This window comes from Helianthus annuus, chromosome 16 (assembly GCF_002127325.2).
Source record: "Helianthus annuus cultivar XRQ/B chromosome 16, HanXRQr2.0-SUNRISE, whole genome shotgun sequence".
NCBI classification, from domain to species: Eukaryota; Viridiplantae; Streptophyta; class Magnoliopsida; order Asterales; family Asteraceae; genus Helianthus; species Helianthus annuus.
The window spans coordinates 173,820,173-173,892,261 of NC_035448.2; the positions used below are offsets into that span (position 1 = coordinate 173,820,173).

Consider the following 72,089-nt stretch of genomic DNA (forward strand, 5'->3'; position numbering starts at 1 on the left):
GGATGGTAAGCCGTACTAAAGTTCAAACGCGTGCCCAAAGATTGCTGGAAACTCTTCCAGAAGTGAGATGTGTATCTAGTATCCCTGTCGGAGATAATAGACACAGGTATGCCGTGTAAGGCTACAATCTTATCAACATATAGTTGGGCTAACATATCGGAGCTATACGTCTCCTTGATGGGTAGAAAATGAGCTGATTTAGTCAGCCTATCGACTATGACCCATATTGTATCATTTCCGTTCCTGGTCTTGGGTAACTTGGTTATGAAGTCCATAGTTACACATTCCCACTTCCACTCGGGAAGTTCAGGCTGTTGTAGCAAGCCAGACGGCTTTTGGTGCTCGGCTTTAACTTGAGCACAAGTCAAGCACTTTGCTACATGGGCGGCTACAGACTTTTTCAAGCCTATCCACCAATAATTTGCCTTTAAGTCTTGGTACATCTTATCAGCACCAGGATGGACTGAGTATTTGGAACTATGGGCTTCCTGGAGAACAACATCTCGTAGTCCCCCATAAATCGGAACCCATATACGTCCATTCAGCCTAAGAATTTCATCCTTGCTAAGAGTCAACTGCTCCTAAGTTACTCCCAGCTTTTCATTAGGATAATTAGCTTCCAACACAGCCTCTCGCTGTGCAGCCAAAATCCTTTCAATCAAATTATTTTTAACTTCAATGCTCTTGGCATTGATTCGAATGGGTTTTACCCTTTCTTTCCTGCTCAATGCATCGGCGACCACATTCGCCTTGCCGGGATGGTACCTGATTTCGCAGTCATAATCATTCAGGGTTTCCATCCATCGGCGCTGTCTCATGTTCAACTCCTTCTGGTTGAACAGGTGCTGGAGGCTTTTGTGATCAGAATAAATCACAAATTTAATACCATAAAGGTAATGCCTCCACAACTTCAGTGCAAACACAACGGCACCCAACTCCAAATCATGGGTGGTGTAATTCTTTTCATGCACCTTTAATTGCCTTGAAGCATAGGCAATCACCTTGCCCTTCTGCATAAGCACACAACCCATGCCCGTGTGTGATGCATCGCAGTAAACTACGAATTCATCTGTACCCTCAGGTAAAGTCAACACAGGTGCGTTGCTTAGCTTCTGCTTCAGTATTTCGAAGGACTCTTGCTGCTTCGGGCCCCAAATGTACTTTTCTTTCTTCTTGGTCAAGGAAGTCAAAGGCGCAGCAATCCTCGAAAAATTTTCAATAAATCTCCGGTAGTATCCTGCTAATCCCAGGAAGCTACGGATTTCGGTAGGCGTCTTTGGCTCTTGCCAGTTCATGGCCGCCTCTACCTTAGCGGGATCCACTTGGATACCACGCTCACTCACAACGTGCCCTAAAAATTGAACCTCTCTTAGCCAGAATTCACATTTCGAGAATTTGGCGTAAAGTTTCTCACGTTGTAGTAATTCGAGAATGCAACGGAGGTGCTTCTCGTGGTCAGCTTGATTCTTGGAATAGATAAGGATATCGTCGATGAAGACTATGACGAATTTATCTAGATACGGCTTGCAAACGCGATTCATGAGATCCATGAACGCAGCCGGTGCCTTTGTGAGCCCAAAAGGCATCACTAGGAACTCGTAATGACCATAGCGAGTCCGAAATGCAGTCTTGTGTACATCTTCATCTCTGACCCTTAGTTGATGATAACCCGACCTTAAGTCGATCTTGGAGAAGTAGCTTGCTCCTTGCAGCTGATCGAATAGATCATCGATCCTTGGTAAAGGATATATATTCTTTATGGTAACTTTATTCAGCTCTCTATAGTCGATGCACAACCGCATCGAACCGTCCTTCTTCTTTACAAATAGGACAGGAGCTCCCCAGGGAGATGAACTAGGTCTGATAAAACCTTTCGCCAGTAGTTCATCCAACTGGGTCCTCAGTTCTTTCATTTCCGTTGGCGCTAGTCTGTAAGGTGCTCTTGCTATCGGAGCTGCTCCCGGAATGATGTCAATTCTGAACTCCACTTGTCTATCTGGTGGCAAACCAGGTAGTTCTTCAGGAAAAACCTCGGGGTATTCAGAAATGACAGGAAGATCCTCGATCTTCGGCTTTGGTTCTTCAATTATCACCTGAGCCATGTAAATCACACAGCCTCTGTTCAAACACCTTGAAGCTTTCAGCATAGATACGTCTTCGGGCAATCCGTAGTGCGTATCCCCTTGAATGGTAAGAGATTCACCACTCGGAGTCTTTAAGACTATTTGCCGCTTGCCGCAAATGATTTGGGCCTGGTTATGGGATAACCAGTCCATGCCTAGCACGATGTCAAAACCCGCAAGTTTGAAAGGAAGTAGAGATAAAGGAAAAGAATGGTTCCTAATGGATATTTCACATCCTTCTAGAATAGTAGAGACGGTTTCGATCGTGCCGTCCGCTAACTCTACTTCGTATTTCACGTCAAGGGTTTTGATTGGCATATTTAGTAGTTGGCAAAATTTCTGGTCTACAAAGGACTTGTCAGCGCCAGAATCGAACAGTACTCTTGCAAATATATTATTTACGAGAAAAGTACCTGTAAGCACATTGTCGTCCTTGACCGCTTCCTTTGCATCCAAGCGAAAAACTCTCACATTTGTCTTCTTAGTCTCTTCTGCCTTCTTGGCATACTTCGGGCAATTACTCTTTATGTGCCCCTTTTCATTACAATTATAGCAGGTTGCGTCCTTTATCTTTTTGCACTCCACTGTTTTGTGCTCCTTGGACTTGCATAGCCCACAGGGTGGAGTCCTTTGTTGCGACTGCGAACCAGACGCAAACCTACACTTCCCGGAGTGAGGTTTCTTGCAGACCTTACAGTGGGGTCTTCCATCAGCTTGCCCCTCCTTCCTTGCCTCCGACCCTCTTTTGCCCTCACCGTTTCCACGGTGCTTTTTACCGGACTTTCGTGAGGTATCATCCTCACGCTTTCGCTTTTCAGCCTCCTTGCTCCTTTGTGCCCTCAGACGGACAGCATCAAGTGTAAGAGACAAGGAGAGGTCAGTAACTGACCTGAAGGTCGTTGGCCTAGAGGCCTTTACACTGGCCTTAATTGCCGGTTCTAAGCCCCCAATGAATCGGGCAATTCTTCGTGGTTCTGGTGTCACAAGATATGGCACCAGGCGTGACATAGTGTTAAAGCTTGTCAGATAAGCTTGACAATCCAGGTTTGTCATCACTAGTGAGACAAAATCAGCCTCAATCTTTTCAACCTCGTGCTGAGGGCAGTAGTTTTCTTTTATGAGGGTAATAAACTCCCCCCATGACATTTTGTACAAGGCAGACTTACCTGAAGCCTGCACCAGAGCTCTCCACCACGCCAGGGCCTCGCCCTTGAATGACTGGGACACAAACTTAACCACGTCCCTCTCAGCGCACCCGCTGATGTCCACAATCGTGTCCATCTCGTCCAGCCAGGTGATACAATCAACCGCACCCTTCTCCCCTGTAAATTCACGGGGCTTGCATGATACAAAGTATTTGTAGGTGCAACCCTTAGCACTGGACGCATCAGTATATTCTCTATCGCGGTGAACGCTGTGCTCAGTAGACGAGTGCTTGTCGTCATCTTTCTTGGGTTCAGAGGGTGGTTTGGAGTGTGTCTTTGGTTTAGAGGGTGGTTTTGACACAGTTCTGCCTTGAGACTCAGTATTTTGACGATCAATAGCTGCCTGGACAGCATTGTTGATCAGAGCCTTTAGCTGTGCGCCTGTCAAATGTACTGACGCATTGTCATAGTCATCTTCATTCGTGTGGCTGTTCTTTCCATTGGGATCCGCCATTGTAACTTGAATCTGTTGCAGAAGATAACAAAATTTTAATTTAGGAGATTATTATGTGATTGTCTTTTATGACAATTTGTCAACCATGGTACAGAGACCATATTCGGTTAACTTATTATCTCATTACATTAAATATTAGGATTTGAATATATCCTATATTAACTATATAAATAGTACTGGCGGCATAAAGCCTAATCATGATGATGTTTTATAATATTAGCCGAGATTTCAGAGAATCAAAGGCATAGAGAGTTGAACCGTAGTTCTTTTATCTCTTTCCGACAGAGAGTCATAGACTACCACTGCCTTTTGTCTTTATAAGACAGTTATTATGGCCCATAGGCACTACACCTCTAATGGATGTCTTAATATGGTTGGCCCGTAGGCACTACATCACTTAATGGATGTTTTAATAATATTGGCCCGTAGGCACTACATCACTAATGGATGTTTTAATAATTCTGGCCCGTAGGCACTGCATCACTAATGGATGTTTTAATAATACTGGCCCGTAGGCACTACATCACTAATGGATGTTTTAATAATACTGGCCCGTAGGCACTACATCACTAATGGATGTTTTAATAATTCTGGCCCGTAGGCACTGCATCACTAAATGGATGTCTTTATAATACTGGCCCGTAGGCATTGCATCACTAAATGGATGTCTTTATAGTACTGGCCCGTAGGCATTGCATCACTAAATGGATGTCTTTATAATATTGATCACCTTCATTGGTGATTTAACCCATGATTTATATATCATTTAGTTGGGTTTTGAAATCCTCAAAGGATTATTGTATAAGAATGACGTGCGTGATTATAACGAATCACATCTGCCATGAATGTTAACATGCGTACAGAGGTTAACAGGGAATCAGAATCTTTTCAGCTAGGTCGTACCATCTTGACTGATCTTAAAAGACCCCAAGCTAGGTTTCACCCCCTTAAGATTCTTTATTAGGCAGATCAATATAAAAGGAATGGTTTTGATTTATTTTTATATATATTAAAACAAAACTCATAACATACATTCCGAAATTCCAAATACAGTTACATATTGCCCTAAACGGGTCTTTCAAATAGTACATACCTCCATAGAGGTTTTAAAATAAGTGACAAGTCCACGTAGGGACTAATACAAGATAGGTGTCCATGCAAGGACTAAAGATAAGTCCACGTAGGGACTAAAATACGATAAGTTGTCCACGCAGGGACTTATTTCAAAATAGAAATTACATTCGTACTACTATTAAGGGCTAGTGGTCACGTTTCTTCTTTTTGCCCTTTAGTCGGTTCGCCAAGCCTTTGAGAAATCCTCGGTGGCTCTTCTTCTCTTCTTCGAACTCTCTCTCCACACGATCTAGTCGATGGAGTATTTCTTCCTGTTCAGGAGGAGAAAATCGTGGTTGTGGCGCTTGATGCGGAACTGGAGGTCTGGGAGGTATTGGATACCCATGAGCAGAGTAGTCCGGTGGTCCCATGTTTCCATGTGCTCCGTCAGGGTAGCGCGCATTATATCTAGCCGACACCACATATGGGTCGCGCTCATAGCCGTAGTTGTATTGTGCTTGTGACGGTTCAAACGGGTTGTAAGCCGTTGGACCTGTGTAAGCTGGTATGGGTTGGTCATACCCAAATGGTGGCGAATTTCGTGCAGTAGGTGCGGAGTTCGCTTCCTGTATAGGACTTGAAGGTCCTTCTTCATGTAGTGGCGGATAGTGGCTACTACTAGAATGTTGAGGAGTGCTGAAGTGGTTACCCCCTCCTCCTCGTGTAGACATACGAGCATTGGTCCTCCTACGCCTCGGCGGATCAGGTATTACTGGTTGTGCCGGTGGCGGAGGTGGTGGCGTAACTGCCTCAAAGCGTGAATCCTCAGAGGGATCCTGTGGATGTCTCGGTTGCGATGTCTGATGAGATGGTGTGTTGTACCACTCATGTCGGTCAAACAAGGCCATAAAGCTGTCTGGGCCCTGATACTGCGGACCATGATATGAAGATCCATCAGATACTTCTATCGGATGTGTGGGCGTACCACGAGCTGGTTCAGTTGGATCCTCATCTTCCTCCATGGGATCTTCAGAAAAAATGGTCTTGAGGCCCTAGTGGAACAAAACCTGAAGGTTCCTGTATGTAGTCAGCCGGATTAAACTGACCTATGTAGTACGGACTAGGGTCGTCGTAGTTCCGGTGCGAAACCGAACGTTGCAGAGGTATGAAGGAAGGTTGTGGGTTGTTGGGATTATTTTCTGAATCTGGCCCAAAGGAGTGCCGGTAGGATGGCGTTGAGCTGTGCGAAGTGGAATGCCTCGCTGGTTCGTAAAGATCTCTTCTTCGTTGTGGCTCTTCGCTTCGTGTCATCGAAGGATGTCTTGTACCAGATGGTCCAGCTTCTTGATCGTGATGTGTCACGATTTCTCCTCGGCCTCTTCGTCCCCTTCCTCTTCCTCGGAATATAACAGGTGGCATTTTCCTGCTCCAAACTTATTGAAAATCAAATCGAAAATGAAGACAAAAAGGAATAATAATCCGAATTTGTCCTAAGTTCTTGTCTAGACTCAAGTATGTGCAATTGTGTCACTGAGATTAAACACAATAGGATAGTGTTTAATTCACTCAATGTTGGCTCTGATACCAACCTGTCACACCCCGATTTCCACGTGTCTCACCGGTGGGCCCGGTGGGGGATTACCGTGACGATGTTGGCAACAATATAGTCAAACCACACAATTATATAATGCACAGCGGAAGCATAAGATAAATATATAAATTTCAACCTCTGAATGTAATATCAAAATGTATTACAGGGTTGGATGTATCCACAGTGGATCGTAAATAAAGGTAAAGTATTGTTCCATTAGATACTGCAATCAAGCTTGCGAGGCTTATCCCGACGCTAGGGAGCTAATACCAGCCAATTACGTTTAGGTACCTGCACTTAATCTTTTTGAGGAAAATACGTCAGTTTACACTGGTAAATACATTCAACTGACACATTTGAAAATGTTTATTAAAATTGATTTGAATGCACAAGGCACAAACTCTTTTATAACTTGGGAAAATTCATAATGATCTTGTGAACGTTTTACATGTTCTTTTATGCGTTCAGTAGCCCGGGTCGTGCCGGGTTAAAGATTTATAGACACACCACGTTTGCGTAAAACCGTAGTACAGAAACCAACGGCTACGTCTTTTAGTTTTAATGTCGACACTTTATACCGGGTGTACGCCTACACCGGGATGTCGATGGTCGTGGCCATTTCGTAAAATGATGCCAAGGATATCCGGGACAACGGTCATTAAACCCCCCAAAGGCTTATAAGCAACAAAACTGTTTAAATGAGCCGATCATATTTAATCAATTAACCACCTAAGCGATGGAATTATATAATGCTCAATCAAGCGGTATTAATATACCGTAACCCAAGCCCATATAGGGGAAATAAGTCAAAAGTATTTACCTTTGCAAGTATAAATCCTTAATTTAGATCAAGTCACCGATAGCTTTTACTGGGGCTCCTAATCTGGAACGAAGGTTTTAATTAACCTCTTAGAATCCTAACGGTCCTTGTATTAGCCGTAGCTTTAAACCGGTTGATTCCGATATATAGATATGGTTAATTCGCACGAAAAGGCGAAAACCGAGAATGGAGTATGATTTGGACCCAACAAGTTCAGATACTTGTTTTATATGGGTTTATAGTTCATACTCTGGATTTTGGGGTTCAAATAATATAATTTGACCCATATCGGCTATTGCACGAAAACTAGTTCCATGAGCCGTACCGTGTGCGCAAATAGGCGAAACGGTTAACTATGAGAGTCGTACGCTTATTTCCTAAGTCAACATGCCTTAAATGTGTTGTGGTATCAGTAGGATACCTTCCGTAATGCCCGTAACGAGTTTAAGTTTATATTATGCCCCGTAGGGGCTTTTCGGACATTTTAAAGACTTTTAAAGAGCTTTTCGGGTTCTACAGGAAATCTGAGTTTCCCGAACAGTTTATAAAGTTTAAAATACTTTATTTATTATTTAAAATCAGTGGCAACTGGAATCGGGTCAAAAGACCTTGTAGAACTCCCGTTTTGGCCAAAAAGGGCATATTCGGTAATTACCGAACCGTAGCCATAACCGCAGGTTATGAGCAAGGTAAAAATTATTAAAAATCTTTAAAATTCCCAAAATATTATTTTACCACAGTGGGTAAGAGTTTTGGTGACGAAAACTTGGGTTAGATGGGCATTATGCTAATTGCGCCGTTAATTACAAAACTTTCTTAAAAGTGCGCCTTTTAGCATAACTCTCATTCTAGACCTCGGATTGACGTGAAACTTTACGGACATGCTTATAATTTAATAAGCAAGGTTTTGGTCCGTTCACGTGTCCGAAATACTCGTTTTAATTTTAAAAGGCCGTTACGGTCAACTTTTAGGCGAATGACGGAAATACGTAAAAGACTCGTATAACTCATGAACCGACCACAGAGGCGTATACCAACATGTGACCTGGTCCTAAGAGTGTCCTAAGGTATATTTATGCCTCACTAAAACGGGTCAGAACTGAAGTCAAAGCAAAAGTCAAACTTTTGCGACTTTCGGCTCCGAACCGGGTTAATATAGCAAACGGTCGATTCAAACGAGCGCAAACAAGTTTATATGCTTATTATCATGTTTTATGATTATCAAAACAGGTTCCTTAACATATATTTTACGGATTATGCATATATCGCTAAAATAGCTTTCTGTTGACTTTTTAACCGCACGTTTGACTCGACATTTGACATAGTTAGAGTGGTGATCAGAGGGAACCATTTTAGAGGTTTATTACCCACTTAAATACCAACTCATAACCATTTTTGATTCGTCATACGACTGAACCATTACTGATTTATTGTAAAGTCAAACCGTATTTACGACGGTTTGATTTTTAGCTAAAAACTAAGCATAAACTGAACTATGGATGATCAAGGTAACTTACAGAAGTTAGAACTTGAATATGGAGCAGAGAAGAACACTTGGGAGCCTTTAGAATAGCCAGAGATGTGTGTTTGAGTTGTTGTGAATGTTATGCACACAAGGGTGCTATTTATAGTCAAAAACATGATCCAAGATCATTACAACTCAAGCTACAACTGGTTATGGATGGTTGGCATGTGTCCTAGAGAGTTATGGGTCGAGTAGGGGGCAACCATACCTCTGAAAGACCCATTATTACATGTTTTGGCGTTTAAAACAGCCAACAGCCATGTTTCTGTCGTTGGGCGCTGCTTACGGACCGTATGGCTTCGGCCTTGCGGTCCGTAAGCCATAGGCGGATAATTTGAAATCATTCACCTCCTTACGGTCCGTAAGGTATAGCCTTTGCGGTCCGTAAAGGGTTAAAAATAAATCATTTTCAAATCTTTTTGTCATGATTACTAAATCTATGTAATTAATATCGAATCTTTCGTAATGATTTACCTGACCTTTCGGGTTTGAAGGGGTAACTTTGCGGTTTGGCCCTCGGTTATTTACCGATAGGGGCCTCGTGTTATTTACCCGCATTATTAAGTCCCCGGTTTATTTATTTAATTATTCTGAAAGTCTTAACTTTCATTATTGACGCTTTTAACCTTTCTTCTACGAATTCGATCGTAACTTTCCCGTTTCATATCGAAACTTCGCGAAATTTATATATATTATTTTGGTGAGTGTATAATACCGTTACAAAGTCTTGGGAACGTTAAAGGGTCACTCAGAGGTATAATTAAACATGTTGACACAGTTAACCCCTGTAGTTTGTAATCTCTCACTTTCTTCCGCGTCTTGTTTTTGTACGATCTATATTTTATTCGTTTGAAGGTTCAAGCATTATTTAGGGATACTATACAGTATATTTACCCTTGTTGACATTTATAACCCTCGAATTTGCGTACTTTCAAGGTTTGTCAAAATTAGTCCTTTATTTATTATAGATGCCACGTGTAATCAAGCGACACGTGTTAACACATCATTGGACACAAAAATTCGAGGTGTTACAAAAAATCAATTATATTTCTATCAGTGATTGAAGACCCATATATGGGTTTGATTTGGGTGGTTCCAATGATCTAGAAGGGATGAGAGTGAGGGTGAAAATCTTTGCAGATTTTTGACTGTAAAGGACTGTGACTAAAATACCCTTTTGTGATCTGATTTAACTGTAAAAATTGACTAGGTTAGGCTTAAAGGACATAACGTGCTTGATTTTTAAACATAAAGGACAAAACTCGTCAACTTTAAACATAAAGGACACCGCCTGCAAAGAGGCATAAAGATAAAGGACAATTCTTGCAATTCACTCTATATAAAATAACTGTTTTTTTTTTTAAACTTGGAGGCCCTAATCAAGTGGTGGCCCAAAGCCCATGCTTGGGTTTAATTACCCTTGGGCCGGCCCTGGGCTTCTCTTTTTTTAAATTTGACTTGTGAGCGATGGACCGATCAGCTGGTAACTCACCGGAACGGGATGCTCATCTGCTGAAGACGGGGTGCGGTATTGATTTTATTTTGAAAAGGTAGGGCCTACTTGAATAATTTTGAAGTGTAAGTCTTGAACTTGATGAACAAATTTGTTTGATTTGTGAATGTTTGTGTGTGTTATTAGTGGTGTTGTGGCGGTGGGATTTCTGGTTTGGTTGGTGTTTGATATAGAAATGGTGATGGTGGAGGGTTGTGTGATAGAGGTTGAGGATGAAGCTGTGGGTGAGTGGTGGGTGGGTCTCACTTGATCTTATTTTAATGTTTTAATTAGTATTATAAATGATAAGAGTAATTAAGTCATTTCACACCAACTTAACTGAGCAAACTAAAAGACATCCACCCAGGGGACTATTCGAGTAACAAACAATCAAACCACAGGGAACATACATGTAATTTTAGAAAGTTGGAGACTAAAGGTGAAAAACGAACAAACCACAAGGACCATCCGGGCAATTAACTCTTTATTATAATTTATAGATTATAGATAATATACTTTTAACCTATTTAATTTGATTTTTCTTTAAAAACTTATGTTCATTAAGTTAAAAAAACTTAATACATATTATTTTGGAATATTGGATTTTAATAATCAATTCGTTGTTGGCCATCAACAGTCTCAATTTCAAAAATAACCATTGCCACTCCCAACTATTAACATATTGGCCTCTAATGGACCTGACAAACAGAACCCTAACGCCATTAGTTTACGGTCACCGGAAAAAAACGTTTTTGGCCAAAAAAAGGTTACTAAAGATCCGATCTAAGGTTACAAAAAAGTTTGGGGCGAAAATGTTAAGTTTTCCGGCCAAAAAGAAGTTTTTCGATGAATTCAATAATTGGGGCTTTTACTAGAAAAAAATTTAAAGATCCGTAATAAGGTTACAAAGAGGTTTGAGACAAAAGGGTTGAGTTTCCGGCGACCGGAGACTAACGGCATTAGGGTTCTGTTAGTCAGGGTCCTTTAGAGGCCAATATGCTAATAATTGGGACTGTCAGTGTTTATTTTTGAAGTGGGTACTGCTATAAAAGGCACTGTATCATAGAGAACCAAACAAATGGTGACCAAATTTCTGCCGACGTAAAGGAATCCTAATAATTTTTTTTTTAATTCTTCAAAAAAAGTTTTCTTTTTAATTCTTCAAAAAATATGGGTTTTATTCCGGGAGAATAGCAAAAAAGATGTGGATGGTATCGGCCCATGACATACGGGCAAACTAATTATATATATATATGGAACCCATTAAGTCTAACTAACTTTCAAAAAAATCTTGACCATTGAATCTTGCTGAGATTAAATCTCAGCCCTTTAAACTAAAAAAAAAAAACTGCTGTTGTGGCAATTCTGACCAGTTGTTTGCGGTTCCCTTAGCAGGTGGTTATTTCCATCTTTCTCTGCCCATTATCCCCACAACTCAGTCTCCTAGAAACCTGGTAGTGCTCTCAAATTCAGTTAATGCTTGCAATCAGCACCATCCCACGTTTGAGCAGTTTTTCTGTCCATGTTTTTGGCAGTTCAGCACCTAAAAAAATGAGTAGTGGTGGATTTAACTGCCCAGTTCCTAAAAAAATGGGTAGTGGTGGTACCTGCTGCAGTTGTTTTCTTCTATATAATGAGAACTTGAGAAGTAGTCTTCACCGTTCACTTATTTCTTGTCTGAAATAACCACAGCATGGATCACTCACCACCAAAGCCATCAGTTATGCCCAAAGACCAGCCTGCTGGACACTGTAACATGCAGTTAACTACCAAAGTTTAAGATGAAAGCAATGGAGCATATAAAGATGAAAGCAACAGATCTAAATTCCAGGGTATTTTACTTGATAAATTGTTTTGATACTTTTACCTATGAATTTGAGAGTTTCCAGGGTATTTAAGTTGATAAACTGTTTTAAAACTTTCACCTACTAATTTAAGAGTTTCATTTCATACCAGGTTGAGCCAAAAAAGGCCTTGCAACTGATGAGAACGTTGAGACCTGCAACCCGTTTACCAGTCCGTTGACATCCGACTTACAATGTGACCTGAAAGTGTAGGTTAATTATATTTAAAAATGTTAGTAATGAGTTTGATTTGTTCTCATGTATAGTTTTTCCTTTTTGGAACACACAGGAAGATATGGGGTTAAAAACAGTACCTCTACTGTCTAAATGGAAGATCATCATAAAAAAAAACACAAATCAGTTGGCCAAGGTATTCTTTACATCATATTACACTTTCAGTTTTGAAACTCTTAACATAAAAAGGACACGAAGATGATGGTGAAGCATGGTGAATCGAAGGTGAACTTGTATTCATATACTTTCTTTCATTCAGTGTACAAGTAATTAGTTTACAATCTCATCTTTAAACATGTATTTAAAAAGTTCAAATTTCTGCTTTTATGTAAACAGGATTATAAGATGATGTTGAAGCATGATAAACTGAAGGCGGGCTCAAGTCACCTATTTTCTTTATTTAAATTTACAATCTCATCTTTAAAGTTGTAATTAAAGTTCAAATTTTCTGTTCTTAATTTAAACAGGTTTAGAAGATGAGGCCGAACATGATAAATCGAAGGTGAACTCAAGTTCGTGTACTTTCTTTTTTTCAGTTTACCATTTGATCTTTAAACATGTAATTAAAGATTCATATTTTCTGTTTTTTTTTATTTAAACAGGATCGGATCAAATCGAATGGCAAATGGTGTATTTGTAATTTGTTAACCTTAAAAAAACTTAGAAAAGATTTGGATAAGGTTTCTTTAAATATGGTAATTTCGCTTTTTAAATGTTTACACAAGTTTACATATTGTTTTGTTTTAAAAATGTTAATTGGTTTTTAGTGGTTTTCAAAACATATAATGCCTTCTATACATTCTACACAAGTTTCATATTTTTTTATAAGGGGCAATGTGTTTTTCTAAACGGTTTTTAATAAAAGATAGTTTGTCTTTTATGCATTTTACACAAGTTTTACTTCCTTTTTTTTGGTCATTCTAGCATGCACTTGCAGTTAGAGATGTACAAATAGGTTTTTTTTACCAACCAAACCGGATTTTCAATTGGTAAACAAACCAGGTTTTTTTTTCAAACCAGTTCGGGTTTAAAACTGGTTTCCGAGGATCAAACCCCAAACCTATTAATCCGGTTCAGTCCGGGTTATAAACCGGTCTGGGACAAAAAAACCGGTTTAAATCGTTTTTTTAACCGGTTCGGATTATAATACGAACTGGTATCCAAACACTCGGGCCGAGTCGGGTTGAAACCGGTTTTCTTTTTCAAACGGGGTCGTTTTTTTTTCGACCCGGTTTTTTGTACATGTCTACTTGCAGCAACTTAAATGTCTCGCTTGGATTTTTTGTTTTTGCAGTACAAGACTCAAAGATCAGTGAAGGGACAGATCTCGGCAACTGTAGAATCTCACGCTTGTAAAATGTACGTTCTTACTCCACGATAAGGAGTTTAGAGTACATGACCAGTTAACTGCAGATTGTGTTATGTGTTATGACACGTTTGTCGTAAGAATAAGATTTACGAAGGCAAAGCCAAAATAAAGCTAATAAACAGAGATGTGTTCTCTTTTTGAGTTTTTTAATGATGTTTTTGATGCGTTTCTATCATCTAGAATTTAGTACAAAACGAACTTACATGGGTTTTTAGAACTTCCCATGAACCCACACCCAGTGCATAGTCTTCTGTTTACGACGATTTACTGATTTCACACAACAATATTCAAGCTCAACCTACAAAACATATTTTAACACATGTGACTACTGCTTAATGGACAATTAAGTTAAAATAATGAAAACATAAATTTCCTCAAAGAAGATAAATTAACTGAAACCAGCATACAAGTTAGTTGTTTGTCATAAGATGGGAATAAATAATAAATTTTTTTGGGAAAAAAATGATTACCTCAATGAAGCCAGCGCCTATAAAGAGATCACGTGCAATATCTAAAGAAAAAAAGCATGATCGGGTGCCATCAGAACGCTTGTATTCCCGAAATCCCACTTTTTGATCAGCTTCAAATCGAAGCATAGTCATGTCATAAAGACCTGGATCAATCGGCAAACATATTTTAGCACACACCACAAAAACAAGTCGTTAAAAGTTACATCTTGTGTAACATACACATTCCTATGAAAAGATGGACCAATATCATACATGATTAAGTGGATTTTTATGTTTATTAAGTAGTACCGTAATCCCTCAAGAAAAGTAATCCACCAGGTTTAAGAACAGAGAAGCACTCAGCAACAGCTGCAGACATCCTATGAAGTGGTACAGCTGGAGTGTAAAAATCTGCCATATTTTAAATAGTCAAATTAAATTTACAAAAGCAAAATATCAGCAGTCAACGGTTTGGTTTAAAAATGCGCGAGACACTCCGAGGCGTTATTGCGTTAAATTTTTATACCTTTCTTCTTCATTCCGAGAGTTAAAGGATTTGGAAAATGATAACCAAACAACATCTAAAAAATTATGAAACCGGTAATGAACAATATAATAGAGTTCCAACAAAAGAGCTTAACATATTTAAAAGAGCTTAATAGGCATCGAAATTTAGAGCTTATTATACAAAATCATGCTTCAATAACAGCTTCATGTACTCACATAACACAGTCGATCAGCAAACTTAAAAATGAAAATTAAATTAGCAAAACACATATTACACGCATATATCCATGAACAGATATAATTGATTTCCACAATAAACAAAACTGAATAAACCTCCATATCTAGAATTAATTGAATCTTCAAACATGAAAGATTAAAAAACAAATACATAAAACCTAAAAAAGCTAATAAAAAACCCTAACACAAACCAAACTTAAAAAACCATCTTTAGACCTAAAAAACACCATAGAATAACCTAAAATTATCCATCCAAAATACAACAAACAGACCTAGATTTACACTATTACAGCAAAATATAGCCTAATAAATAACCAAATATCCTAATTTTTCGAATCAAAGAGTAGCAGGATACCCACACGCAGAGAACCGGCCCTTCTGCAAATGTCACGTAGCAGGATACGACACATAAGTAAGAAATTTTTTGAATCGGTGTGAGAAATTGAGAGGACTTACGGTGGTGGTTGTTTCGAGCGGTCGTGGTGGTTGCGAACGGCGGTGGTGGCTGCAATTGGAGTCTCCAACTCTCCGGTTAAACGACGATTGCGGTGGACTGGAGGTTGACGGAGGTGGGACGGTTGCAGTGGACTGGACGTCGACGGAGGTGGGACGAAGATGAAGTGGGAGATCGACGATTTGCTGCAGTGGATTGGAGGACTTACCGTGAAACCCTAGATGCGATTTTGAGAGAGCGTTAGTTAGGATGGATTATGGATTTGGATAAATGGATTCATCCACTGGGTTAACTAATGGATAATGTGTCAAGACTTTTGGTCATAAATAAATAAAATATTTTATTAAAAACGAAATTAGAAGGATACAATTTGTGCTAATTAGGTCATAAATAAAATAATAATTTCTGTACATTACACTCTAAATTATTTTAATGTAGGTCATAAATAAAATAATAATTTCTATACATTACACTCTAAATTATTTTAATGTGAAGAATAGTTTACTCAACACCAACGATGTGTTCTACACTATATGTTTGGACATTCTCAAAATTTTAGCAGTTTGACAATTTTCCTAATTTTCCTAAGTTAATTTACAGAATAGGGGGTACTTTTTTGGTACTGATTTGCAGAGCCGTTCCAACGTTTTTGGAGGCCCTAAGCGAACTACAAAGTCAGGGTCCTATTGAATTGGAATAAAGGAATTGAGATTGAGATTTGAGACATTGAATAAACATAGCGATGATTTTTGTTAATCTTGGCCCTAATTTCGCTCAATCCGCAATCAGTTTCACATTGGTTACTCACAAGACGCCGCAAGTAACGATGGTTGATGTGTTGTGCGAGTGGACAATGCAGACTCCTAGTGTAAATCCTAAATCTTGGGCCTAGAAACGTTGTTTAAATGGCAAACAAAACAAGTCTAATATATGAAAGGAAATAAAATTGGAGGCCCTTGTTTTTTGATGACCCTAGGCTTTAGCCTAAATTGATAAGCCTTACGGGCCAGCCCTGTGACAGATCCAATCATCAACACTAAGGGGCCGTTTGGTAGCCTCTTAATGACCATTCAGATGCTACCTCTTAATGGTTTAAAACATCTGAATGAACAAGATGTAACCTCAAGTCTGAATGGTTAAGAGGTAACCTCTGAATGGTAAATCATCATATGTCACATTCTTCTACCTTCTCATTGGTAAAATTGTTAATGGTTCCATTAAGAGGTAGCCTCTTAATAACCATTCAGAGGCTACCAAACAACCCCTAACTAAATTACTACTGACATGTAGAGTTCATACTAAAAAAGTTATTTCTGGCATATAAAGAAAACGTTAACATTAATAGATTTCAAAAGTTAAATTACTTAAAATAAGAAAAGATAAAAATTTTTGATGAGAATTCATATGATGCGCATTATTTGAAATTATTTATTAGAATAAGGATAAAGGATAATATACCTTTTAAAATGTTTGCTATCTTTGATTTACCGACTATTTAACAAATTCAGAAAGACAACGATAATGCACTTTGTTTTGATACAAATAAAATAAAATTATTAGTCATGATTCGTTAGCTAATAATTAATAACATGTTCATGTCTGAAGTTTCTTTGATACAAATAAAAATTATTAGTCATGATTCGTTAACTAAAACAACACCTTACTTTTCATTAAAATACCTCATGCTTGAACTTTCTTTGATACAAATAAAAATTATTAGTCATGATTCGTCAACTAAAACAACACCTTACTTTTCATTAAAATACCAATATAACTTACTTTTTTTATACTTAATAGAGTTAATTACACAAATGGGTCATGTGATTTATACCTAGTTTCGCCTATAGGTACTAACTTTTTTTAACAGGTTTAAGTTTTATGCAGTGCCGTTCCTACGTTTTTGGAGGCCCTAATCAAACTACGAAGTGGTGGCCCTTTTGCAAAATAATCATTTTCAACATATTTAGTAACATACACTAACAACCAAACTCATCTAATCACATTTCAACCCAAAAATCACATACAATCATAAACAAATAACAAAATTCATCAGCTTATGATTAAAACCATCTCACCTCACAATAAGTTTATCCTTGAGCTTCTGCAGATAAATAATCACTGCATCTCTTTTCTTTTCAGCAACAATCGTGGGCTGAAAATTTGAAATGATTCCTTCTGCAGCTTTCTCCGTTCTGTTCCCCTGCTGAATCCCAATTGAACAAGCATCTGATCCCGACGATGCTGGCTCCTCACTGATCAACTTCGAACCAACCACCGCGTCTTGTTGGACTCCCATAAATCAAGAACCAAAAAGGGCACAACTTTTAACAAAACCCAGATTCTATTTCGTCAAAATTCCATCTGGGCATCTCCAATCGGAGGTCAAAATTCGGGAAATTTTGACTTCTCTTCGGTTGAAATTTGAAGGAATTGCAATCGTCGGCTGATTCGAGGGGTTTTTAAACACTTCAGGGTGCGGCTGATTCGAAGGAATTGCAATCGATTTGATTTGATTTTCATAATGCGTAACTCAATTTAGCAGGGCCAAAGGAATATTATTCAATAGTTGGGCTAATATTACTCAAGGAGGAGGCCCAAAATACAAAATCTTGAGGCCCTTAAAATTTGGAGGCCCTAGGCCTTTGCCTAGATTCACAACCCATTGGGCCGGCTCTGCTGATTTGGTACCGACTTTTAGCATTTTCGATACCGGTTTTTACCCTCAAATACCGGTACTGAACGGGTACTGGTACCGGTACCAAACCTACCGAATCAGGTATATTCGGTACCGGTACCCACTTTTAGGGATTTTCAGTACCGGTTCTTTCGGTACCGGATGATACCACAAGTGGTGGCTATCCCTTTCACCCTTATTTTTTTTTATGTAACTACAGGCACCAAGTTTTAAATTGTTTTGACAATATGGACTTAAATTCCACATTTAATGAATATGGAGCTAAATTCCACACAATTTCGTTCTTATTTATACAAATAATATTTTTTTTATAATGCGAAAAATTAAATAAATATATTATTACTTATTTCATTATGATATTTAAATACCGGGCCACCAAATGGGTATAGTAGTATTATGTTTATTTTAATGAAATAGACACGCCAATGAAAGTGAAAGATTGTTACTATCATGTACTTTGGTTTCACGGATTACAAGGAGCAATATACACCGAATGGGTATGGTAGTATTATGTTTATTTTATTTAATGAAGAATGTGTTTTTGTTTATAATGTTTGGGATTGCTTATTTTGAGCTCCTTTTAAGTTTTTGACTTCATAAAAGTTAATAGGTCATTTTTGTAGTGTTTGGATAATGTGTTTTTAGAATGAGTTTTAGTGGTTTGAAAAGAAGAAAAGGAAAAGTTAGATGGTTGCAACCTTTTCAAAAAAGGATATGGAAAAAAAGAAAAGGAGAAGCGTTCCCGAACACCCTCAATATACATTATCTTTGTTTGTTACGTTGTTAACGTAAGCCGTCCAACGGACGGGTATTAAACTAGTTGTCTTGGTTGACTGTTATCACGTATCACATACAAACAAACATTTCGCTTTTCCGTATCAATATTAAACAGGATATTTTTAGTTGCATGTTCCTACTTTTTTTATGTTTTAAAAATGGATTCAAATCGGTTGGTATTATCAGCTAAATCGGCTATCAATGATATCATCAGTATTATAGAGTCCAGTCTAACTAGAGTACCGGTTTACTTTTCGAACCGCTGGAAAATTCGGTATTACCGGTGCATACCGATGAACCGGCTTCTCTAACACAAGGTGAAGGTATGATTATTGGTGAATAAAACATCTTATTTTATATTGTAGGAAACAAAAACAGTTATGTTCTTGTCAACGAGGATGACGATGATAGTGAATTTCAATCTTTAAGCAATTGTGGATTTTTGCCTTTAATACTCTAACGTCATAAACATATCGTAGACATTTTTTAAAAAACTATTTTGTTGGAAAATTGATTTTTGTTTATGAAATGATGTAGTTTTAGATTATTTTTTGAGTTAAAGCTTTATTTTTATGGAATTATAGGATTGATTAGTCGTCCGGTTAAACCGCCGAGTACAAGTGGTTAAATCGTTTATGAGTCTAACCCAAAACATATAAAAGTCGATTTTTATAACATTGTTTTTTCCTTTATTTTTGTCTTTGGTCTCCAACACTTGGATTAAACTTCATCTATAAAACATGTTTGCACAAAAATTTAATTAAAATTTTCTTTTTGTATAAAACGTTTGATGTTATATACTTATACTAGATTATTAGACCCGTGTACTACACGGGTTTAAGGATATAAATTTATAAATTATTGAAAAGTATATTCTCTTCAAAAATTTATATAAGTGATTTTTTTACCATAGATGACGCAATAATTGGTCATGTGTAAAAACTGATTCTTTTAGGATCACACCAACTTTACTTAGAAATTGTTCTATACGTTTATTTATCGTCATGACAAAAAATAAAGCGAGAGAAAACTGTCTTCCTTCCAATTTAAATGGAATCCTTCTATTTCACGGTATTAAACGAAATCTAGGGATAAACGTTCAAGTGCAAGTATTAGTTCCGGATAATATGAGTGTCTCAATAACCTGGTCACCCGGTGATAGGACCTCTAGTCGAGTTCCATTACATAAACCATTCTTTCGATCAATATTTCTTGATAACGTCACTGGAACACTGAACTTTGGTAATTATCAATGGTTTGGCAAACCTAAAAATATAACTCAATTTAGGACATCCGGTGAGTATAGACTTGCATTAAAATTATTATGAAAATATTCTATCCTTATACCCGTTTATTACACGAGTCTAATAACATTAAAAGTGTTTTCAAAGCACGGAAGTAAACCGGTTTTCAAATATCGGATTAACCCATTCTTTACCATTTTTATTATTATAATATAAAATTATAATTTATTTAATAAATGTTTTAAACATATAGTAAAAAAATCATTTTAAAGAATAAGAAGATGTTATCACATTGACATTATTTGAAATTGTTTATTATAAATAGAGTTGTTACTAATAATTAACTATATATTTTAGATAAGTCAAAAGTAAATAATCATTATCTAAGTATTTGTTAGTATTAAATTGTAAAGGATTTTTTTATTGTATTATATTAGTTAATTAATTAATAAGAATAATAGTAGTAAATTGAATAAAAGAATTGGTAATGTGGCATTAAGTTGGCTCTTGTTTTTGTATAAAAATGCCATGTGACATTAATTATATTTTTTTTATCCGTATTAGATTAGATTAGATTTAACATTTTCACAGCAAAAAATAACCCATCAAAGTTAAAAGAAAAACCACATATACATTTATAAAATATGTTTGCTTTGTTACCTAATTGCTTTGTTACCTAATTTCCCAATTTGTTAGGTGTTTAGGTTGCATTTGACAATCTTTACATAATCTATTGACATTCCTTGCATTCAAGATCTCGATTTTGATATTAAAAACTATTTAAGATCTCGATTTTGACATTAAAACGTTACCTTATAATATCTTGCAAGTGATCTCGATGATGACCACAAGATTGTAAAATCTCGATTCTTTCCAATCTTATCGTGAATTAGTGAATCAAAAAGATTACAAAATAATATAATATAACTTAATATATACAAAACTACCAATAGTAGTAACTTTTAATTTCTAACATATGATAGATTATGATTAATTTGATAAAATTACCAATAGTAATAACTTTTAATTTCTAACATATGATAAATTATGATTAATTTGATTTAAAAAAAAAAAAAAAATTTAATTTTTCGAGAAAACCTTACAAAGTCCGGCCACCCAGGTACGCCTATTGACAAAATGTCACTCACATCGGCAATCACAAGAAATGCTGGTGACCTAACTCATCACCACTTTCAGAGAAAACCCACAATCCGAAGACCTACTATGATAAAACCTATGACTCGCACATGATATATTGTTACGAACAAGACTCCAACTGACGAACTTCCCTGAAAAATTCACTGAGTAAAAAAATATCTAAACTAAACAAAGCATGTAAAATTCGGTTGAGTTTTCGTCCAAGTTCCGTTTATCGTTTAAATGGTGACAACGATCGCCATTAAATGAGACTTCCCTAATTTCTTCTACACTCATTTAATGCTTCAACTCATCAACCCAACGACCTTCTAAAACCATCTTCCATACAAATGGACCACCACCTTTCACCACAATGTCCACCACCACCACCCACCTCCCACCACCACCACCACCACCACTCCCCACCACCGCCCATTACTACATAACAAACCTCGGCCTCGGATACGCCATCGCCATCGCTTTCGGCTTCCTTGTCCTCTTCTCCTCCCTCCTCCTCATCTCCTACATCTGCATACGACACCGCCATACTCAACATAACCATATCCGAACCCATAACACCCGTGGCGTATCGAACAACAACAATAACAACAACGTTGTCCTCTCTAATATAATATTCATTGACGAAGATGCGAACGAAGACCAGGATGTGGTGGTTGGTTTGGATCAATCTGTGATCAACTCGTACCCGAAGTTTGAATACTCGAAAGGGGTTAAGAAGGGTTTCGACACGTTGTGTGCAATATGTTTGTGTGAGTATAGGGAAGTGGAGATGTTGAGGATGATGCCTGATTGTAAACATTGTTTTCATTTGACTTGTGTTGATGCTTGGTTGAAGCTTAATGCGAGTTGTCCGGTTTGTCGAAACTCGCCCCTTCCTACGCCTTTGTCTACGCCGTTGGCCGAGGTTGTTCCTCTTTCGCAGTACTCAGACGGCCGACACCGGAGGTGATATTGATATATGTTGTGTTTTGTTGTTATGGGTTGGTGTTTTGTTAGGTTTTGGTATGGAATTTGTGTAAAGGTGGATTGTTTATTGGCTTTGATTTTGATTTTGATTGATTAATATTATAGTCTATAAGTTTTGTGTATAATATTTGATTGATTTGATATGTTGAGTTAACAAACAAATTTATGATTGTGTTTTGATTACAAGTACAATATTGATCATAAAATTGTTGTTTCTGGTTGATTTGATGATGTTTCTTGTAGCACATGGATAAGATTCAGTATTTGAGATCTAGTGTCAAATTAGATTTGTTTTGATTGGATGAAGCAGGTTTTACTGGAGTGTGAAATGTAACCGATTTGGATCTGGGCCAAAGTCGGTAAAGTTCATCTTCAAATTAATGACCTGGTATTTGAGCAGAAAAAAAAAAAGGGAAATTCAAGATATTAGTCATTTTGATCAAGCAAATCACCCAAACGGTCATTGAATTTTGGTGTTTGTTTTTTTTGCCATCGGCTACGGCTTAGCATGCGCTTTTTCATGGCTTAACCTCACTCTTGACGGCGGTAACAGCTTAGTCTACACTTTGGGCGGCTTTGCCCCGCTTTTGTTGTTGGCTACCACTTAGTTTGCGCTTTGATGTCCAACTAAAAATCAATGTCTAATGTTTTCTTTGATCAAAATATCTAATTTTATATTTTTTCATGAAAAAAAATCAGGGAACTCAAAACAAAACAAAACAAAACAAAATAAAACAAATAATAAATAAGGTTGTATCATATTCTTTTTGTTAACTGTCTTTAGGGTGTAAGGGGTGCTCACCTCTTAGGTGAGTCCCCCCTCTTACACATAACCAACCCGAAAGTGCCACGTCAACTCCCCTCTAACACTCCCCTAATACCCCTTTTTGATGGCGGCACTCCCCTCTTAGGTGAATTGGTTTTTTTTTTTAAAAAAAAAAAAAAAAGCTGTGATTGGTCGCCGCCTCTCTCTCTCCTCCCTCTCTCTTCGGTGAGCCGCCACCGGGAATACTCCCTCTCTCTTGGTCACCGCAGTGATGGCGGTGTCTTACCGCTCGGGGAAATCATGCACCGCATGGGGTTGCCGAAGGCACCCCGTGCACCCTTAGTGTAAGTAAGTGTGCATATGTTTTTTCATGTAAAGAGTCAAATCAAATCATTTGTTTAACATCAAAAAATAAATCATTACAAAATCGCATATTATTATTGTTACTATCATATTTTAAATTTTAAATAGAACAAAAACTAATTCTAGAAAACACGTAGTAAAGTAAATTTGAATGCATCAACCTTGTTATATTTAAATAGAAACATATTATAATAACCAAGACAATGACGTAAAGGACAAGTGTTTTTTTATTCATTGGTTAATGTTGTATTTTTATGGTTTTCAAATATTAAATTATGTTGGATCGAGTGAATTCAAAATTCTGTAAGAGGCTCTTTGTTTAGCTCTTAATGATTTAGAGTTTTTACTGGTTTAACATTTAGTGGTTCAGATTGTTTGTTTCGCGAGCAGATATCTAAATAGTTCAAACATTTAACTCTGAATGGTTAAGCATTATACTAAGGGGCTGTTTGTTTACCTCTTAATGAGGCTCTTAATGGTTTAGAACTCTTACTGGTTCAACACTTAATGGTTCAGACTGTTTGTTTCGTGAGCAGATGTCTGAATGGTTCAGACATTTGCCCCTGAATGGTTAAGTATTATACTAAGTTTGAATGGTTAAGACCTCTAATTTGAATTGGTCATACATTTGCCTCTGAACGGTTAAGCAATTATACTAGGGCTGTAAACGAGCCGTGTCGAGCCGAGCTCGAATTTCAAATCGAGTTGAGATTTGAGGCTCGAACTCAACTCGATTAAAATACGAGTTGGCTCGGCTCGGCTCGATCTAGCTCGAACTAACAAAGAACCGCAAAATTTACTACTTAAAAAGCCCTAAAAATGAATCTCTTCATAGACTTAGGGCCATAATTACAATTTAGTTTAACCAAATGGCTAAATATGCAAGTATAAATAGTTAGCTCACTTTGTACATTGTCTTTACCTTCTTTTATAGGGGAGATACTCTCTTGATTTTTGTCTTCTGAGCGATGTGGGACAAAAAAAAATGAAAGATGTAAACCTTATCGAGCCGTCTCACGAGCTCACGAGCCGAGCCAAGCCAAGCTCGAGCTCGGCTCGTTTACAAACCGAGCCGAGCTGGCTCGTTTACAACCGAGCCAATTTCGAGCCGAGCTTTTTTCAAACTTTTTTCGAGCGAGTTTCGAGCGAGCTGCGAGCCACGAGTTTTTTGAACACCCCTACATTATACTGGCTCTTAATGGTTCAGATCTCTTACTGTTTCAACACTTAATGGTTCAGACCTCTTACTTGTTCAGCACTTAACCATTTAGAAGTTGTCAAACAGCCCTGAGTTTGAATGGTTAAGACCTCTAATCTGAATTGGTCAGATATTTACCTTTAAATGGTTAAGCATAGTGTCTCTTAGTGGTTTAGACATCTTACTGGTTCAGCACTTAATGGTTCAGCCCTCTCAACAGTTAATCATTCAGAAATTGCCAAACAGTCCCTAACTGTTGTCTTTTCTTCCATCTAACTACTTGCTAGTTACAAGGTTTTAGTTTTATTCAGACTGCGGGGTATGGGGCGGGAGTTTGGGCGTGGGTAGCGGGAAAACGCCCAAGCCACCACCCCGGGTGGGCATTGGTTTCGGCGTGGCCCTTGGGGCATGGGTTTCAAGCCGGGCGTGGGGCGGATTGGCTATCCTAGTTGGCTGAATATCATTGGCTCACCCGCCACGTCATAGCGGGCCATCCCAAAAGTTTTGAATTTTTAAATTCAAACCGTTGGCTTGGCCAAGCGGTCACCCCAACTGGTCACCCAAACCCCAACATCCTCTATAAATACCCCCAAACCCCAACCGGGTGGTCCATCCCAACCCCCACCGTGGTCTCAAAAATTCGACAAAACCCACCCGCTGCCCCAGCCGGTCACCACAAACCCAACATCCCACGAACCCGCTATGGCATCCTGGACCCACCACGAAGAACTTGCCCTAGTCACAAGCGTCGTTGACGCTATGAAGGGGCGGCCACCGGGCCAAACCAAATATTGGCCGGAAGCTTTCGCGGCCTACCGACTAAACGTCGGTAACGACCGTCACAACATGAACGCGTGACAACATAAATGGCGCGAGCTACGTCCCAAGCTCGACCGTTTCAAGGCTTACTACGAAGCCGTTCCCGGGGGCGAGTTAAGCCACGAGGACCGGGTGGCGGTGGCGAACATAGAGTTTCGCGGCAAGGAAAAAAAGGCGTTCGACAAGATGGACCTTTTTGAAATTTATTTAACGCTTTAGGTTTCTTATTTTGTAATTTTTAGGTTTATGTAATTTTATAAATAATGAAGTTGTATGTTTTTTTTTATAAATGTTTGTGTGATTTTTTTAAATTTTGTATATATTTTTTTTTTATAAACCACCCTGCCACGCGGTGCACCCAACCCAAGCCCAACCCACGCCCCACCATACCCCGCGGACACGTACCAGGCAGTGGGGGGGGGGCTCCCATTCCACGTGTCATCACCCGCCCCAACCCACGGCCAACCCAAACCCCACCATACCCCGCAGTTCTCAAGTCCTCCCGTTCTAAAAAAATAATCGAGACACATAAATGCAGTTCTTTAAAAATAACATTTTTTAATATTTAGAAAATCATTTAAAAAAAGGAAACATTTTTACTAAAACACTGAAATAAATACAGTAAATAATGATTGTTTTTTGATATATTAATCAGATACAAAAAAGACAAACAAAAATGAGAAAAGATTAGTCATTTTAGAGCCCTATATTGCTAAGTTTGATCCATATAACTTTTTTCAACAGGGTCTTTAATGTGTTCGTTTTCAAGGATATATGTTTATGAGTGTAAAGTTTTTCAATTTGTGTGTAAGTGATTAATATGATATGTTATTGGTGTTTAAAGAGTTTTTTTTTTTTTTTTTTTTTTTTTTTTTTTTTTTTTTTTTTTTTTTTTTGCAGAAGTAGGGGGTTTGAGCCCCCAAAGAGTGGTTTTAGGTGGCATCCAAGAGAATAAGTGATTTTAGGTAGATTGCTAAATGATTCAGTGAGCTTCCTCTACATTTCTGCCAAAAGCTGAAACCATTTCCACTTTTCTGACAGATACATGAACCTCGCTGTTTGCTTGTGCCAACTACTGAACCTCGCTGATTCAATCAGCAGTCTTCTAAGAAACCTCGCTGAATTGAACCACCATTTACAGAGCTTCGCTGATATGATGAACAAATTACTAGAGGTTCGCTTATTTGATGCACAATTTTATCAAGCTTCACTTATTTGATGTACAACCTTCACAAGCTTCGTAGATTTCCTGCACAAGCTTCAAAAGCTTCGCTGATTTCATATACAAATTACTAGAGGTTCGCTTATTTAATGCACAATTTTCTCAAGCTTCGCTGATTTCCTGCACAACCTTCACAAGCTTCGCTGATTTCATGAGCATAGTTATAAAAGCTTTGCTGAATTTTGTTTGAAGGTGTAGCAGGTTCACATGGGATGCTTTCCAGAGTTTTGTTGTCTTCCATCACTCACATGACATTGGTAACTTAAAATATAGAGGTTCACATGTGATGCTTTTCTGAAATTTTGAAGGTGTAGCAGGTTCACATTGAGTGACAAAGTTTGAATTAGTGAAACTGTATTTTTTCATAGAGTAGTCTCTGCAACCATACCTTCTGATATGCAAAGGGAAATAGTAGCTTAAACAGAGCCATCTAATCACCCTAAAATTCAGAATAGTAGGTTTCAGATCATCAATGGAATCAAGATTCCTTTGTTGCTACATATACGTACATACAATGGGGTTTATTGATACAAACTTAAAAAACGTAGCTAAGAAATTTTCACACAAACCATCAAGAAGAAAACCTCACCCTAGTTTAAGCACGCACAAGAAGATCTCAAAGTTAAAAATGAGTTATCAGTTGAATCCTGTTGAATCCTGGTCCTCTCAGTAACGAGGTTTTGTTTTTACACAAGAAACACCGCGCGTTAGAGGTTTATAATAACCCCAAAAAATTCCGATCATCCATAAATATCAAGCATTCTGATCGTTCGTTTTGGAAGTTGGTGAGGCAAAAGCCTATAGGACCACGTGTGGAAGGTTATATACGTGAAGCAGGGTTGCTTGATAGTGGGTACCGTTATATAGACCACGCTTTAATAACGGCGTTGGTGAGCGGTGGAGGCCTGAAACCCACACGTTTCATCTTCCAGTGGGGGAAACAACTGTCACATTACAGGACGTTAACGTCTTGTGGGGCCTGCCAATTGAGGGGGTGCCGGTATGTGGGGCGGATAATGCCCTAAAATTTTCTGAGGCTGTGGAGAAGTGTGAACGCCTGCTTGGGTTCACTCCAACGGATAATCAACTCAGCCGTAAACGAATTAGTTCTGTCCGTATTATCGCTGAGTTAGATTCTACTTTTTCTGAAGTTGAGGCTACGGACGATCAGTGCATTATACGTGCACGTTTAATAATATTTTATCTAATAGGTTGTACAGTTTTTCCAGATAATTCGAACAACTGGATTAATCTTCATTTTTTACAATACTTAGAGGATTTAAGTTCGTGTGTTAATATTAGCTTATTAGCTGGGGCAGTGCTGTTTTAAGCTGTCTCTACAGAAACTTGTGTAACGCTACAGCACCCGATGCCGTAAACGTTAGCGGACCAATGTCAATTCTGCAAGTCTGGGCCTGGGAGAGGATCCGTTGTGTTGCACCGGAGCCCTACCACCGGTTTAATTACGACGCGCCTTTAGCTGCTCGGTATGTTGTAAGCTGATTAAGTAAATTATAGAAACTTAAATATATAATATTAATTTTTTGCACTTGTTATTTTTTGTAGCTGGAAGGGAAACCTTAATCATGTTGACACCCCCACACACTGTCTTAAATCTTATCGATCTCAACTTCAGTCGGTTCGCGAGGAGATGGTACGCTAGTTATAGGAAAATACACATTTTTTTATGTAGTTGTTTCTAAACTATTCAAATTTTTAATGCAGTTTAATTGGACACCGTACGATGATGTTATCGGTAGACTCCCGGAAATTTGCACTAGTGGGAGTTCTAGTTGGAGGAGCACATGCCCGCTGATTTACTGGGAAATGGTCGAGCATCATTACCCGCAACGGGTTATGCGGCAGTTTGGCATGGTTCAACATATACCTCCCAGTATACCATTAACCGTTGAAGAGCTTGCCAGACTGCATAAAACGACCCGGATTGGGAAAACTGGTTGGGACTGGACCATACGACACGATGTTTATCTTTATGCTTGGTACCATCGTCATGACTCGGTTGTCGAGGGAGAAACAATCACCTCTTATCCGGTCGCAGACGATTATATGTCTTGGTTCATGAACCATACAGTGCCCTATTTGACAAATCCAAGGTCTTCGGGAGTTCCAATGCGTGGTTTCCAAGATGATGGGGCTCGTGCCCAAATGCTGGTATATATATATATATAGGGGGCTGCTAGAATGAGAACCACCTCGAGTTGTAAGAACCGCGAGAACTACACCCCACGGGTGGGCGTTCACCATGATTTTTTTTTACAACTAGATGTGTGTATTATAAACACAGCCGTAAAAAAAAAATTTTAAACGCCGCGGCCGAGGGGGTAGTTTTTTACACCACAAGTTTGGTGTTTTTAATTTTTTTTTCTTTTTTCTTTTTTTTTTCACCAAACTTGTGGTGTAAAAAACTACCCCCTCGGCCGCGGCGTTTAAATTTTTTTTTTTACGGCTGTGTTTATAATACACACATCTAGTTGTAAAAAAAAAATCATGGTGAACGCCCACCCGTGGGGTGTAGTTCTCGCGGTTCTTACAACTCGGGGTGGTTTTCATTCTAGCGGCTCCCTATATATATATATATATATATATATATATATATATATATATATATATATATTAGTTTAGATTTATTCATCTTAGAAAGTCTAAATTAATACGTTGTGAACTAACTCTTTTTTTTATTTATTTAGACGGATGCAATGGGGGTAATACAACATTGTGAACTAACTCTTTTTCTTATAAAAATGGATTTTATGTAAGTGTTACCGTATTGATGTCCCAAAACAGAGGGTAATGTTCCTTTAATCCAATCGCAAAAGGTAACGCACGGTGGTTCGGATTGTCACCCAGAAGGTCCAGGAATTGCGGTGGCAGAATCGTCCATGGAAACAGTTGTTCTGGTTTTCTAGATTTTGTTATCAAAACCCATCTGAACCTCATCATTCTAGTAACCCAACCACACACATGCTGCAATTAATGCAATAACAATTAATGACTTTTTTTTTGCAGTAGCTATACTTAAAGTACTTACCAGTGGCGACAAGTAACCGTAGTTCTCGTATCCAAGTAGTGCACCCCAAAATTCCGAGCCGAGTTGTCTTCTTCCGAGGAATCCACTATAACAGAAAGAAGAATCCCCGTTTTGATAAAATGCCATTGCATTTTTTGACCATGAACTAGAATCTTTTGTTGGGTGATAATACCGGCGTCTCTTACTGGGGATATTTTCAGGGGGAGTTTCGGGAACTTCCTCCAGCTCCAAGAACGAGTTTTCTGGGTCCCCCATTTTATGTGGTAAAGACTTGTTGGGTGTGTTTGGTGCAATTTGAGATAGAGGTATGTGCCAATATTTATAGTGGAGAGGGCATCTCTAGAAGATTGCCAGGTGTAATGGAACCAGTGGGTCATCATTTATTGAAAAAGTATTTTAATAAAATAACTAGTTTACCCAGTTTGGTTTCCACATCCAACACCAACTAAAATTACATTTTTAACTCTAATTTTTTCTCTATATAATCTCTTACAAAGCAGCCCTCCATTGGTCCTCATCACTCTTCCTTTCAATACCAATTCTTAGTAATGGATAAGCGGAATGGTAAGAAACGGTTACCTCCCTTCTCCCACTTCCAAAACAACTGCATGAGTGAAGAAGACATCAAAGCTTGTTTGGAATGGGAACTACCCCCAAAGCTTCCTGATTTGCAGGTAGGAAAGAAATCGGAAAAATCAGAAGCTGTCAAGGAAGGAGGTTCGTCTTCCGGTCCTGTTGTGAATCATCAACTGGCGAAACAGATGGACGTTCTTGGCAAAAAGAAACAGGCTGAAGAAATCCCCGTTGAAAAAAAAGTTTGGATTTATGACAACCGAGTGTTTGATTTCAACCCTAACCCGGAGGAGGATTACGACCTAGAAGTCCTGAAGGATGCTTGGAACTATGAGGAAGAAGAAGAAGAAGATGATTGGTCCTGTGTTTGGCACAACCCATATTCTGGAGAAGAGTCAGACTCAGAATTATCATCTAGAGGTGACTGCCATTGGAAATAGGGTTGCTTGTTTTGTTGCAGGATGTTTGTTGTATTGGTGTTTAGTTGAATGTTTTTTGTCGTTTGTTGTATCAACACTTTATGTCCTCGCCGGGATTGTCTTTAGTTGAAGGTTATTCTCGTTTATTGTATCAGCACTTTATGTTTACTAGTATTCTAATAATTACCCCTAGACTTCTCCTCTCTATAAATACCATCTCTCACACCAATATGTCTTCACATCTTCACCTCACCTCATAAGTCATTCGGATGGCAGATGGTGATAACGAATTCCACATTCATTTTCATTTTCATATACATGAAAGGGAGCCAAACCCTGCAAATGTTAAACCACAACCCAATCTTAACTCTGTTGTACCACAACCCAACCGCAACTTTCTTGAACCCCAACCTAACCGTAACCATATTACTCGACAAGCAAAGCCTAACAGTGTGCTCCCCTCCATTGAACAGCTGCGTGCCCGTCCCGGACCTTCAACGGTAGACCAACATCGTTACCGTCTAGATCATCATAGTCAGGAAAATCATAATCAAACTTCCTTCATGGCAGCACCACAAAACCCCTCTTCTGTGCTAAACCCTAGCAGCCCGTACATCTCAGTTGTCGAAAGGGCAGCACCACAAAACCCCTCTTCTGTGCAAAACCCTGGTGCTTCACCCCTCGACCAACATCCTCACCCACCACCATATGTTGAACATCAATATCGATATCCTACCTCCTTTGTGCAACGCCCTCAACGTCCTTGGATTGTGTAGAACCCTAACCCTGCATCGTCAAGTGTTTTACAACCATACCCCCCGATATGTAGGTTTGGATGCATCTACCATAGCTTGTGCTACCACCAATACGACAACGATCGTGACTCTAATGCATTATCAGATGATGCCGTCGTTAGTGATGATCCATGGGAACAATATCACAAGACTGACAACGATTCTGATTCATCCTTTTGATTCCAGAGAATGACTTAGGGGTTCCTGTATTGGTAGATGTATTTTGTGTTCGTGAATTCTCCTAAATTAAAATAAACCGCGTAATGTTCTTTGATGTTTATATTATTGTGATGGTCAAGGTCTTAATTGTTAAATTACACCAACTCATAATTCAAACAGAAATACCAAACACAAAACATAGGAGGATACATATCTGCTGTATCAACGTCTCTGGAATGATAGGCCTAGAAGTGACATCACAAGAAAAGATAACACTAAAAACCACAAACGAACAACAAAAACATAATAAATTAATGTCGGCCACAGGTCTTCCTGTTGTGGCCTGTTTCTCCACATCTGCTGCATCGACGGACCTGGGGTTCGTCGTGGTAGTTGACATCCATCTCATTTTTAATTCTTCTTACACGAACCCTACCACGGTGTGTTGTAACCCTTGAAGGGTCCCCTTGAATTCTCCACTGCGGTTCTTCCCACTCTTCCTTAGGGCCTAGCGTGTAAAAATGCCCGCTGTACTGTTCCCGATAGGTAGTAGTGTGGAATTTTGAATTCGTAACCTCGTGTGGTTCCTCACCCCTCCATGAGCAAACAGCAATGGCGTGAGAAAAAGGAAATCTAAGCATTTGCCATTTCCCACATGAGCACCACCTACGAATGTATTCAACGGTGTACTCATTACCACCATGATCGTTCGCTTCGTCCCTTGAAACAACTGAGTAGCGAGCATCTATGACATCATACACAGACACTTCATGTTGCATTGCCACTGAATACAGTTTGTTAAACCTGGACCAAATGCGAGGGGGTAGAGGGGTGTTGCAGGTTTGGGCCATGTGCGAGTGCTTGGCATACTCGGATACGTCTTTGGTAAACGTATAATGAATTAACGCTTTTATAGGAAGCAGTCTTGCTTCGCGTGAGACGTTATTCATAGACTCGGATATGTTCGTCGTTAGGTTTCCCCAACGCCTGTTTCTATGATCATGAACAATAGTCCACTTAGTTTTGTCGATGTTGTTCAGATAGTCCCAAGCTGCCTGATCTAGCATCCGCATTTCCCTCACAGCCCAACGATACTTCGATGGTTGACTTGTGTTCCCAATCATCCAACACATCTTTCTAAGGCTTTTACTCTTATACTTTCCACTGAAATTGCTTCTTACATGTCGAAGACAATAACGATGGTACACCTTCGGTTCCTTCCAATCTTCGAGGTTCTCCATGGCATTAATTATTTCAGCATGACGGTCTGATAGAACACATATTTTACTAGTACAGTTTGTGGTGACGTGTTCCTTCAAATTTTGGAAAAACCAACACCAACTATGGACAGTCTCTTCGTCAACCAGAGTGTACGCCAATGGCATTATGTAGTTGTTGGCGTTTTTGGTTACCACCACAACCAACAACTTGCCGTGGTACGACCTTTCAAGTGTGTGCTATCCACGGAGATTACAGGCTGGCATAGACGGAATGCACTAATAGAGGGACCGAAGGCCCAAAAAACATATTTGAATGTTGGATGTCCTGGAGCCGAATGTGGGTGATGAAACCAGTTAACCACCGTACCAGGGTTTCGAGACTGAAGCCGTAACACGTACTTCGGGAGCTCCGCAAAGTTGCTGTCCCAAGTTCCATATATCCTCTCAATTGCCTTTCTTCTACCCCGCCACGCCTTTGTATACGTAACATCGACGGCCATGGTTTGCTTTATGAACGTCCTGATGTGTTTTACCTTAAACGCGATGTCTGTACGAATTTGTGGAAGGATGTTTGCACCGATATCCTTAGATCTAAGGCATCTGTTGTTGTTGCGCACCACGGTTGAATAACAACTGTGGGCAGGTGCCCAGTTGGTAATCTGCCACAGGTGTTGGAGTTTTTGTTTTGATGCGGTTGCACGCCATTCACAAACAGGAGCACCATGGAAAGGGTTTTTATAATTTTTGTTTCTCGTGTAGCATTTAACTTTGTATAAAGTTGGTTTGCTATCCACCACGAATATTTCCCTTCCTCGGCGAATGTTCCACTCTCTAACAGCAAGGTCAACATCCTGTTTGGACGTGAAAAACATCCCCAGACGAATTTGTTTTGATTTGGGATTCCATATGTCCATTGGGTTATCTTCATAATCCGGACACATGTAATCCCTAAGCTCCTCATCCTCTTGGGGGTCGTCATGTGGACCTGCAACGATAGGCCTAGAATGCGTTGGCTGAGACAAGGTCAACGCAGTTTGATCGTTGACTGCGGCCTCATCGTCAGAAGAGGCTTCATCTGATGGGGGGGGGGGGGGGCTCCTCAGTTTCTGAACTGTCTTCTGTGTTGTAACCTTCTGACTCATCAAAGCCGTCGTTTTTGTCGTCACCAACGACAAATTGAGAAGCGGGACCGACTAGGTTCTCAACAGACGGCATGAGGTGGTGTTCTTGAGTTGTTTGCCCATCTCCTTCACCATCATCATCGGATAACTGGTGGTTAACAACATTACGTTGTGTTATGTCATGGAGAAGGTTTGTAAAACTCATATGACGGAGGGGATTAACTGCCTCCCATTGAACGTAGATCTCGGCAATGAAGTTGCCTTCAAACACTTTGGCTAAGTAGTGCAACATCTCAACGCCATCTTCATTGAAAATTTTTGTTGTCTGAGATGTCCCTTGATATGTGTACCCTAATAACATCGAAACCACAACGGATTCTTTCTGTAGTCGAACATGATTACAGATTGAATCGACCAATTCCTCATAAGACATTTTGTGTCGCATAAAGAATGTGGTTGTTAGCATGGATTGGTCAAATTGAACAACCCCGTTTACAAAAGAAAAGACACCACCCCAGTAAAGTCTAACGAGGTATGGCCGAAAAGAATCCATTAACTAACAATAGGAAATTTGGCCGAAAATTGATAGGATAAAGTGAAAAAATAAAAGTTGTTGTGGTTATTAGGATGAGCTGAAAAAGGAAGGTTGTTTTTGGTACTTCAATTTTATGTGGGTTGACACCCTAATCCCACGGGTATTTATAGTGGTGAGGACCCAAATTATAGTTGGGTATTTCACAAACATTTAAGTAATTCTAAAATATTACAGTATTATTTGTATTACCGAACGGGGTTTTCTTGTTTATGTCCGTTCTTTAAAAATTTGTTATATACTTATAATTTAGTCTAGTTTTATTAATACTTGTTGTTGGGTAATTTAAACTATCATATTTGATTGTCTTCATTCGAAGGTGTTTCAATACCCACTACTAAAAATAGAACCATTTAAACTTTGCATATGAAATCTGAAAATAGAACCATTTGAAATAGAACCATTTAAACTTTGCATATGAAATTAAAGGATGTTACCCTTTTAATTATAAACAAACATTTAAAATAGAACCATTTAAACTTTGCATATGAAATTGTTTTTCCATTTAAGTCTACTTTATTAATTCGAACATACCCACTACTAAGAATAGAACCAGTTAAACTTGCTGTGGGTTATGATTAAAATCATTCCATGTGAACCTACTACACTTTCATAAAATAATCAGCAAATAACAACTATGCTCATGAAATCAACCAGGCTTCATAACTTTGCATATGAAAAATGCGAGGTTCTTCAAGATTGCAGTTCAAATAAGCGAGTTTCTTCAAGTTTGCAATTCAAATAAGCGAGGTTCTTCAACATGGCTGTTCAAATCAGCGAAGTTTATGAAGATGGCTGTTCAAATCAGCGAAGTTTATGAAGATGGCTTATTGGATTAGCGAAGTTTTCAAAGATGGCTATTCAAATCAGCGATCTTCTTGTACTTGCCTGTTCATGCACAGAAAACTGAAACTTTTGGCAGAATTGATATTGAACTTCGCTGTTTTGAATTGCAAGTTACCTAAGATTGCTTATTTTTTTGTAGTACACCTAAAGGTAATCTTTGGGGGCTCACACCCCCTAGTTTTGCAAAAAACTCGTGTTTAAATTATGTTGGAAATTACATGCTAGTGTGTTATTCAGAATTATAACTTATAAGGAAGTTAGCTTGAAAGTATTTTATTCTCTTGGATTTGAAGTACACTAATTTAACGACTTGTTAAACTTTGAAATTAAGGCCGTGTATTACTCACTGTTCGTTTTTTACCTATTTGGCATTCACCGTTCACATAAGTATCTATGCAAAACTCAAAGATTAATCGTTGTGGGTCACGCGACTCCCCTGATCCAGATGTGTTGCTTGGGTCAATGCCAAATCCAAATTGTTAAATATAGTTTGACGAAGAACCTTTCGGCCATGGGATTGACTCCTTTGGAATGGTCATGAATTATGTGCATTTATGTATGAATTATGAGAATACAATTTGCTCGAATAGCAATGGAGCAAGAGAGCGGTTTCCCCCAATCTACTCAATCTAGCGTCTAACTGTCTTGATATCGACTATGAACCGATCCAAACTTGCAACCCGTTACCACAATTTAGTCCCAAATTGCCAGAATATGTCTACATTGTTCAGTCATATCATTTTTTCTTAATGATATTATATTAGTTTCTCAAAACTTTACAAACCTTTCATTCTCAACTTCAATTGTTTTGTAATGTCGTTAGATCTACATGATTGAACTAGGAATTTCTTTAGGAAAATATTTTATCTATTTGAGAATATATTAGCCTAAAAGAATTGAGGTTGCTTACAATTAGAATTACCAAAAAGGCCAGGTTTGGGCTTATTGGTTGGTCTCCCATAGCCCGTCTTTGAATCAATGTATCATGAATTATGAGTCTATGACGGGCTTACTTACTACATTTCTATAGATAATAAATCAGTAAAGGTATAACCAAATGTCAGGATGGCCGAGTGGTCTAAGGCGCCAGACTCAAGTTCTGGTCTTCGAGAGAGGGCGTGGGTTCAAATCCCACTTCTGACAGATTTTTTAACTTATAAGTTCTTTTTTATAACTTGAATAATATTGTACCCTTTTCAACAACACTATAATACTTCCATTTTTTTTAAATATTTATTGGCAAACTATTTAATAGTCCCTGAACCTAATTTTCTATAGAGTTTTCAGTTTATATATATTTTTTCACATATGTTCCCAAAATACATATATGGTTATGAATTTATGGAAGTAGTGTGGTTTGTATATCTACTTACATTTTACATCGACTGAAAACCATAACTACGAATACCAGTACTATATGATATTGATACTGGTACAATGTTATTTGATCGGAATAAGTTTGGTTCCTCATGGCGCCAAACGATATCGGTTTAGCTTATCACGTTAAAGAACAAAAAACCCCACTTTTATCAAAACTTATATTAAAAAAAAGACGTAACAGTGACATGTTCTCAACTTTATAAAATGTTATACTATATATTACTAAAATAACAAAAAGGATGATGGCGTCACTTTATATAAAAAAATACTAAAATGTAAGACAACTTTAATGACATATACTTTTATGCTCCTATCACTTAGAGTATTCACATCCTATCCACCATTTTATACCTTATAAATACACTAAAAACAACTATATATTCTCTCTCCTTTCAATTAAATAATAATATTTTATACCTTTATTATTACTTTTTCTCTTTCATTTACTCACAACCACTTTCAAAATATATTAAAAAATTATACAGGATGAACAGTGTCCCCCCAAATATACAGATGAACAGTAATATTTTCTCTCTCCTCCACTCGCAACCACTTAAATCACTTTTTATAATTTAAAAACCTCTCTCTCAAAATTTGGTGGATAGAATGTGAATGCTCTTATACATTACTATTTACAACTCGATTTTAGTAAAATTTATATCTAGATGTAGATAAAAATAAACATGTCTTTTTTTTTTTTGAACGACCAACAAAATAAAATTTATTCCAACTAACAAGATGCTAGACACCACCAAATACATCAAAACTAAAGCACCACCAAAAAAAAACTTGCAACACTACATTACATTACCAAATTAAAGTTGCACCATTCACCCCAAGACCAATTAGATGACTTCGATCGATTCTTAACCCAAAGATAGGACATCGATTTTTATTCTTCCACGACCTTCGCCACACTCGGATTAGCTTGACCGAATAAAACTTCATTTCTCATCTTCCATAGACTCCAAATAACAACCTGGGAAATAGCACCGAACACTTTCTTTTTCTTTTTGCTACCTGGAAGAAACATATGAGCATCCAGAATATCCCTCAGACTAAAAGCAATAACCGGAGGGGATTTACACCATTACGCCATAACCAACCAAACCATTTGAGCGAATTGGCATGATACGAACAGATGCTCACTAGTCTCATCGTATTCGCCACAAAGAACACAACTGGTGTCACCGACAATCACATTCCTAGCCACCAATGCAACCCTTGTCGGTAGCCGCTCCAAAAGTGCCCTCCAAGGAACGATACCAACTTTTTTAGGGACGTAACTGTTCCAAACAAATTGGTACTCCGGGACAGCCCTCCCGATCGAATCCGCTATTCGTTTAATACTGGCCACAGTGAATATTTCAGAATTATCGTATCCCCACACCCACCGATCCGGACCTTTATGTGGGCTATAATCACATAACATAAGAGAAAGGGCCATCAGTTCATTTATTTCTACTTCATCCGAAACCGGGCGCTTCCAAGCCCAATGCAGGTGGACAGAATCGGACCCCCATGTAACACGATCAGAAACTCGACAAGGTTTGACACTTTCTAGAGCGAAAAGAATCGGAAACTCACAATATAAAGGTTTATTTCCAATCCACCAATCCAGCCAGAAGGACGTTTTTGAGCCACAACCAATACTACTCCAAATTGAATCAGCAAGGTGAATACCGATTCGATCCAGATGTACTTGAATGGCAACAATTTGTTTCCTCGGGCCAGCCACAGAGAGCTTTGCCGGTATCGATGTCCAGGAACGATTATTATGATGCACCGCCCACACTACCCTTCTCCATAAACCTTCTCTATCCGTTTTAAACCTCCACCACCACTTCGACAACATAGCAAGGTTTGCATCCCGTAGAGATCCAAAACCTAGGCCACCATATTCGATTGGAGCTATAACTTTTTCCCATGCCAGCCAACTCATGGGAGAATTATCATCCGAGCCACCCCAAAAGAAAACCCTCCTTAACCTTTCTAAAATATCCAAAACTTTTGCCGCGGCTTTATACAAGGAAAAAAAGTACGTAGGTAATGCGTTTAAGACCGATTTGAGCAAAGTGATTCTACCACCATATGAAAGATTTTTGGCTTTCCATAGTGATAGCCAATTTTTAAAAACATTTATGACCGGTTTCCAATTACGAATAAGGTTCATATTGGCCCCCACCACCAAACCCAAGTGTTTAAACGGAAAAGTACCTTTTTTGCAGCCCATAGAATCCGCCATTTGTTGCACCTCAAGCCCATCTATGCCAACCCCGAACAAGGAGCATTTGGCGAGATTAACTTTTAAACCGGAAACCAAATGGAAACATCTCAATAATCTACGAAGATTAGTACATTACCGCTCGTCCATTCTCCAAGAAAAATCACATCGTCCGCATAAATTTGATGAGATAATACCGGCCCATTAGACACGGCCTTCTTCATAATACCCGTAAGATCCTCCATAGCTAACACAAATAAGAAAGGCGATAACCGGTCACCTTGGCGCAATCCACGGGTACACTCGAACTCCATAGTTGGAGACCCATTCACCAACACCGATGCCCTAGAAGAGACAAGAGTCGCCATAATCCAACCTCTCCAACGTGCCGGGAAATTCATTAGAGACATAACCGAGTCCAAAAAATTCCAATTAAGGGAGTCATATGCTTTGTTAATATCTACTTTAAAAATCATACCAGACTTCTTTGCTTTTTTCAGCCAAGCTATGACTACATTTAGGATTAAGGGACCGTCCGAGATATTTCTTCCAGCCAAAAAAGCTGACTGTTCTTCTGGCACAAGTCTCCCTACCACCCTTCTAAGCCGATTAACCAAGACCTTCGATATTGCTTTGTTCACTACACCAATCAGACTAATAAGGCGAAAGTTCGAAGGGGAAACTGGATCTTTAACTTTCGGGATAAGACCAATAAACGATGACGAACAACATTTATTAATGGACCCATTAACATAAAATTCCTGGAATAACCTGTTAAAATCACCTTGTAAGAGGTCCCAATTCTTTTTGATAAACTTGAAGTTGAATCCGTCCAGGCCTGGCGCCCGATCACCTACACATCCCCAAATTGCTTCCTTAATTTCGGTTACTAAGAATGGTTCCACCAGCATATCTGCTGCTGCAATCGATAATGTGGCCAGATTATGGCCCACAAAGGTGGGCCGAGAATGGTTCCACCAGCATATCTGCTTGACCCGAGTTCAAATCCACCGAAGAGTTATAATCAACCAGATCAGGTTTCCACGCAGCTAACTCCTCAACCACCCACACTACAATTCTTCTATTCTCCCAGTTCAATACCACTGTCTCCTCTATTCTTTTACCGAGGGGAACCAAAACCAATACAGTGCATTCTGAATTATCCGAGTTCTGCCATGAAAACGACGACTCCTGCACAACCCTACCGAACAGACCCCCGATTTGAACAAACACAGTGTTATCTCTAAGCTGAATCGGCACACCTGAAATACGTAGGGAAACAATTCGTTCATTCGATACTTCCTCCCGTTTCCAAACACTATGTCGGCTAAAAACACTTGTCAGAACCTCCGTGAAGTTGGTCATGACATCCTTTACCCTCCCAGGATCACCAAGGGTTAATAAAATACTAAGGCCACCCACATAAGATAATCCAAAGTTGCTCAAACCACTCCTGTTGAGAATACCATTCAGGTTATTCAGGACATAAAGATCTTTGGCTACACCATGAATATATATTTGCTTTGTGTGGTGAACATTATGAGTCTAGTGAACATATATTTGCTTCGTGCCAAATTTTCTTAGGTTGTTTGGCAAAACGTCGCTATATGGTGTAAGCTGCCTCCTATAATTGCATTCGAGTTTAAAGATCTGTTGGAACTTCATGGCTTAAGCCCGGGATCTAGGAAGAAGAAAAAGGCGCTTCACACGATATGTTTAGTGGTTATTTGGAGCATTTAGAGGCTGCGTAATGAAATTATGTTTGCGCAAGGGCGGCCTTAGGTAACAAAGGTTTTGGAAGAGGTCAAGTCACAATTATTTCTTTGTGTCAAGAACCGCTCGAAGGAGGTGGCTTTATCGTGGGAAGATTGGAGCAAGTGTAATATTTTTCCGTAACCGGTTTAGTGTAATAGTTTGGTCTATCTCTGTGGTTCGTTTCTTGTAAATTTGGTGACTAGCTTCTTTCTGGTTAATAATAAAAAAAAATTCTGTCGGCCGTTTAAAAAAATATTGTGAGAAGTAAAAGAAACTCATGATTACTGCTCGTTTATATGATAACAAGTATCTCATTATAAACAATTTAAGAAATTTCACCTTTAATCTTTTAACTCTCTAATTTCTCACAATTCTGGTCACTCTCATTTATCTCATTATCTCCTGTCCAAACTGTTTAATTTAACATCTTTTTTCTGGAATACTAGCATTTATCTGTATGGACATAGTATAAATTAAGTGATATAAAACCTTATTCAACACATATGCGTACCAGTGTTACCACATATTATTCATTATTAAAAACAACACCAACCATAAGTAGTCAAAGCCTTATAAAGATATCGACTCGATCAGTCACTAGCCACAACCACAACCTGCTTCCCGACATTTTTTCCTGAGAACAGCCCAACCAAAGCCGCGGGTGCATTCTCGATTCCTTCTACCACGTCTTCCATGTAACAAACTTTTCCTTGTTTTATCAAAGGTACAACCATCTCCATATACTTTGGATACATGTGATAGTAATCTCCCACGATGAAACCTTGCATGCGCAAACGTTTTGTTACCAACAAAAACAGGTTGCGCACCCCCTCCTCTTGCTCTATATTGTACTGTGAAATCATCCCGCAAACTGAAATTCGACCATTTAATCTCATGTTTGAGAGTACCGCCTCCAACATCTTACCCCCGACGTTCTCATAGTAAATATCAATGCCATTCGGGAAGTACCTGCCATTGTTATACAAATGAATAGTATTAATTAATAAAACAAAACTAGTAACGCTTTCCCTTTGTTTTGAATTATGTTGTGTTCCGTCTCCAATAGGTAGATTTAAGAACGGGCCGGTCAACAGGTCAAACAAAAAGTGGCCCGAAGTGTATTTACAAGTCATAAAACTCCCAAATCATTTCAAAAACTTAGATTATTTTTTTTTAAATATATATATATATTTTTGCTAATTGTTAATCTGTTGAGCCATGTACCAAATACCAACCCGTCCATTTTGCAACCTCTAGATTCTCATGCTAACCTCTTTAGAGCTGCATTTAGATCTTGCTCTTCCTTGTAGTTAAAAGCCTCATCAAATCCATATTTATTCTTCAGCAGATCAACCTTGTGACAATAAAACAAAATTGGAGAGAAAAAGAAAAGGAATTTTGTTAGGTTTGTACAATTAAGTTGAAAACACTTATGGTAATAAGTAGCAAGAAATCAACAGTTAAGAGGTATTGTAAAATTTCAAAGAACCAACCTTTTCTTTTGTACCCGCACTCCCAACAACATAACAACCCGATAACTTTGCGAACTGCCCAACAAGCTGACCAACCGCGCCAGAAGCGGCTGAAACGAAGACATACTCTCCTTTCTTCGGAGCACAAATCTCATAGAAACCAACATAAGCAGTCATACCAGCCATACCTACTGATGACGGGGGTAGCCCAAATCTCAATAAAATGGCTAATATACATAACAACTTCAAAGGTTAAAAGGTTGAGAGGATCAATACGCGCGAACTTGGGTAAGCAGCAAAAAGGACGTGAACAGTAAACCATCACTTCACTGGTTGCTTGCCCAGCCTTCTCACAGCTGTAAAAGAGAACGTATGCACAGAGCACACTCTTTTACCCGCAGGTCCAAACCCTTCAACCCCTAAATGGGTAAGTCCTCCACTGCAAACATGGTTCACTAGTCCAGAGCTTCTCCTTTGGGAGATGCCTTTCCCTATAAAGCATAAGTCAGGTCCAGCATTCAAGACACTCCAGATCAGTTGTAATTTCACATGAACTTCTGATCTCTCTCTTCTCCCTCAAGAACTTGTTCATTACGAGTTCTCTTCTTCGCTCACAAAATACAACTTCCGCGATCACATTCTGGGCTGGAACCTTTTCAGCTTAGAATTAGCGAAGAACAATAACATTACTAGTGAACCTCTCTCTACGTTTTGCAAACGTGGAGGGACCCCACGACCTGCGTTAGGCTAATCGAACCCCTGAACCATTTTACCCAGAGATATCGCTACAGGCCTTGGTCTTGTATTTGTTGCATCAACAAGTTGGCGCCCACCGTGGGGCTACGCCGCTTACTTTATCTTAAAGACCAGTTGTGTAGCTCCATTTTCTCTTTACATCATGTCTAAAAGCGAGTCTCTCGGTCAGGTAAATCAAGTGCCTAACAACACCGATTAAACACCAAATTCTGGTCGGATCTCACCGGTCAAATCTACATTTCTTTCTACTCCAAGAAGTACTCCAACGGGAACTTTTTCCCGGAGTTCACCTCTTTTCATACACCAACCCCATCTCGATCAGGGGTTGCATCTCCTCAAATCAGTGTAATGCGTACACCGAAACGCATAGATCTAACACCTGAGGGAGTAGTTAGAAATCTCTTACAACTGAGATTTCTTCTCAACTAGCATGTGAGCTTAGAAAGGGAAAAAAGGGTGAGAATAAGACTAAATTATGAGGGTCTAAACCCTCATTATCACATGGCCCTCCATATCTTCCTTTTAGCAGCTCACGTTCAACCATATCTTACCTTGAAGCTGGTCCTAGTGTGACAGGCCAACCACTCAAGCCTTTAAGCTTCTGGGAGGACAAGTTCAACCGCTTTTTCCTTATTTACCTCCCAACCCGTTACAACCGGTGCACCTATTGGGCATAAAACCACTTTTGATCAATTATGGTAAGTCACCAACTTCAAGTGTTCCCCCTCCCATTGCTACTTCGTGAAAACCAGCCATGGCCACCCTGCCTTCGGCTCGTGGTATGGTCATGAACACATCAATGGGAATGCCTTATACAGTAAGCCTTTAAGGCTTTAACCTTATGACACAGATGATGACATCTTTCATGAGTACCATCAGAAAGCCTTTAACGCTTTAACCTTATGCCCTAGCTGATGACACAGACGATGGCACAATTTCCTTTGCAGCACGTGAAAGTTGGATAATGATACAGAAAGCCTTCAAGGCTTTAACCTTAACTTCATCAACCAAGTGCCAACCACTCACCAGGGTACCTCAAACGGTAACCCAGCTTCAAGGGTAGTAAAATACCTCTCAAAACCTTACAAGCCCAACAAACTTGTCTTGCTTCTCCCAACAAATCGTTGATTACAAGTTTCAAACCCCGATAAAGATGCCATCACTACCTCCAAACCTTCGCCGGGACTGCAAGAATTGAAAAATGACCCAACTCCGAATGTTGTCTCATGTTCATACAAACCCTTGAAGGGTTTTCACGCATATGGTTCAATGACCTTCCTGGAAGAAGCATTCAGACCTTTGACGATCTTAGCAAAAGTTCCCTATAACAACAGAGGCATGTCAATGACGCCACGGTAATCTTCCAGACCAAACAACGTGATGATAAAAGTCTTAGAGACTTCATCAAAAGTTACAAGAAGGAAGGTTTAACTTATGCCGATGAAAAAATTAGGGTCGCAGGGTTCATGAATGCTATAAATTCCAAATGTCTCACAAGAGACTTTAATAAATGCCTGCCCAAAACCCTTGAAGAAGCACTCAAAAGGGCTGAAGCCCACATTCGAGGAGAATAAGCTGTAAACATCAAAGAACAAAATAAAAGACTCTTAACTGGAGCTTCCAGTATGACTCTTATGTCAAACAGTTCAAAGGTTCAGATTCCAGAAGGCCTGAAGGCCGGAACCCTTAAAGCCAAGAAAAAACCATAAACTTTACAGCCTTAACCAAGGCTACATAAGAGATCTTCGCAACCGAAGGGGTAAAACACAGCTTCTGCCCTCCTCAACCTTTGCCAAAAAACAAAAGATTGGAATAATCAAGCCAGTATTATGAGTTTCACGAATAAAAAGGTCACCATACCAATAATTGCTTCCAACCCAAAAAGAGGATCGAAAAAGCCGTCAACTCCGAACTTGCTCACTTGGTTAAAGGGGTCAAGGACAAAATGGTTGAAGAATAAAAGTAGGAAGTGAACATGGTCGACCTTGAAAACAAAGCTTTAACCCTCTCAGCTGATGAAAAGCTTGAAACGCTTTAACCCTCTTAGCGACAATGAGCGTTCAAAGCTTCAACAGTCTGAATCCTCTAAAATCATGCTTGAAAACAAAGCTTTAACCCTCTCAGCTGATGAAAAGCTTGAAACGCTTTAACCCTCTCAGCGACAATGAGCGTTCAAAGCTTCAACAGTCTGAATCCTCGAAAATCATGCTTGAGAAATGCTTTAACCCTCTCAGCTGATGAAAAGCTTGAAACGCTTTTACCCTTTCAGCGATGATGAACGTTCAAAGCTTCAACAGTCTGAATCCCCCATCGAAGGTATCACAGACATACCTATCAAGCCTTTAGGCCAAATAACCCATTATGTTTGTTCAACAAGAGAACAAAGGGACGAACCGGACAACTCACTTTTGCGGTGATCAATATCCCTTCCAACTATGATATCATCATAGGAAGGCCAGGGCAAGGTGTGTTCGGAATGGCAGTTTTAGTTGGTCAAGGCACTATGAAGTTTCCCACTGAAAAAGGGATATCAACCCTTCAACCTACCCAAGAAGCTTTTGTGGTTGAAGGGGAAAGCTCAAGAAAGGATGAAGACGAGGAATAAGGGTTGAACATAAACCCAAAATATCCTCAACAGGGGATAAGGGTAAACACTAACCTTTACAATGAAACCCTCTTATACCTTGAAAGGTTGCTCTTGCACTACGTCTTTGCTTGGTGCCCGGAATATATGACCGGCACCCCCGTAGCATTATTGAAACATGAGATATGTATCCCATCTTATAATAAACTCATTATACAAAAGATGGAAAAGCTTGTTCTAGGCGGAATCCTTCGAGAGGTCAAGTATCAATCAGGGGTGGCCAATCCGGTAATGGTTTAAAAACCCGACAAGTCTTGGAGAACGGATATCGATTTTAAAGACATGAACAAAGCACACCCAAAGGATTGCTACCCGTTGCCCTAGATAGACCTCAAGGTTAACTCACTCACGGGCTTCTCGTGTTTTCTTGACACCTAAAAGGGTTACCATCAGATCCTAATAAAAGAAGAAGACGAATAAAAAAAAAACCGCATTACACACTGATAAAGGTATATTTTGCTACCAAAAAATGCCTTTTATTTTAAGAAACGCAGGTGCCACTTATCAACGCCTGGTTGACAAAGCGTTTACCGAACAAACTGGCAAGAACATAGAAGCTTATGTTGAAGATTTGATGATCAAGAGCAAAACGGAATACCAAATGCTCAATGACATACAAGAAACCTTCCAAACCTCAAGAAAGATAAACATGAAAGCTAAATCCAGTCAAGTGCTCGTTTCTAGGGCATATCACAGGGAAACAAAGCATAAAAGCTAACCCTCAAGGGATATGCTAACAAGAAAGGCTTTCGATGGAAAGCTTACAGCTTTGAAGCGTTTTACCTCAAAAGGAAGCCTTCAACCAAATGAAGCAACACCTGGCTTCAATCCCAACCATTTCAGCTCCGGAAACAGGAGGAACGATCTCTGTCCACCTTTCGATCGCTGAAAAAACCATAAGTACGACTCTAATTATTGAACGAAATAAAGTTCAGATACCCATTGACTTTTTCAAAACTTCAAAATTAGCAGAAATCAAATATTCTTTTTCGAAAAAACTTGCTCTAGCCCTAGTCCAAACGGCTAGAAGGCTTCGAAGGTACTTTCAGTCACACCCGATACAAGTAGTCACTGACTAACCTATTAAGAATGTGCTTGAAAAACAAGAAAATTCCGGACGATTAGCCAAATGAGTTGTGAAACTAGGTGAACACAAAATCACCTATGTCCCGAGAAAAGTTGTCAAAGCTCAAATCTTGGCTGACTTCATCTTGTAAGTCCCTAAAGAAGCCATAACAGAAGTTAATACAACTGCAGCGAACCCTCCAACCCTGATACCTAGAAGCTCTTTACCGACGAAGCTTCCATCATTGAAGGGTCAGGAGCAGGGCTAGTTCTAATTGATCCTAACGAATTGTAATTCACATATGCCCTTTGTCTTGAATTTCAGACTACAAACAACAAAGCTGAGTATGAAGCATTGATTGCTGGGCTCAAGCTTGCAAAAATATGGGTGTCAAAAGGCTTCAAGTCTTCACAGACTCATTGCTTGTTTCAAACCAAGTAAGTGACAACTACATAGCCAAAGAAATGGGGTTCAAAAGCTTCAAGTCCTCACAGACTCTCTTAAGCTTAGACAATAACATCTACATAGACAAAGAACCCTACATGAATAAGTACCAAAATAAATCAAAGGAATCGATTAACACATTTCAAACATGTGCCATCAAATAAATTCCAAGATCTCAAAACAAGAGAGCTGATGCAGTAAGCAAGCCTGCATCTCTTACGTTTGCACATCTCACCAAGAAGATACTAGTTGAGGTATTAAAAATACCATCCATCCAAAAAACACGAGTTTCAAGATGTGATCACCGAAGAAGGGCCAAATTGGATGACTCCCATTGAAAAGTTCCCAAAAAAAAAAACGATGAATTACCTAATGACCAGACTAGGGCTACAAGGATATATCCTTTAGAAAAAAAGGATACCTTACACCACTACTTCGATGCGTTGGCCCAAAACAAAGCCAATATCTGATCAAAGAGGTTCACGAAGGGATATGTGGAGTTCATTGTGGCCCAAAATCGGTAGTGTCAGAGTTGATGAACCTCGAACACTTTTGGCCTTCCATGCATCGAGATACCTCCGAACAACTGCGAAAGTATGAAGCTTGCAGTTACATGCTCCGGTATCCAAAAGCCTCAAACATGACCCCGTTCCCATCTCCTTGGCTTGGCCATTTCACAAGTGGGGTATAGACATTGTTGGTCCATCCCCACTAGCCAAATGAGGAGTCAAGCTCTTATTGGTAACCGTGAATTACTTCACCAAGTGACCAGAAGTAAAACCATTAGCAAAAATCTCAGGGAAACATGTCACTGATTTCGAAAGCATAATCTATCATTTTAGGCTCCCAGGGGTACTAGTGATGGATAACTGGAAATAGTTTGCCGAGAAACCTTCTAACTCCTGCTGCAAGGAGTTCAGAATAACTCAAGTATCCAGCTCGGTAGCTTACCCACAATCCAATGGCCAGGTTGATAGGATAAACCACAACATTGTTGAAGGGATTAAATCTCGATTAGGAAGATACGACAACAACTGGCTCGAATAGCTTCCCAATGTGCTATTAGAAATTCAAACAACTGAGAAAACGAGCCACAAAGAAAATACCTTACAGCCTAGTGTTTGGATCAGAGGCTGTAATCCTAGTTGAAATCGGAGCAACAACACAAAGAACATTTAACATCGACCTCGAGCCAAATAAGAAAGAGACGATGTTGAATTTGGAACAACTCGAATAGGCTCGTGATTAAGCAGCCATATAAAAAGCAAGGTACAAGCAAAACATAGAATCATATACAATACACGGGTGAAGCATGAACGCTTCAAGCCTGAGGACCTTGTGCTTCGAAACAATGAGGCCAGCAAGAAAGAAAGCCAAGGAAAGCATGGTCCTAAGTAGGAAGGGCCATACATTATCCTTAAAGCCCACAAAGGGGGATCATACAAGCTGACAGGTCCGCAAGGCAAAAAGCTTGCCCGCCATTGGAATGGCAAAAACCTTAAAAGGTTCCATGTTTAACCAAACGTATTAAAAATAGTTCCCAAAAGTTGTTCTATTCCCCTAGTAATCAAAATACTTTGAAATGAATGAACGATGAATCAAAATTTGTCTTTCTATCCTATAATCAGGTTGAGAACCTAGCAAGAAACTCCATGGCAAGGGCCATGTAAGGGGATGAGCTCCCAGGCCACATCGCTCAATAGGTTCAAGGGTTGAATGGACCTATATAAGGGGTGAGTTCCTAAATCAATACAACTCCATGAGACTCATAGAAATCTTGAAAAACACGTCTCATAGACGGGTTTGAACAGCCTACACCAAATGTTCCTTAAGCCCCAACATTGGCTTACGAACCAAAAAGACTCTAAGTAAATGTCATACATAGGATAGAGGTTGTATCTTCTTGTTAAAAATATCCTAAGGCTAAGTGACTGCAGCACTGAACCCTTTAAGGTATAAATAACATAAGATGCACAACCCAAAACAAAGACAACATGCAAAATCAATGAAAACGCAAGGGAATAAATAGAACAACATAGCAAGATAAGTTAAAGATAGCAACGGCCATACTGGCCATCAAACATAAAACATTGTCCACAAGCCTTCAAGGCTTTAACCACCAAGGGATCTAGACGATTCCTTTAAAATAAAAAGATGTTCAAACAAACAACCCATAACATTATTCGACATGCTAAGAAAGCTATGAATTAAGGTTTCTTCTTCACTTAGCAACGTCATGGATGGTAGACTTTGATGCATCATCCTTCTTCGAACCTCCATCATCTTGGGTCTTTTTAGCCTTCCTCTTTTTCCTCCCTATGATACCCGTTGTCTCGGAGGCTTCAAGGCTTGAACCCTTTGAGCCCTCACCACCTTCAGAACACGTTCCCTCGCTATCTTCAAAGCAAGGACATTTCTTCGAGGGGGACTTCAACACTTCATTACAAACAACCTCATTAAGGCCCTTGGGTTTTAGCTCTTGCAAGACAGGCAAAGATTTACCAAAACACTTGGAGACTTCACCCACATAAGGGTAAACCATATGCTCAATCTTAAAAAATTGTTCCCTTGAAGACTTTGAAGGCTTTGGGTCGAAAAAGAGAAGACTTTTCCTAAGGCTCCCCAGGTTCACAAAGCTTCGTAACCAGCAAACAAACCTTGGTGTCTCACATGAGCAAGAAGCTTGGTGTACACATCACCCAAGACTTTGTCGAACTCTGACGAATGGAGAAGATAGGTAAACACTTGCTGGAATCCATGCTCAATGAGCCATTTATTATCACTAGTTACCTGGGCAAAGTGAAGCCTTTAACCTTTCTTTCTCCTCTAATAAGGCCTTCTTCTGAACATACACGGCAGCCTTATCGACCCTGACTTAAACCTTGTCAGCCTCCAAGCGTTTTTCCAACTCAAACATATCAGTCTTGTGCGGGAAGAAAATTACTCAAATCTTCAAACAGCAATGCTTTCTCCTTCTCAGCATAGCCCTCGGCTTCTTGCAAAGCAACCATTGAAGTTTTCATCTCATCCCTCTTCTTCGAAAAGACTTCATATTCTTGCATCCTTTTGCGAAATCGGGATACACCCTCTAGAAGCAAAGCAACAAGGTTGCAAGCACACATCATCATCTTCGAAATCATCAGGTCGTCGTCCATAGACGAGCAAAAACCTCGTACAATAGAGGAGCAAAATGGGTTAGAACATCCTCACAAACGGATGAATACTTGAAGCTGTCACCAACTGTGACCTTCCAATCCGGCAAATAAACCTCTTCGGGATTAACATTGGTGGAACCTTCACCACCTTTCCCGAAACCCTTCAAGATTACAAGCTTCTTACTCGCTGCTTTACTCTCCTTACTAATCACCAAGGACAAATCCTCGTCTTTTTTCCTCAACCCCAACGTCCAAATGTTTGAAGCCTCTATAACATCACGCAGTTGCACTGGCTCAGAGGCCGATGGATGGTCAGCTACCTTTAACATACGTCGGTTTAAACAATGAATAAAAGCTTTGGAAGCGCCGAACCTAGTAAAGCCTTTGACATTTGGAATGTTCACATAAACTGAACCCTCAAACCTGTGTTCAGCACCTTTGGCAACAACATCTTCACCGGGGTTGGCCTCAGCATCCCCAAACACAACATCAGAGGTATCATCACTCTTGATAAAGCATAAGGCAAAATCATCATACCCTGATCATACCTCATGAGCATAGGGTCACGATCCGGCTTGTCCCACAAGGTGTTCACACCCATCAACACTAAAAGTGGTTCAGGAAAGGGACGCAACCTTAAAGGACACTTCCTAATGGCTTTTAAACAATCTAGTTCAGACTCAAATGGCTTAAGCTTATTTAACAAAGCATCAGGGTGCCTCCAAACAAGCTTGAAGAAAGCAATGGACTCAGAAATCCAGAAAACTTGGTCCTTCCAAGAACAAACGGTAGTAACCATAGACGAAATTAAACACACATCAACCTTAGATGTTTCAAAGGTAAAACAATCGTCGTTCTTGGCTAACTGAAAGAAACGGTGAAACAACAACAACGATAGGTCATACCCTATCGCTGGACACAAAACATCAAAGTGTAAAACCCTAGCAAGGCCTTAAGGGTGTAACTGACCAAACGACACATGATAATACTCTAAAACATTCTAAACAAAGACTGAAAACGGATGACGCAAGTTGGAATACTCAGCAATAAAGAGCAATGGAACCAATGGGACACTAATCGATCAATTTGCCAAAACCTAGAACCACCAGATTAAACTTTAGATCGATCCCCCATTCTTTACAAAAAGCCTCAACTTCCTCTTGAGCGAGACAAGTTGAAGCCTTTAAACCTTCAAGCCTTAAAACCTTGAAGCCCATCACATCTACTATCATTCTGAAATTCAAATCTCAAAACTCAAACGCCTTAAAGCCTTGAAGCCTTTAAGCAATAAAAAATAATGTGTAAAAGTCAGAAGCATTTGAGCTTACATCCCAAACACCTCTGACTTGGGGGGCTGATGACGGGGGTAGCCCAAATCTCAATAAAATGGCTAATATACATAACAGCTTCAAAGGTTAAAAGGTTGAGAGGATCAATACGCGCGAACTTGGGTAAGCAGCAAAAAGGACGTGAACAGTAAACCATCACTTCACTGGTTGCTTGCCCAGCCTTCTCACAGCTGTAAAAGAGAACGTATGCACAGAGCACACTCTTTTACCCGCAGGTCCAAACCCTTCAACCCCTAAATGGGTAAGTCCTCCACTGCAAACATGGTTCACTAGTCCAGAGCTTCTCCTTTGGGAGATGCCTTTCCCTATAAAGCATAAGTCAGGTCCAGCATTCAAGACACTCCAGATCAGTTGTAATTTCACATGAACTTCTGATCTCTCTCTTCTCCCTCAAGAACTTGTTCATTACGAGTTCTCTTCTTCGCTCACAAAATACAACTTCCGCGATCACATTCTGGGCTGGAACCTTTTCAGCTTAGAATTAGCGAAGAATAATAACATTACTAGTGAACCTCTCTCTACGTTTTGCAAACGTGGAGGGACCCCACGACCTGCGTTAGGCTAATCGAACCCCTGAACCATTTTACCCAGAGATATCGCTACAGGCCTTGGTCTTGTATTTGTTGCATCAACACCTACATAACACCCCAAAAGGATAGAAATCAAATTATAAAACACATAAAATACTTGCATGAGGATTTATAAGTTGGACTATAAGCATATAGGACAAGATATATACCAAGAATTCCTGTATTACGATAGAGGCACATCAGTATGCTGAATCTTGAATAGAGCCTCGGGAGCATTGATAATGCTGTATTCTTCCCATCCAGCCACTCCCCAAACTAGATCACCTTTCTTGAAGTTTGAATGTCCGGAATCAATAACTTTAGCTACTACATATCCTGCTATGGGCTGCATGGCGGTAAAAACAACATCAAAACACCAGATAAAACATTTGTGACGAGTATTTGGCGCGGATGTAGTGTATTATGAGAGGTAGGACCCGTTACCTCTCAACTTTTCCGGTGAAGTGCATTTTATTTTTATACTTGTTTTGTATTAAGCTACCCTTGAAATGAAATTACGTTTCCCCTCGAAATTTAAAAAGCCAACACCCTTTATAATCACAGTTTTATTAAAAGCCCACTCCATATATTATAAGTTAGAAGCCCAATTCAAATGACAGATTAAAGCCCAAATACTAACTAGAATTGATTTTTGCAGAGGAAAAGAACTGAACATGAACTTAACAACCAAAGTACGCACACCATGCAACTCCACTGTCACTAGGGTGCAAATGAGTTCAGGCGAGCCCGAGCTCAAATAGGCTCGAGCACGAGCTCGATTAAATTATGAGAGCTCGAGCTCGGCTCGGTCCATGTTTTGTTTTCAAAGCTCGGGCTCGGCTCGTTTATCATCTATTAATTAATATATGAAATAAAAATAATATAAATAGTAGACTCGTTTTGGCTCGCGAGCTCGATAAGTGAAGCTCGGGCTTAGGCTCATTTACTAAACAAGCTTATTTTGAGGTTCGCGCTCGACTCGTAAATACGTTTACATAAGCTTGGCTCGGCTTGTTTACCAGACAACTTTAAATGAGGGTTAAATTTTACTAAATATTAATAAAAACTAATATTACACTAGGGCTTGATAAGGCTCGATGAGTCTGACGAGCTTCACATGGCAGACTCGAGCTCGATAAATAAACAAGCTTTATGTAGGCTCAAGCTTGGCTCGGACTTGATATAGAAGAGGATGTAATGGCTTGATTTTAAGCTTTCAAAAATTTAAGAGGAGAAATATATTAGGTATGTGTTTAACATTATTTATTATCGTGTTTTGTTTATTCGTTTACCTTGTATGAAGTACGGTAAACAAAAAATTTGAAAGTTACCCCTAAAATGTTACCCCTAAAATTTTGGTTTAGATCCACCATTGATGGGTATTCATGTCTAAGATCAATTATAATTCAGAAAACTATCCTATGAAGATGAATTAGTTACCTACCGAACCAAGAGTGAAGAGAGTGAAGGGTTCAAAGGAACTGCTTTCAGATTCGGTCATCCGAATGCGCATGTAAGGATCACAGGAGAGGTAAAGGTTCTTAACAAGAACCGCATTGGAGCCTTGTGGAAGCTTGAGGTTAGTGGTGGTTGAAGTGAGCAGCATGTCGGATACCTTAGGGAACCCATTAATGTAATTCTTCAATACAATCTGTGTGTTCTTCACTTCTTCCATTTGCGTGAGAAACTGTTCGGCGGAGTGGATTGAAATGGGGGTCTAGAATTGAAGGATCCACCGCTCATGTAGTCATATGAAGATGCTGTCAGATTGTCAGTGGAATTAAATATAGCATGGAACAAACATCTATGTACAATGACAATGTATAGGGTGTATTGACATGCAACCCACAATAGAAACTGAAAAATAATAAAATGATAAAATAAAAACTTCTAATGATTGTTTATAGATTTAATATTTTTTTAAAAATAAAATATACTTATGCTTTACAGATGCACACCAATTGGAAATTAACAAACAGACGATAGTAATTGATATATATAATAATGTGTATTTAGCTATATGAGGTGTGGGGTCATAGATTGAAACATTATTTCTATATGGGACCATTAATTAAATGATATACTATCCCCCTCCTTGATTGATGATGGTTCTCATGGATTAAACCACGATTACCACGACCCTCCAATTTGATAATTTTAAGACAAAAATAAATTAAAAAAAATAAAGAGGATAGTGGTTTGGATCATGACCACACACTTAGGGTAGTGGTTTTGAATAGTGAATTAAAGATGGATGAGATGAGGCCTATGTGGAGGATCATGGTGATCATGAGGGTAATGACCAAACCTTATAGCCTTATTACGCTCCAAATGCTTTCTACTTCTTTCAACGACCAATTCCATCAAGACAAGGCAAACTTGAAAAACATTATGGCTTGAGCGCAATGGCGGATCTAAAAACTTTTTTCACTGGGTTCTTTTTGGTAGATTCTTACTAATTCTCACTATTTTTTTTTTCCAAATCATACAAAGTTATCACTAATTTTTTCCCTTTTTTTCAAAACGAATGGGTTCCTAGGAACCCACAAAAATAGCCTAGATCCGCCACTGCTTGAGGGAACCTTAATTAGTTAGACACTAAGAGGAGAAAATCTCTAGCATATGTAGATAAATGGACAATGAGCGAAATAAACGAATACACGAGATTATATGATGGCATGCCTCTACGTTGATAAGTCAATGATTCCATCTTGTTTAGACTATGTCAAGCAAGTCAGTTTGATTAGTTTTGTTTACTGCATTGTTATGAATAGGTAGAGGATCCTGTAAAAAGTGCTCAAAGTGTAAGAAGTGTGAGAAGTGTATTATAACACTATATATAATACTATATAACACCATATAAACACCGTATAACAATATGTAACACCATATAATACCATATAACACTATGTAACAGTATATATCATTATATAACAAATATAACACTATAGGTTGTCTGATAGCATGTCTATGATAGATGTATAGTGTTATATTTGTTATATAATGATATATAGTGTTACATAGTCTTATATGGTATTATATGGTGTTACATATTGTTATACGGTGTTTATATGGTGTTATATAGTATTATATATAGTGTTATAGTACACTTCTCACACTTCTTACACTTTGAGCACTTTTTACAGGATCCTTACCCGTTATGAATAATCCAACCAGAGACGTCTCTGAGAATTCACGTACCCTGTTCGAGATTGAAAAAATGTGCCCTTCTGTTATGTTTTGTTATTATTTTAAAAAGATCAAATCAGTATTGGGCTTAATAAACCTAATTGCATGTGGGCTAAATTCTAAATCATAAAAAATGATTTGTAAATGGGCCTATATTGAAAGTGGTATCTTTTTAATATTTAAAAAAATAACATACACGTATCGGATTTTTTTTAAATCGCATGCCCCTCAAAATCGTGGGCCTTGTGCGGAGGTCCTCCCCGCACACCATCAAAGCCTCCCATGAATCCAACTTATATCCCTAATGATAGTTTAAGAACCATTAGCTATATGGTACCAGGGGAAACTAATTAGTAGCAGTGAACTTCAATTTCAATTCCAGAAAACAAATTATTTAATATATACAAAAATTAAAGTGTTCCCCATAAAATTGAAAGTTTAACACAAAGTCAGGATGGCCGAGTGGTCTAAGGCGCCAGACTCAAGTTCTGGTCTTCGAGAGAGGGCGTGGGTTCAAATCCCACTTCTGACATATGTTTTATAATACGAGTTCTTTTGTTGATAATATACAGTACCCTTTAACAAAACTATAATGCTGAAGTTTGTTTTGTTGATAATATACAGTACCCTTTAACAAAACTATAATGCTGAAGTTAATAGTACCTAAATTTATTTATTTTCACTTATGTTTGCAAAATATAGGTTATGAATTTATGGTATTTTATTATCAGGTTTGAAGTAATATATCATGGTTATTCAAATTTATGGTATTTTGTCATTAGGTTTGAAGTAATATATCATGGTTATTCAAATTTATGGTATTTTGTTATCAGGTTTGAAGTAATTTATATAACCTTAAATTAAAAGGTCGTTGACCACATTTTTGATTTTGACAAAATTCATCCCAACTTTTTTAAATTCATAAAAGTCATCCCTTAAATTTCTAACTTGATAAAACCAGCTTTCTAGCTTGATAAAAATAATCCTCCTACTTTCTAACTTTTGACTCTTTAAACTTTTGACATGTAAACCATTCTACACCCAAACGTTGCTATAATATTAAAGGTAACCCTCTAACGTTATAAATATCATTTTGACCCCATCAAGTTTTTAAAGTTTTGAAGTTACCCTAAAACTAATTTCTACGTTTGTATCAAACGTAACCCTCTAACTTTATAAATATCACTCTGACCCCCATCAAGTTTCTAAAGTTTTGAACTTACCCTAAAACTAATTTCTACGTTTTTATTTTTATGAACACGTCGGTATAAATTTGAGTTCGTCTACGCTTTAACGTAATCTTTGTTAGAAAACGAGTCAGGTCAATTATAAAATGTTTTCTATGTTCGTTTTGAGTTGGACTACGTTTTCATGTAAATTTTATTTGAAAACACATTGGGTCAAATTTAGAACATTTTGATTTGACAGTATCAATTTGAGTTATCATACGTTTTGACGTAAATTTGTTCGAAAACGAGTTTGATCGATTGTATTCTATATGTTATTGTAACACCCCGAAAGCAGGTTTGGTAATCAAACCACGTTAATATTTATGAACGGGTAAATTACCATTAGTGGTAAAAATTAACCCGGTAAATATGAGGATTCAAACAATTAAACCTAATATTAAATAAAAAGAGAATAAACTAACCAGGATTAGATAACCCAGTTGGTTACGGGTCTTGTGATATCAAATAAATGGATGGAAACTCTTAAATTATAAATAAAACAATAATTGAGGGACCTAACTTGTAAAGTGGGAAAACTTGAAAGATTAAAACAAAAATAAACTCCACCAAACACACACTTAGGTGTGTTTGGTCGATCAAAAAACGCAGGGAGTGAACAGGAGCTCCTCACAAACCCTAGCTCTCACTAAATTGATCAATTGAAGGCTCTAATCTGGTCTAAATCGATTTTCAAGCACGAATTAGTGATCACCTTGTTGAGGGGATAATAAGGTATGCAAAATCTTGATGTTTTGATTCATCTTGAATTTTAGGTTAATTGTGATAAAACGAAATTTAGGTTGATTATGTGTTGTATAGATGAAATTAGAAATGATATGATGTCTAGGGATAAACCCTAGATGATTTCTTGTTAAAATCTTGCATGATACTTGTGGGGTTTATAATCACCATTGTAGGTGATTAATGGGTTTGTAGAAACTTGATAAACACTAGGATTTTGATAGTTATTCTCGTGTAATTTGAGTTCCATGAAGTAAATTCAAATTTGTTGATGCTAAATTCGTGCATGTGATGCTTTTAGGGTTTTTGATTGCTAAAAATAGTGTTATAATGTCATAAACATGTTCTAATTGAAAGCTGAATTCAAATAGCTTCTGATCAGAATTTACAGCCGACTTGTATTGGCTGTAACGTGGACAAAACGTGACAAAAACATGTGTTTCTTTAGTCTAAAATGTAATTCCAGGAAATATCTTTAAAACTGTTGATGCAGATTTTGTGTCCGATGCTTGTCGAATAGATTAGTTATTAATTTACGCTGAATTTGTAATAGTTAGTGAAACGGTCTATCGAACGTGTATAGACCCGCTCGTTTGAAGTGGTCAAACGAGAGGGTTATTCGGTTGACCGTGTGTGTTTGCTAGACAAATTATGGTTGTATATGTTGGTGTCGAAGGATAAGGCATCGAAGGATTATGTATATCCTTCGATGAGCTCGAAAGATATCCATCGAAGGATGGACCTCGAAGGATATGTGATCCTTCGAGGTATATGTGTATCTTTCGATAGCTGGATGATCGACAGATGATCTATCGATCAATCAGTTAGATCCTTCGACCATACAACCTGTGTTGGGTATAAATACCAACACTTGGTCATTTGCAACATAAGAGAGAAGGGGAGCTCATTTGTGAGTTCCCTGTGAGCTTCAGTGTGTCTGGGAGAGATCACCACTTGATCTCTCCCCGAATGTATACTCCTTTGGTATTAGTTCGGTTTTCTTGTAATCGGGCCGACTTGTAATGTTTTACTACCGGATTAATGCAAAGTTGTTTGTTTATCATCTCTTTATCTCTTCCATCTTTGAACATAAACATAAAATCACGGTTTCGGTCCCGAAACCTGGACCTACAATTGGTATCAGAGCCATGGTGCCCGATTTAGTAAAACTAACCGTTTACTAAGTCACATGTGCTCTAGATCTGTGATTTTTGTGGGTTTTTGTTCAAGATGTAAAAAATGGTGAAAATGAGAAAAACTCAGATCTGAACCCGAATATTCAGATCTGTGATAAAACGAGTGTTGGGTTTTATGTTTTTCTCCTAAAAGTTCAAGTTTTCTTCATCAAAAATTGTGTACAAAGTGTTTCATCGCATCTGCAAATTTTCCCAGGTCCCTGTGTTCATAATGTTCTTCACATCTTCATAGTTTGAAGGATATGAAGAACTTCGAAAGATCAGGTTGCTTTTTCGAGAGATCAGTCCTTTAGTCGAAGGGTTATCCTTCATTGATTCGAAGGATCATTCTTTGTTTCGAAGGGTCAAGTTCTTTTTGAAAAATCAGTTCTGATATGACAGCAGCTGATGTGTGTCAGATCCAGATCTGACATGTGCCAGAAAAGTCAATTTCACAACTTTCGAAAGATTCTTTTCTCGAAGGATTATCTCACAACCTCGAAAGATCATATCTGTTCGAAAGACAGAAACTGATCTGTGGATCATCTTTCGAGACCGAAAGATCTGTGCTCGAAACCCCCAACAATTTCGAAGGATAATCATTCCAACAACCTCGAAGGATATCCTTCGGTTGTGGAAACATCTGTCACAGGAGGTTGTTTTTGTTAATTGAAGCATATGGCGGTGCACACCAACAAAAATCAATCAAATGTTATTGGCCTTTTTGGGGCGGTGCCTTGGGCAGTCAACCCAAACAATAAACAACAAACTTTATTGGTCATATGGGCGGTGATCATTCTGTTGTTGATTAAAAAAAAAAAAAATAATAAAGAAAAAGGGGTCAGACATGTTAATGATGGTTGTCGGCTGTTTGTTGTTTATTAAAGAAAAAGAAGAAGGTAAGGATATTTATTGACAGAAAGTGAAAGGTTGAAAAAGTGAAGATGTTTATCGGCTGACCTTGGGGAAAGAAATAATAACTGTTGTCGGCTGAATGGGTGAAGTAGGGTTTTGATTTTTGAGTTGGGCCCCGCGTTTAAACATCTGAATATCTTTAATCCTATTACAGGCCTACATTTAACATTTGGGCTGTCTTGGGGTTTGATAAATGCACACTTGGGCCCAGCAACAATGTAACCATTTTTTTTGGGTCATGACATTTATCATTTATTTTGGGCCGATACCAATAAGATGATCTGATATGTTTTGTCATCGGGTATATGGACCAAAATTTATTTGTGGATTTTTATTGATGGCCCACTAGCAATTTACTAGCAACCATTATCACATGATGGTTTCTACAAATTACTAGTGGGAGTGGGGTCGGGTATTTGCGGAGTTGGTCTGAATCGCGCTCCTAATATCAAGGTCAAAATTTGTATGGATTTTGGGAGCGCGCGGAATGATTCGGAACGATGAAAACAGAAGATGATGAAAGCTTGATTTTTGAAAAATGTGGGGTAGTCACGGTTACCGATGCAAATGGCAAAAATGGTAACGCGACTATTATGGGCCAAAAACAACACGGTATGTTCGCTTCCGCACATCAGTATTTATGATTGTTACCGGTTATTCGGAAATGTTCGAAAGGATTTTGTTTATTGTCATATTCTCGCATTTGAAGACGAACGTATGAACCTGGAACGTCTATACCGATCCTAACGAGTTCACAAAGTCTTTGGAGGGATACAAGTCGGATCCTACGGGGTACTAGGCGAAATTTCTTTATCAACTAGAATATGCAACGAAGAAATCTTTTTGTTTATTGTCATATTCTCGCATTTGGTAACGAATGAATGAACCTAGAATGTCAATACCGGTCCTAACGAGTTCACAAATTCTTTGGAGGGAAACAATTCAGATCCTACGGGGTACCAGGGGACGTTCTTATTCAACTAGATTATGCAAAGAAGAAAGTCATGTTCGTGAATTTTCGGAACCGAGAACATTCAATGAAGATTGATGACAGTTCCGCTCAGTGGAGGGAATTGGTGAACATTTGACGACAGTTTCTGTGAAGTGGAAAGAATCTGTTAAGGTTTAGAGATTTTACCAAAGAAATGGGGGGATAAAAATTTTTCATTTGTTGAATTTCTTCGGTAAATTTCTAAACGCAATCACAGGTGGTAGAGTTTGTGATTTTTCTGGTGATACAAGCGGTTCGGAGTGGAATGTTTTGCACAGACACATATTTGAGGATTTTAATTAATTCTCCAGCCAGCGTGAAGGGTTTTGCACGGAAACATACAGGTATCTAAAGTCGACAGTTGTTTCAAAGCACTGTTTACTGAAGACCTGGGGGAATCTTTATAGAAGTTGATAGTTCAAGGCTGAAGACCTGCAGGATTCGGTTTTGGGTTTGATATTTCTTTGGGATTTTACAGGGATCTGGGGGTAACTCAATTCGTTGAGTTTGCAAACGATGTACTTGGTCAAGCTGACTTCCTGAGTACTGATGCTGAAGATTCGTAGTGCATTACGTGGTCAACTTCACAAAGGCGAGACAATGAGATCTGGATGTAGTGAAACTAAGCGTGCCGTTTGGTTGAGCTTGCAAGGGATACACTTGGTCAAGCTGACTTTCCTGAGTGTTGATGCTGAAGATTAAAGTGCATTACTTGGTCGATTTCACAAAGACGGTTTACAGAAGACAGTTCACCAGAAATCTCTATCAATGTAGTATGCTTGAAGATCAAGACTTGATGCAGCTTTTAAAGAATGGAACCCTTATCAAATGCCGGTTGGAGTATTGGAAGATCAGCGGAAGATCGGTCAATTGAGCCTCTTGAGGAAATTGCACAACACTCAACACGGATACGCGTACTTTAAGGGGGAAACATTATACAAGGAGCATCAAGATACTACTTACCTGGATCATCGGTCAAGGGGGAATTGGTTAACACAGAGAAGATGAATACTTGACTGAAGATCGATTGCAGTTGCATGTTCAGCATTCGACAGCAACGGACAAGGGGGAATTTGTTGATGCAGATTTTGTGTCCGATGCTTGTCGAATAGATTAGTTATTAATTTACGCTGAATTTGTAATAGTTAGTGAAACGGTCTATCGAACGTGTATAGACCCGCTCGTTTGAAGTGGTCAAACGAGAGGGTTATTCGGTTGACCGTGTGTGTTTGCTAGACAAATTATGGTTGTATATGTTGGTGTCGAAGGATAAGGCATCGAAGGATTATGTATATCCTTCGATGAGCTCGAAAGATATCCATCGAAGGATGGACCTCGAAGGATATGTGATCCTTCGAGGTATATGTGTATCTTTCGATAGCTGGATGATCGACAGATGATCTATCGATCAATCAGTTAGATCCTTCGACCATACAACCTGTGTTGGGTATAAATACCAACACTTGGTCATTTGCAACATAAGAGAGAAGGGGAGCTCATTTGTGAGTTCCCTGTGAGCTTCAGTGTGTCTGGGAGAGATCACCACTTGATCTCTCCCCGAATGTATACTCCTTTGGTATTAGTTCGGTTTTCTTGTAATCGGGCCGACTTGTAATGTTTTACTACCGGATTAATGCAAAGTTGTTTGTTTATCATCTCTTTATCTCTTCCATCTTTGAACATAAACATAAAATCACGGTTTCGGTCCCGAAACCTGGACCTACAATAAAACCCCACTGGAATTGCATTTTTTCGACGAAAATTGAATGTTTTATGAATTTTTCGGTATCGAAGGTTTAGGCTGCGTTTTCTGGCAGAATTTGCAGTCTATTACGAATGTCATAACTCAATTTAAAAATTGACTTAAGATCTCAAATTTTTACTGTAGGTAGTTTCATGTAATTCCAAAAACCTCCAATTGGAATTTCGTCAATCGGATAAATGAGGAATTTTAAATGAATTTTTTTTGTAAGCTGCAGTCAGAAGTGACGAATCTGATTGCAGCTTAGTAAATGAATTTTTACAAATTTTTGGTAAAGAGTTAGATCTTGAAATTTTAACACAAGTCCTAACCCTCCGAGGGGTACATCACATAAAAAATCATAATTTTTCAAGACTTGTAAACAGGTTAAACAGGTCACAAAAAACAGCCTATTTTCAGTGATATGAACTTGGCTAATTAATGTTAAAGCTTGGCTAAACAAGTAGTTATGAAACTTGGTTATAATAGGTATTCGGATGAATGCTAAATAGTATGATGAAACGGGTCTCGTTATAAAAGGGAACCCTTGGTTCTTGCAAAAATGAAAAAAAAAAAAACTAGACACGATAATCGTTTGAACTAGTTAAAGAAATTAGAAGTATAATGAATTTGATGAGAAAACTAGTTAAAACGGTAGTGTAAGAATAATGCCTATCGGATATTTGACAAATTGCTTAAATGAATTGTTGAACTTGATTGTGTAATTGCTCGTGTTATAGGCCCTTTGACTTTTAAAAATCAAACTGACCAATAATGAAATCAATTTGGTGATTTTGATATAAAGTCCGTAAGGTGAGGTAGTCTTGATAATAATGACTAATCTAATCACCTTGCGAATGATAAAAGGTAGATTGACGCTCGAAAAGCTAGGTGGAAGCTTGGGTAGACGCGGGTCAAACGGAACTAATACGTGTGGAAAAGCATAATCGGAATTCAAGGTGAGTTAAGCTTACACCCCCTTGGTATTATGATACATTTACTTGTGAGTATTGATTTTTGAATTATGACAAGTATTTGAAAATACTATATTACGGCATGACACAATGTAAGCCGGAATAAGGAAATATGGTAAGAAACCATAAACTATGGTAAAAAGGGGTAAAAACAGTAGACTAGTCGGGTGAAGACTAACCAATATGGAATTTTGAACATCACGTTATGGGGTGAACCGTAATGGGTAAAAGTGATTGAATAAAAATCCGTTTGGTATAAATCTTAAGGGGTCAAATAATTCAAGTAATGCCATTTAAGTAATAAGAACTCACGGTGTAAACCAGAATAGGTTTAAGGGGCGGGATGGTATTTAAAAATATCATCTTATGTTGATAAATTGTCACTCTCGGCTAAACGGGTCAAATGGTAGTTAATACCATTTGACAATAATACTAACTGATGACCGCTTGTTAAGTGTTGTGATTTCAGGAAAGGACATACGGTTTGTAATGCTTTTATCTAGAAAATTTAATAGCAAAAGATATTTAAACGGGTCAATATGTTGACCCGAGCCAGGTACGCATATTTTGAATTATAGCTAGAAGTAGTAAGATGGTCAAATATTAGTGAAAACCCTTCATCGTATAATGAGGGACTGAAGTTGACCAAAATACCCATGAACACTGAACCGGGTAAACGATCCTTATGAGCCGTTTAAGAACGTGTTTTACAATCATGTAAGTTATAGGTAAATATTAAGTGGACTGTGCATAACGAAGGGGAAAGATTTAAACTTAAAAGGTTTAAATCTTCGAAACGGGTCAAAAGAATTATGCGCATAGAATGAGTACTAGCCGCGTAGTTCATAAAAGATTACAGACCCGAACTAAACATTTTGAGATAAACATGTTGATGTATGCTTAGTGGTCAATTAGAAACAAGTTTTGAGGTTTAAAAACTTGAACGGGTCAAAAGTCTTTAAAAATGAATTTTAAAGTCAAGGGCTCGAAGCCCATTATTTTATGAATTCAGATGTTAACTTTAACTCCATATGATGGAGGATTAAATTACGAACACGTAGGAAAAAAGAATTTCGTAAAACGGACTTGTGTAGCAAAAGTTATGCAAGTTTTAAGATGTTATATGTCAATTTTCGTAGCTGGGCAGGTGCAGCACAAAAGAAACGAACATTCTGTGAAAAAGTGGGCGTCGCGCTACGCGACGCCAATATGGAATCACCGTCGCGTGCCGCGACGGCTGTCGCGGGCCGCGTAGGATGGGGACTAAGCTATCGCGGGGCTCGACAGCCCCAAATTTCAGAAATTTTGTTCTGTTTTCATCGTTTGACATTAGAACTTGTTTATATATATTCTAATACGATCAAAACTAATATTTTACGTGGTTTTGGCATTAGGTAAAAGCACGCCCGACTCCGGATGAAGATCAAGCGAATATCAAGAACCGAACGCACCAAACCAAGCTTCCGCATTAATCTATTTTGTTTTAGTTAATATGTAAACTCTTGGATATTACTTTTTGAAGGTTTAAACAGTAGGATGATGTCTAGTATATATTGTTCCTGTTCAATCGTAAACCCGACAAAGATTTTGTAAGCTCGCATTTTAAAAAAAAATGCGTGTTAATGTTATAAAATTCTATTATTTTAAGATGGGTCTTACAAGTTGGTAATCAGAGCTCATGGTTAAAGAATAAAGTGTGCTCGGTTCGAGGCTTGATCGCAAATCCGGTAAGTACATGTATATCAATGGTTTAGTATGATTAAGTGTTGAGAACAACACATATGGTTATCGTGTAATACATGTTACACCAATAAAATCGATATAGAGTAGATATAGTCAACGAAATTACATGCGTTGATGCGTATAGTAGAAACGCCTTGTATTATAATACGGGCATCCATTAATGTCGAAATTACTAACTGTTGTAAATGTTTTAGTTGAAGGACACTCGCATATGAAGATAGCGGGAGTTTAACAAATCGCGGATTTGACAGAGGAACGGTCCAAAGTACAACAAATAGAGCATGCTAACCAAGGACCTAAATCACGCGACGATCGCGAATAAGTTAATGGAAAGGAGAGCCTGTTAGAGCAAGCATTATCAGGTGCACGTTTTAAATCATTGCATGCATAGTAATATGTAACAAATACGTAGAGATTGAAAGTTGCATATGTAGGTTGAAAACTTGGAAAAACCTGAATAGAAAACCTATCCGGGATATTGTTTCCAAGAGAAACAAATAGAGGCATTACTTACATGGGGTGTAACGTGAAAATTATAAAAAAGTCATGTATACCAGGTGTTGATCGCTTACTCTGGCCAAGTAAGTAGTGAATACGTGGTACCATGAACTTCTTATGATGGACATATTTACATTCGATGTAGTAAGGACGGGGTAAATGGGACAAATTAAAAGTACCCAAATGAAACAAATGAGCAAAATACTTGATAATAATGTAAACGCACAGCCAGGTGACGGAAGCGTATTACATTAGTATAATGAGCCCGAGAGAACGGACAAAGATCAATGTAAATGACGATATAAATGAATGACCTGAAGAAAATTCACGAAAATAAGTCATTTTGGACGATAGAGCCATGGTTGACAAAATGGGCAAGTAAAACCAAAGTATAGATGATCCGTCGGATCATAAAAACGAAGGTATTGCCCACACGAAAAAGATAATCAAGGTTGTTAACTTTAGTCATAGTAAAGCAAGGGTGACGATGATAATCGTCACTCAGAATCTGTAAGGCCGTCAAGGATGGTCACATGAAGAAAAAAAGACATGGTTGAATTAAAACGATGGATTTCGCTAAGATGACCAAATAAATCGAAGCGAAGTCTTAATGCATACCGGAAGGGTTGCAATGAAAACGACTTCGGTAAAACACTCGGTTGATGGGTAAGGATTTAAATACACGCGTAGATCGAGAAACGAGAACGCGGATGAAAGTCAAAAGACTCGGGTTTCGAGTCCATAACTAAAAGATGACAAGATACTGTAAATAGAAATTTTGATAAATTACGTTCAACTATTTTGAAGTTGAACGGGTCGAATAAAGAATGAAGTTTGACATTCACAAGTGATGAAATTTCACACGAATAAGTCAAACGAATTTAATAAAAGATGACGCTTGCTAATGTAAGTAAGCGCGAACCGAATAAATAAGAACGCGAAATATTAATAAACCTATGTAAAGGGGGTTTTGGGCGTTAAAAACATTAAGGTAAAAGAACTCGGGTAATGGGTTGTAAAGAAGTATAAGTACGAACCGGGAAACGGTAAGCGTGGAACAAACTGACGTGTAAATAACATAAGGAGTCATAAAGTAGGAAGATTAGTCCGAAAGTAATCGAATGAAGCCTTAGACTATGGTCAAGGCAAACTAAAGTTTAAAAGCAAAAATAAATGATTCCAAACATAACAAGAGATGTTTTGAAGCTATATATATATATATATATATATATATATATATATATATAGAGGAAGGTTAACGTACATTACGGCTTAACGTACATCACGTACGGCAGGTAATTACGCACGTTCATTTTAAAATCACGCATATTATAACTCAAAAATCCAAAATCACGCATGTTGAAACACAATAATCACACATATTGAAAACATTAATCACACATGTTATATAACAAATCACGCAAGTTGTTGTACGTGAAGTACGTTAAGCCGTAATGTACGATATACTTCTCCTATATATATATATACACGTTTGAATATTGACACGAATAAAAGATGATCCACGAGATCAGCATAACCTATGGGATTTAACGTAGTGTTAAGGTCTACGGGACCAAGAAGACCCTTGGGTCATAAATAAAAAGAAATGAACTGTTGGGATCTCACCTTAAAAAGGTGAAAATCTAAATAAATAGCATACGAGGCTAAGTGAAAGAACCTACAGGACATATGGGTCAAGCGTGGGAATTTGTTATAATTCCCCGCATTAAATAATAACTAAAAGGAATAGATCCTCGGAAGTAACATTCCTAGAAATGAGGGAAGACGTAAGACAAAGAGGAAACGTAAACTAAAAATCTAGTTTTAGTCAAAAGCAACGTTTTAACAAAACATAAGTGGTATGAGGTGAATTAGAAAATCTTAAACACACATGAGGCCAGAGATGGCAAAATAGTATACCTGGGTGACGGGTTAGGAAGTGACGGCGACTAATTAGTCTAGTCGGTAAAACTATTCGAAGTCAAGATAGTGTCATGACAAATACCAAACGCTTGTTAATATAAGACAAGCGCGGGATAAAACATGTTAACAAGACTAACGCGAATGAGTGGTCAAGTGACAACTCGATCAATAAAGATAAAGGATATGAACTAAAAATAACGGCCCGCGAGGCCTTCAACATGAAAGACGTACGCGTCAATATAAATTAAAACGTTAGATTGACAGGAACGAATGAATATCTTGAAAACGAAACTAAGTTCGTTTAGTCTAAATTAAAAGAAATACGTAAATAAGGTTTCGGGGACGAAACCTCTTTAAGGGGGGTAGACTTGTAACTAGGGGTGCAAACGAGCCGAGCTACTCGTGAGCTACTCGAGCTCGGCTCGAAAAAAAGCTCGAACGAGCCGAGCTTAAATGAGCTCGAGCCCGAGCCTAAAATACAAGCTCATTTAGTAAACGAGCCCGAGCCCGAGCTTCGCTTATCGAGCTCGAGCCGGCTCGCGAGCCTAATCGAGCTTTCTGTTTATATATTTTTTATTAATATATTAAACATATATTTATATAATAATAATTACCATTTATATAAATATAAAAAAATAACTTAATTATATGTATAATAATAATTATAATTAATATAAATTAATTAATAAATACTAAACGAGTCGAGCCCGAGCCGAGCTCGAGCTTGAAAAGTTACTTTCGAGCCGAGCTCGAGCTCGAGCTTTCATATGTTAAACGAGCTCGAGCTCGAGCCTGGTCGAGCTCGGGCTCGGCTCGTTTGCACCCCTACTTGTAACACCCCGAAAACAGGTTTGGTAATCAAACCACGTTAATATTTATGAACGGGTAAATTACCGTTAGTGGTAAAAATTAACCCGGTAAATATTAGGATTCAAACAATTAACCTAATATTAAATAAAAAGAGAATAAACTAACCAGGATTAGATAACCCAGTTGGTTACGGGTCTTGTGATATCAAATAAATGGAGGGAAACTCCAAAATTATAAATAAAACAATAATTGAGGGACCTAAGTTGTAAAGTGGGGAAACTTGAAAGACTAAAACAAAAATAAACTCCACCAAACACACACTTAGGTGTGTTTGGTCGATAAAAAACGCAGGGAGCGAACAAGAGCTCCTCACAAACCCTAGCTCTCACTAAATTGATCAATTGAAGGCTCTAATCTGGTCTAAATCGATTTTCAAGCACGAATTAGTGATCACCTTGTTGAGGGGATCATAAGGTATGCAAAATCTTGATGTTTTGATTCATCTTGAATTTTAGGTTAATTGTGAAAAAACGAAATTTAGCTTGATTATGTGTTAGCTTGATTATGTGTTGTATTGATGAAATTAGAAATGATATGATGTCTAGGGATAAACCCTAGATGATTTCTTGTTAAAATCTTGTATGATACTTATGGGGTATAGAATCACCATTGTAGGTGATTAATGGGTTTGTAGAAACTTGATAAACACTAGGATTTTGATAGTTATTCCATGTAATTTGAGTTCCATGAAGTAAGGCCGTGGGGTATGGTGGGGCGGGGGTTGGGGCTTGGGGCTTGGGTTGGGCATTTGGTGACCCGTGTCCGCGGAGCCAGTCCACTGCTGGGTTACGTGTCCGCGGGGTATGGCGGGGCGTGGGTTGGGCTTGGGTTGGGTGAACCGCGTGGCGTAAATGGTTTAAAAAAATACAAAAAATTATAAAAAATCACACAACATTTATAAAAAAACCTACAACTTCATTAAAATTTTAAAAATTACATAATCCTAAAAGTTACATAATTTCTAAAAATTACAAAATAAAAAAACCTAGAGTGTTAAAAAATTTCAAAAAAGGTCGATCTTGTCGAACACCTTGTTTTCCTTGCCTCGAAACTCTATGTTCGTCACCGCCACCCGGTCCTCGTGGCTTAACTCGCCACCGGGAACCGCATCGTAGTAAGCCTTGAAACGCTCGAGCTTGGGCCGTAGCTCGCGCCATTTATGTTGATACGCGTTGAGGTTGTGGCGGTCATTACCGACGTTTTGTCGGTAGGCCGCAAATGCTTCCGCCCAATATTTTGTTTAGCCCGGTGGCCGCCCCTTCATAGCGTCGACGACGCTAGTTACGAGTGCCATTTCTTCTTGACGGGTCCAGGATGCCATTTCTTCTTGGGTTCATGGGATGGGGGGACCAGCGGGGTAGCGGGTTACTGACAGTGGGTATAGCCGGTGGGGTGTTTGGTTCGTGGGATGGGGGACCGGTGGGGTTGGGGTTGCAATATATAGGGCCTTTGGGTGACCCGAGTGGCGGTTATAGAAGATGGGGGGATGGGGGGGGACCAATTTGAATTTTAAATTTCAAAATTTTAAACACCCGCCTGACGTGGCGGGGTGAGCAAATGATAGTCCGCCAGCTAGCTTGGCCAAACCGCCCCACGCCCGGCTTGAAACCAAGCCCCAAGGGGCCACGCCACAACCCAAGCCCACCCGGGGTGGTGACTTGGGCGTTTTACCCCAACCAACGCCAAAACTCCCGCCCCATACCCCACGGCCTAAATTCAAATTTGTTGATGCTAAATTCGTGCATGTGATGCTTTTAGAGTTTTTGATTGCTAAAAATAGTGTTATAATGTCATAAACATGTTCTAATTGAAAGCTGAATTCAAACACCTTCTAATCAGAATTTACAGCCGACTTGTATTGGCTGTAACATGGACAAAACGTGACAAAAACATGTGTTTCTGGAGTCTAAAATGTAATTCCAGGAAATATCTTTAAAACCCCACTGGAATTGCATTTTTTCGACGAAAATTGAATGTTTTATGAATTTTTCGGTATCAAAGATTTCGGCTACGTTTTCTGGCAGAAATTGCAGCCCATTACGAATGTCATAACTCAATTTAAGAATTGACTTATGATCTCAAATTTTTAATGTAGGTAGCTTCATGTAATTCCAAAAACCTCCAATTGGAATTTCGTCAATCGGATAAACGAGGAATTTTAAATGAATTTTTTTGTAAACTGCAGTCAGAAGTGACGAATCTGATTGCAGCTTAGTAAATGAATTTTTAATAAATTTTTGGTAAAGAGTTAGATCTTGAAATTTTAACACAAGGCCTAACCCTCCGAGTGGTACATCACATAAAAAAATCATAATTTTTGAAGACTTGTAAACAGGTTAAACAGGTCACCAAACACAGCATATTTTCAGTGATACGAATTTGCCTAATTAATGTTAAAGCTTGGCTAAACAACTAGTTATGAAACTTGATTATAATAGGTATTTGGATGAATGCTAAATAGTATGATGAAACGGGTCTCGTTATAAAAGGGAACCCTTGGTTCTTGCAAAAATGAATAAAAAAAACTAGTCACGATAATCGTTTGAACTAGTTAAAGAAATTAGAAGTATAATGAATTTGATGAGAAAACTAGTTAAAACGGTAGTGTAAGAATAATGCCTATCGGATATTTGACAAATTGCTTAAATGAATTGTTGAACTTAATTGTGTAATTGCTCGTGTTATAGGACGTTTGACTTTTAAAAGTCAAACTGACCAATAATGAAATCAATTTGGTGATTTTGATATAAAGTCCGTAAGGTGAGGTAGTCTTGATAATAATGACTAATCTAATCACCTTGCGAATGATAAAAGGTAGATTGACTCTCGAAAAGCTAGGTGGAAGCTTGGGTAGATGCGGGTCAAACGAAAGTAATACGCGTGGAAAAGCATAATCGGAATTCAAGGTGAGTTAAGCTTACACCCCCTTGGTATTATGATACATTTAGTTGTGAGTATTGATTTTTGAATTGTGACAAGTATTTGAAAATACTATATTCCGGCATGATACAATGTAAGCCAGAATAAGGAAATATGGTAAGAAACCGTAAACTATGGTAAAAAGGGGTAAAAACGACAGACTAGTCGGGTGAAGACTAACCAATATGGAATTTTGAACATCACGTTATGGGGTGAACCGTAATGGGTAAAAGTGATTGAATAAAAATCCGTACAAGAGTTGACGGATAGATAAAAGGTTTGAAAAGATAACCATTTGGTGTAAATCTTAACGGGTCAAATAATTCAAGTAATGCCATTTAAGTAATAAGAACTCACGGTGTAAACCGGAATAGGTTTAGGGGGCGGGATGGTATTTAAAAATATCATCTTATGTTGATAAATGGTCACTTTCGGCTAAACGGGTCAAATGGTAAGTTAATACCATTTAATAATAATACTAATTGATGACCGCTTGTTAAGTGTTGTGATTTCAGGAAAGGACATACGGTTTGTAATGCTTTTATCTAGAAAATTTAAAAGCAAAAGTTATTTGAATTGACTCGAGCTAGGTACGCATATTTTGAATTATAGCTAGAAGTAATAAGATGGTCAAATATTAGTGAAAACCCTTCGTCGTATAATGAGGGACTGAAGTTGACCAAAATACCCATGAACACTGAACCGGGTAAACGATCCTTATGAGGCGTATAAGAACGTGTTTTACAATCATGTAAGTTATAGGTAAATATCATGTGGACTGTGCATAACGAAGGGGAAATATTTAAACTTAAAAGGTTTAAATCTTCGAAACAGATCAAAAGAATTATGCACATAGAATGAGTACTAGCCGCGTAATTTATAATAGATTACAGACCCGAACTAAATATTTTGAGATAAACATGTTGATGTATGCTTAATGGTCAATTAGAAACAAGTTTTGAGGTTTAAAAACTTGAACGGGTCAAAAGTCTTTAAAAAATGAATTTTAAAGTCAAGGGCTCGAAGCCC

At 38.5% G+C, this 72,089-nt stretch overlaps 2 protein-coding genes, 2 long non-coding RNA genes, 2 other non-coding genes and 1 pseudogene across 6 annotated transcripts; 4 read left to right on the forward strand and 3 right to left on the reverse strand.

The window, feature by feature from the left end:
• Window positions 1–11,468: 11,468 nt before the first annotated feature.
• Window positions 11,469–12,555, reverse strand: LOC110917131. Its single transcript, XR_002580362.2, has 3 exons — window positions 12,422–12,555; window positions 12,217–12,308; window positions 11,469–12,012 (listed from the first exon to the last, which is right to left on the reverse strand). It is a non-coding gene; the product is annotated as an uncharacterized LOC110917131 (long non-coding RNA).
• Window positions 11,982–12,981, forward strand: LOC110917132. The gene is made up of 5 exons (XR_002580363.2): window positions 11,982–12,095; window positions 12,220–12,316; window positions 12,397–12,566; window positions 12,678–12,723; window positions 12,809–12,981. It is a non-coding gene; the product is annotated as an uncharacterized LOC110917132 (long non-coding RNA).
• Window positions 12,982–13,909: 928 nt separating this feature from the next.
• LOC110920025 lies at window positions 13,910–17,653 on the reverse strand (annotated as a pseudogene).
• Window positions 17,654–21,524: 3,871 nt separating this feature from the next.
• Window positions 21,525–22,361, forward strand: LOC110917247 (RING-H2 finger protein ATL67). Its single transcript, XM_022161837.2, has one exon. The coding sequence runs from the start codon at window positions 21,584–21,586 to the stop codon at window positions 22,178–22,180; it is 597 nt and encodes a 198-aa protein (XP_022017529.1). The 5' UTR covers window positions 21,525–21,583; the 3' UTR covers window positions 22,181–22,361.
• Window positions 22,362–36,397: 14,036 nt separating this feature from the next.
• TRNAL-CAA lies at window positions 36,398–36,481 on the forward strand. The gene has a single exon. It is a non-coding gene; the product is annotated as a tRNA-Leu (tRNA).
• Window positions 36,482–41,287: 4,806 nt separating this feature from the next.
• Window positions 41,288–52,504, reverse strand: LOC110916030 (2-alkenal reductase (NADP(+)-dependent)). Its single transcript, XM_022160783.1, has 5 exons — window positions 52,338–52,504; window positions 46,689–46,702; window positions 42,191–42,360; window positions 41,969–42,051; window positions 41,288–41,666 (listed from the first exon to the last, which is right to left on the reverse strand). Exons 1-5 carry the CDS (start codon window positions 52,502–52,504, stop codon window positions 41,288–41,290), a joined length of 813 nt encoding a protein of 270 aa, XP_022016475.1.
• A 3,285-nt stretch (window positions 52,505–55,789) lies between these two features.
• Window positions 55,790–55,873, forward strand: TRNAL-CAA. The gene has a single exon. It is a non-coding gene; the product is annotated as a tRNA-Leu (tRNA).
• Window positions 55,874–72,089: the final 16,216 nt, after the last annotated feature.

Bases quoted from the DNA above. Each gene is read 5' to 3' on its own strand.
- LOC110917247 (XM_022161837.2), top strand. From the start codon at position 21,584: ATGTCCACCACCACCACCCACCTCCCACCACCACCACCACCACCACTC.
- LOC110916030 (XM_022160783.1), bottom strand. From the start codon at position 52,504: ATGCAGCCCATAGCAGGATATGTAGTAGCTAAAGTTATTGATTCCGGA. The intron at 42,052-42,190 runs GTTGGTTCTTTG...TATTGTCACAAG, and splicing joins GTGCGGGTACAAAAGAAAAG to GTTGATCTGCTGAAGAATAA. The intron at 41,667-41,968 runs GTTAGCATGAGA...TAACAATGGCAG, and splicing joins CTAAATGCAGCTCTAAAGAG to GTACTTCCCGAATGGCATTG.